This window comes from Prionailurus bengalensis, chromosome C1 (genome assembly GCF_016509475.1).
Source record: "Prionailurus bengalensis isolate Pbe53 chromosome C1, Fcat_Pben_1.1_paternal_pri, whole genome shotgun sequence".
NCBI classification, from domain to species: domain Eukaryota; kingdom Metazoa; phylum Chordata; class Mammalia; order Carnivora; family Felidae; genus Prionailurus; species Prionailurus bengalensis.
In genome coordinates this window covers 12,373,234-12,437,906 of record NC_057345.1, presented here as the reverse complement: position 1 = coordinate 12,437,906, position 64,673 = coordinate 12,373,234, and the positions used below count along the sequence as shown (strand labels likewise).

Sequence of the window (64,673 nt, the reverse complement as noted above, 5' to 3'; positions counted from 1 at the left end):
TTTTTCTTCAAACAAAATCCTGCGGGGAACACGAACTCACAAAGTGTTGAGGTGGCCAGGTGTCCTGGTTACAAGTCCGGGTTTGAAAGAGGAAGAGGATGGGCTTTTGAACAAATGACGGGGAGCGACTGGATATCCACAGGCTACAACATGAACTTGACTTCAGCCTCCCGTCTCATATAAAAATGAACTCCAAACGGATCATGGACTTAAAAGTAAAACACACAACTATAAAACAATCCGAAGAAAACATAGAAGAATGTCTTTAGGACCTAGGGCTAGGGTTGATTTCCTCCCCTCCTCCTCCTCCTCTTCTTCCTCTTTTTCCCAGATCATTGGCTGGCGGTAAAAAGATATAACTCAGGAACAGACAGACGGAAGAGACCCACAAGGCAAGGGTTGGGGGAAGGGCGGGGGACTTCCCTGCCCTCTCTCAGAGCTCCCTTCCCCCCACATCTCCACTTTTTCACCCACCCAGAAGCTCCAGGCTAGGAACATGATGCCAAAGCACAGTCCGTAAGAGAAAAAAAAATTCATAAACTGGACTTCATCAAAATCAGGACATTTTGCTCTATGGGAAACCCTGTTAAGAGGACGGAAAGCCCAGCTACAAACCGGGAGAAAATACTTTGAACCCACATGTCTGACAAAGGACTCATATTGAAAATATATAAGGTCGCCTGGGTGGCTCAGTCGGCTGAGCAGCCGATGTCAGCTCAGGTTATGATCTCACGGTTTGTGGGTTTGAGACCCTCGTCGGGCTCTGTGCTGACGGCTCGGGGCCTGGAGCCTGCTTCGGATTCTGTGTCTCCCTCTCTCTCTGCTCCTCCCCTGCTCACGCTCTGTCTCTCTCTCTCTCAAAAATGAATAAACATTAAAAACAATTTTTTAAAAAGATACTTAAAAAAAGAAAATATGGAAAGAACTCTCAAAACTCAACAGTAAAAAAAAAAAAATGCAATTAGAAAAACCAGGAGACATGTCACTGAAGAGGGTTTACAGATACCGATTAGGGGCGTGAAAAGATGTTCAGCATCACCAGCCAGAAGGGAAATGCAAATCAAGACCCCAGCGAGACATCGCGACGTACCTGTGAGAACAGTTAGAGTGAAAACAGTTCAAGTAAAAAAGCGGCAAAACCAGACGCTGGCGAGCGTGTGGAGAAGCCGGCTCTCTCGCACGCGGCCAGTGGGGACGTAAAATGCGACAGCCGCTCTCGAAAATACTTTGGTGGTTTCTTTAACGAAACAAAATACACACTTAGCCTCTGACCCAGCGATTACACACTCGGGGCGCTGATCCCGGAGAAACAAAAACTCAAGTCGACACTAAAACCGATCTACAAGTGTTCCCAGCAACTTTGTTTGCAACAGCCAAACTCTGGAGACAAACAAGATGTCCTCTCATTGGACAAATGGTTAATTAAGCAGGCCGCGATAGGTCATACCGAGGAACACAACGCGATAAGAGAGAGGAACAAACCGCTGATGCACACAACAGTTTGCACAGACCTCAAGGGATTAGGCTGAGTGTGAACACTCAGCCTTAGAAGGGTCTGATCCCAGGGGCGCCCGGGTGGCTCAGGGGGTGAAGCAGCCGGCTGCCCATCTCGGCTCAGGTCATGATCTCATAGCTCATGAGTGCGAGTCCCACCCTGGGCTCTTTGCTGATGGAGCAGAGCCTGCTTGGGATCGTCTCTCCTTTTCTCTCTGCCCCTCCCCCACTTGCGCATGCACGCGCTCTCTCTCTCTCTCTCTCTCTCAAAATAAGTAAATAAGCTTCAAAAGAAGTGGATGATTCCATTTACAAAACATTCTCGAAAGAACAAAATCACAGAGATGGAGAACAGACTGGTGGTTGCCAAGGTTTAGGGACTCCAGGTGGGAGGGAGGGGGCTGTGACTACTAAGGACAGCCCCAGGGAGATCTCTGCCGTCAAAGAGCAGCTCTGTGTCTTCACTGGGGTGGTGGCCACACAACCCTACACAGGCGACGCACCAATGTCAATTTCCCGATTTGGGAATTGTACCACAGTTGTGCGAACGCAACTATTACGGGAAACAGGCAAAGGGTACGCGTAAGGACCTCTCTGTGCTGTGTATGCGGTTGCCTGTGAAGCCATTACTTCAAAATTAAAGGAGAAACAAGTGAATAAATAAAAAAGTTCAGGCTCTGAAGTCACTCAGAATCCGGTTCAAATCCCAGGTCCCCACGGTTGGCTTGCTGCGTGACCTTAGGCAGATTGCCTCACCTCTCTGTGTATCCTGTGTCCCCTTCTGTTACCCGTGACCACCTCGCGAGTTGGTAAGGGTTGACGGATAGAGTGCACACGTGCCTATAAAGTATCTGGTGGGTGGTAAGGGCCCAACAGATGTGTGTTATCATTTTGAAAATCTGATAGAACTGGGCTGGGGGACCTTGGGCACGGGTACCTCCGAGGAAGCTTCGCCGGAAGGCCACTGATGAGGTTGTGCCTCTCTGTGTGGCCCTGGAAGCTGGAGGGACCCGGCCCAGGGGTCCCATCCAGCACCTGCCGCACGGGGAGACTGAGACCCTGTGCTCCTGGCTCTTCACCCTGGGTCTCTTGCTCCTCAGCTGCCCCCTCCCCACCCACGTGGTCACGGGCATTCATTCCCGTGGGTCGATGCTTGTATGAGCCCCACAAGATCCCAGTGATACGTGGACAGGGGTCTTAGCTAATGCAAGTTCCTCTTTCTCGAGGGCTCCTTCCGGCCCAGACTCGGGGTTCGTGCCCTTGACTCTTTTTTAACCATCCCAGCAGGTAAGGTCCATCCCCACCCTGACTTTACACATCAGATGATGAAGTCCAGAGGAACGCAGGAAGCGACCCAAGGCTCTGGCGTGAGTCCAGCAGTGGCTGTGGTCTGACCTGGGTCTGTGGGTCCAGGGGCTCCCCTCCTAAGGTCTAGGAGAAGGGCACCCAACTCATACCCCAACTCAACACGCTGAGTACCATTCCGAGACTAGCTCACTTGGGCCACAGAATGAGGCTCTGAAGTAGATTTTATTGTTAAAATTTCCACTTGCAGAGGAGGGAAGCGAGGCACAGAGAGGCTCTTGAACTTGTCCAAGATCACACAGCAAGCGACAGAGCCGGAAGGAGTCTCCATCTCCCTCCCTCACTGTCTTTCACACGGGTCCACCCTTTCCTGCCTTTCCAGAAGGGCCCTGCCTGCATTCCTGGGGCCACCTGTACTCTCCTCGGCCCCGTGAGTCATCTGGAGACCCCCCTCCTTGTCAGACTGGCTGCCCAGAGATCCCCGGCACCCTGTATTGGACACAGAGCATTAGGTCATGGTGTGGGCGGAGAAGGCTTCACAGTCCAGCCAGATTCCTTCCTCCCCTCCAAGGCAGGGAAGGGGAACCAGCCCAAGACACAAGCGATTTAATGAGGTTTGGTAATAAACAAACTCTTTGGGCGGGAGGGGGGGGGGAAGTGTGTATAATGATAGTTATTTAAACCATCCAGAAGATAAAAAGTAATGAGTAGTTTACTTGTCAAGGTGGCTTCTGGCCCAGTGGAAGGGAGTCAACACGTGGCCCTCCTCCTTTTGGCTCAGAGCGGGTGACAGCTCCCCTTCTCTGGCCTTTAGTTTTCGCATCCCTCAAAGGAGGGGGCTGGGTTCCGGCTAGAAAATAATCCTTTCCGGAGCAACCTAATAGACCCAGAAATGACTATATTTCACACATACACGTTAGATACTTCGGGCCAAGATCAGGTTCCCACCTGCAAGGCTCAGGTTCTCGGCTGCCAGCTTCCGGCTGCCTGAGCCCCATAATCAGGCCGGTGTTTGATGACGGGTTGCACACACCTGGTCACACAGGCAAAGCCAAGAAGTCTTCCGTGGATCAGGTCCAGACCTGCGTGATTCAATGTGTACCTTTCAAGAGGCTTGCTTTCTCGTTCACTACCCGACTTCCGTTCGCGGTGGATTTTTTTTTTTTTAAGTTTTTATTTCTTTATTTTCGAGGGGGGCGGCAGAGAGAGAGGGAAAGAGAGACAGAGAATCCCAAGCAGGCTCAAGATGCAGAGCCAGATGCAGGGCTCAAACCCACGAACTACGAGATCATGACCTGAGCCCCAATCCAGAGTCAGACACTCGATCGACAGGGCCACCCAGGCGCCCCATGGTGGATTTTTCTAGATCATCAGAGTCCGTGGCTCATCACAGACCGAAGAACATCAGAGCTGGGAGAGCTGTCCGAGAGCAGTGAATCCTGATCTCTCAAAACGAAGTCGTTTCTGAACCACTTTCTTTATTTTTGTAAGATCTATGTAACACCTGATGAGTATCTTGCTTTAAATAAACACCTACTTTGGGGAGCCTGGGTGGCTCAGTCGGTGAAGCGTCCGACTTCGGCTCAGGTCATGATCTCGCGGTTCATGAGTTCAAGCCCCGCGTCAGGCTCCGTGCGGACAGCTCAGAGCCTGGAGCCTGCTTCGGATTCTGTGTCTCCCTCTCTCTCTCTGACCCTCCCCCATTCATGCTCTGTCTCTCTCTGTCTCAAAAATAAAGAAACGTTAAAAAAAATTTAAATAAACACCTACTTTAAGTTGAAGTGAATAATTTTTATTTTTCCTTTTTTTAAGTTTATTTATTTTGAGAGAGAGAGAGAGTATGTGTGTGCGTGCAAGTGAGGAAGCGGCAGAGACAGAGAGAAAGAGAGAGAGAGAACCCCAAGCAGGCTCAGCTCTGTCAGTGTATAGCCAGATCTGGGGCTCAAACTCTACAAACCTCGAGATCATGACCTGGCCCGAAATCGAGAGTCAGTTGCTTAACCGACTGAGCCACCCAGGCATCCCTGAAATGAACAATTTTTAAAAGGACATTCTATATCATACATTATTGAAAACACGGATTTGGTTGCTAATCACACACACACACACACACACACGTATTTCTAACATGCTCTGAAATGAATTTGCAGTAATTGGAATTAAAAACAATTTTTTTAATGTTTTTTCATTTTTGAGAGAGAGAGAGAGAGACAGAGTGCGAGCCAGGGAGGGGCAGAGAGAGAGGGAGACACAGAATCCGAAGCGGGCTCCAGGCTCTGAGCTGTCAGCACAGAGCCCGCCATGGGGCTCAAACCCACGAATCGTGAGATCATGACCTGAGCCGAAGTCGGACGCTTCACCGACTGAGCCCCCCCAAGCGCCCCTCAATTGGAATCTTCTAAATATTCATCTGTGTGCCAGCCTCAACCTCCAGGTGCACAGCTGTGCTGCATTTCCATGGCGCGTGCCCACGAAGCGTGTCTATAACGTATTTCCACCGAGCACACCCACGAAGCGTGCCATTGGTGCGTGTCCACAGTGCCCATCCGTGGTACCTGTCTATGGTGCGCATCCCTGGAGCACATCCACAGAGCACATCCCTGGAGCATGTCCATGGGGCATGCCCAAGGGGCACATCCGCGGAGCACTGACCTATCCCTTTCATGTTGCAGTGAGGATGCCTGGGGCCCAGGCGGGGTTGCCCACAGCCTACGCCTAATATTGTCGAGGCATATTCTGAGAAGGGGGCCCAGGTCTCAGGGTTGAGCAGCAGGGAGGGGTGGCAAAAAGACTGTGAGTTTCCCAATCACAGAGCCCGAATCACCACCTCGGAACGCACCAGTTGAACAACCTCTCTGAGCCTCAGTTTCCCCATTAGAAAATGCACCGCTGTACCTACACCGAGCCCACCTCACAGGGCTGGCACCTTACTAGCACTCGGTCTGTAGTCACCGCCTTCCTCCTTCTCCACTTCGCCCAAAACAACAGAACGCATTCTCACCTCGGGGCCTTTGCACATGCTGTTCCTACTGCCTGAACGCCTGAACGAAGAGAGGCAGCTTGTGAACCGCAGGGCTCTGTGCCGACTGTGGTCTAGGAGCCCAACCTAAGGCCGTGATGTGGCCGCTGTGACATGCCTGGCTTTGGGAGGGTTCTGCCCCCGGCAGGGGACTTGCCAGCCCACGTGGTCCGCTCCCAGAAGAGCACAGACCTGGAGCAGAAGCTGGGCCCTGGCACTATCCAGCTCCCAGCCCAGCGTTCCTGTCGCCCACAGCGGACATCGTATTTGAAGATGGTGCCTCTTCTGGGGACAGAGCCAGAAGAACCATTTGCACTAATGCTGTAATCCACCCGCTGCTTCCAACTTCAGAGCGGAGCCGGGACTCCGATAGGCATAGCGAGGTAAGGAATGAAAAGAAGGGGCCCTAGGAAGAGGGGGGATTTCAGAAGGTGAAGGGGAGCACGGGTGGGGGGGCGTAGCAAGGAGAGGGCTGACGGGTGACAGTGGAGAAAGTCTCGGAACGGCTGGTTGAAATCAGGACTATACATTTTAGTCTCTGCCACTAGGCAAGAATTAGGCAAAGAGCGTATCATTATTCCTTATATTTTATCATCCCGTTGTTATGTCCCATGTTCAACCCTCGTGAGCAGGAAACACTAAAGCCGTCGTCCACTCGCTAACAGGCACTGAGTTGCAGTGTTCTCGCGATCGCACGACAGGGAAACTGAGGCACGACCAGGAGGGCTCTGCCGGGCTCAGTGGCCCCTGTTGCGTGGACGTCTTTCTGGCCAAGTTTCCCCAGAGGGGGTGGAGGAGGCGACTCAGAGAGTGCTACGTTGACCTGAGGCCACGCTGTCCCTGTCTCCAAGGCTCTCTCTCCGGAACAGCGCTTTCCAGTTTAGGGAGCGCTTTAAGGTGCCAGCCCTGGGAGCAGGCAGGGCAGGAGGTGCTGGCCCCCCGAGAGGTGAGGAGCCCACGCCCTGGAGAGGGCAGCGCAGAGGGGGACAGCATGGACCCCCCTGCACACGTTCCAAACGCCAGGGAGCGTGCTGCCTGGTGGGCCACAGCCTGTCCCCTTCTGCAGGGTGGCTGTCCCTGCCTCCATTTTACCTTTGTGGGGCCTGAGGGGCGCCTGGGGGGCTCAGCCGGTTAAGCGACTGACTTCGGCTCAGGTCGAGATCTCACGGTTCGTGGGTTCGAGCCCCGCGTCGGGCTCTGTGCTGACAGCTCAGAGCCTGGAGCCTGCTTCCGATTCTGTGTCTCCTCCTCTCTCTGCCCCTCCCCCGTTCATGCTCTGTCTCTCTCTGTCCCAAAAATAAATAAACATTTTTTTAAAAAGGCTTTTTTTATTTAAAAAGTAGGAACCGTGGGACCAGTAGGGGGGAAAATTGTGAAGGGGCTGCTTGTTTTGTTTTGTTTTATTGATTTATTTTTTAATTTACATCCAAGTCAGTTAGCATATAGTGCAACAACGATTTCAGGACTAGATGACAGCGATTCATCCCCTCTGTATAACACCCAGTGCCCATCCCAACAAGTGTCTTCCTTAATGCCCCCTGCCCGTTTAGCCCATCCCCCCTCCCACAACCCCTCCAGCAACCCTCTGTTTGTTCTCTATATTTGAGAGTCTCTTCTGTTTTGTCCCTCTCCCTGTTTCTATATTATTTTTGCTTCCCTTCCCTTATGTTCATCTGTTCTGTGTCTTAAAGTCCTCAAATGAGTGAAGTCATAGGATGTTTGTCTTTCTCTGACTCATTTCACTTAGCATAATGCCCTCCAGTTCCATCCACGTAGTTGCAAATGGCAAGATTTCATTCTTTTTGACTGCCGAGTAATACTCCATTGTATGTATATCCCACATCTTCTTTATCCATTCATCCATCGATGGACATTTGGGCTCTTTCCGTACTTTGGCTATTGTTGATAGTGCTGCTATCAACATTGGGGTGCATGCGAGGGGCTGCTTGTTCTTAAGGTGCAGGTGATGGGGCTACAAACGTAAGCCCCTCAAACCCTCAGGAAGAGAAGCAGGGGCATCGGCTCCAGGGACGTGGCAAAGCAGAGGTTCAGTAAGTATTTGTTGAATTTCCTTAAATCTTGGTCTTCACTGTCCAGCACGTGAGGCTGGGCGTCCAGCATCTTAGAGCTTCTCTCCCTGGACTTAGGCAGAGACAAAGTCCCACAGGGCATAGAGAGTAAGGCTTCCCTTGAGAAATGGGGTATGACTTTCCACACTTTGAGATACAGAGAAATCCTCTGTGGGATCTTGATCAAAATGCAGATTCAGATTCAACAGATCTGGGGCCCAGCCTGAAATTCTGCTTCTTTTTTTTAATGTTTATTTATTTTTGAGAGAGAGAGAGAGAGAGAGAGAGAGACCGAGCATCAGCGGGGGAGGGGCAGAGAGCTAGGGGGACACAGAATCCCAAGCAGGCACCAGGCTCCGAGCTGTCAGCACAGAGCCTGACGCGGGGCTCGATCTCATGCACCATGAAATCATGACCTAAGCCAAAGTCGGACACTTAACCGACTGAGCCACCCAGGTGCCCCTGAAATTCCGTGTTTCTAACAAACACCAAAATGATGCAGCTGCGGCTGGTCCGGGGACCACGCCACGGGTTTCCTGAAGTGGCTTACTTACCGGCCACTGTGTGGCCGATTCTGTGGCCTCAGGTGGTTTCAGAGCTTCTCTGGGCTTCCCTTCTTCCTCTGGGAAGCATACAGGTCAACAAAGCTACACTGAAAGCATGCTCCTGTCAGGCTGCCCTGGGTGTTTGCTGGAAAAACAAAGGTGAATAACACCACAGGCCTGGGAGGGCCTTGCAGACAGGGCGGCTTAAAAGTCCAATGATAATATTTAAAGATCCTTTGGATTCTAAAATGTCATGGCTCCCTGGCAGAAATAGAGCTGGAGGGGTTTCCTCTCCCAGAAAACACCTTTCCAAACACTGGGACAAGGATCCCCTTCACCTACTGTTCTCAGGACCAGGGAATATTCCTCCACAAGTAACCCTAAAAGAAATTTAGTGCAAGCTCCAGCTTGCCATTTAGCAGACGGGAAAACTCGGGAGAGTGTTGGGTCCAGAGCAAGTTACTGGCTTTCCAGCTGTGCTTTCAAAGGTAGTGTCATCCAATAGAAATAAACCGTGAACCACACAGCATTTTAACTAAGCAATTTTAAATTTTGTGGTCGCCACATCGGAAAGAGTAAAACAGAACAGGTGATGTTAATTTTAATACTCCATTAACCTAATGCCAAAAAGATGATCATTTCAGCGTGTGATCAAGAGAATAAAATTAGTAATGGGGTATTTTACATTCTTTATTTTTATTGGACGAAGACTGAAATTCAGTGTCGGTTCGCCTACAGCACGGCTTAATTTGCATTAGCCACATTTCCAGGGCTCAGTAGCCCGTGTGTAGCCAATGGCTACCATGTTGGATGGTGAATATCCAAATGATGGCACCCTCCCCTAACCAACTGTACAAACACAGCCCATCGGGACCAATTTTCCATTGATCACTAGCATCTTTCTCATGATCAGTGGTCATTTTTTGTAGACACTGGCATTGTACTTTCCGGGGTCAAGTCGAATAGCATTCCATTTCTGGGAGGGACCTTCAGCACAGCCTAATCTTTTTTTTTTTTTTTAAATGTTTATTTTTGAGAGACTGAGAGAGCTCTAGCGGCGGGGTGGGGCAGAGAGAGAGGGAGACACGGAATCTGTCAGCACAGAGCCCGATACGGGGCTCAAACTCACGAACCGTGAGATCATGACCCGAGCCGAAGTCAGACACTTAACCGACTGAGCCACCCAGGCGCCCCCAGCACAGCCCAATCTAACTTGACATACGCCTTTATCGAACACCAGAAGGGGCCAAACAGCCTGCTGTGGGGCCCCGCGATGGCAGGCTGGCAGTCGGAACCCACGCCTCCACAGCTCCTTGCGTGTCCTGCTTGTAACCCGGTGCCGGCCACCTAGAAAGTGCCCAGAGAACCTTCTTCGTTCCTCCTCTTCGAGTTTTGCACCAAACCGGCCTGTCCCCAGAGCACCGGCTCCATTAAAGTGAGATACGATGCAGAGCACGTCTGGGAGGAGGAAGTGTCACTTCCAGCTCGCCTGGCGGGTGCACCTCCCTGGGTCACAATCATTACATAAGCGGTGGGTCCAGCCCCGAAAGCCACGCCGGCTTTCCCCAGGAGAGTGGTGTGGAACCGAGGCATGTGCGTGCAGAAATGGCTTTTGCCATCCGACGAGTCGGGCCAGTTCTCGGGTGTTATCCCCAAAGTGCTTTTCTAGCGCAGCGCGACCTCAAGAAAAACCAGTTTCACCCACACCACACCTAGGATCACATGACGCAACCCGATCTCAGCGTCTGGTTGCATCAGTGTTTTCTGACGCCTCTGTCTTCTGCGCTGGCAGAAAGCTTTATAATGGGGAAGGAGAAAAAAAAGAAAAAAAGAAAAAAGAAAAAGGCTCGCGGGCTGAAATCTAAAAGTACTATGAGTATTTCTCCTAATTGGCCACACAGGGTGCTTGGAGAATAAACACCCAACCGACCACGGAGGCCTGGCAAGCATCAGCACGCCATTTCCTGAAGGGGACTTGATGGCATATTTGGGCAAAATGCTTTTCTGGTTCGTTCTACTCCTGTTTTATATGAAAGCATCAAGGTGGAATCTCCGAAATCTTTTCTTAATGCGGGTCTATTAAGAAGAGGCTGGGTGGCGCAGTCGGTTAAGCGTCCGACTTCAGCCAGGTCACCATCTCGCGGTCGTGAGTTTGAGCCCCGCGTCGGGCTCTGGGCTGATGGCTCGGAGCCTGGAGCCTGTTTCCGATTCTGTGTCTCCCTCTCTCTCTGCCCCTCCTTCGTTCATGCTCTGTCTCTCTCTGTCCCAAAAATAAATAAACGTTAAAAAAAAATGTTTAAAAAAAAAAAAGAAGAGGCTTTCAAAGGGTGTTTGTGTTCCCTGTCTTGACCTATCTGAAAAATCTCTGGAAAGTACCAGTTGGTTTCTCATTCCTAAAGTCGCTCCTGGCTCCCCGGACACGGAGACTTTTGACGGATCAAACCCCTTAGATTTGGGCCCCTTGGTTTCTCTGCTTTGCTTTAGACATTTGTTGCCTCCTGACTCCTGCTTCTTGCTCTGAGGATTAAAGAAGGAATTAATTGCAAAAATCCTAGAACTCTTATCCATCTTTGGGAAGTTGTCTAAAGACGAAACTTCTCGGTAACAGTCTCTGCCTAAGACAAAAGGAAGCAGAGTTGAAAATCCTCGGTAGGAGACCCTGTGCTATTCAGATCATATCATAGGAGGGGAGACTAGGACATCATCCCCCTCCCGGGATGAGCAAACAGAGCTTCTAAGAAAAATCAACCCTTAGTATGGCTCACCAGGTGCTACAGGATCTAGCTCTTGCCTACTTCCTCCTCTCTGGCTACACTGCCTTTTCTTGTCCAGCTCCACTCTCCCTCCACATGGTCTCTCAAGGTCCCCGGACTTTTGTCTACACTGTTCCTCCTCGTGCCCTGGTCTTCGCATCACTGTTTGCCTGGCGAATCTTACCCACCCTCAAAGTCACTCGGCTTAACCTTCTAAAGGAGGCTTTCCCTGAACTCAGAAGAGGATGAATTTCCTTGCCATGAAGTTCCCACACGGGTGTTACTCTGCAAGGCTTACGTTGGAGAGGAGAGAGCTTTCCTCGACCTTCTTTAGGGTTCTAGGCTGGGTCCGAAAATCATGCCGACAAAGGCAGCTTCACGGGAGAAAAGCATACGAGTTTATTTTTGCTTTGAGTTTATTGAAGTCATCTCTACACCTAATGTGGGGCTTGAACCCACCATCCCAAGATGAAGAGTCGCACGCTCTACCGACTGAGCCAGTCGGGTGCCCCGTGAGTTTAAGTTTTATGTGACATGAGAGCCTTCATGAGGATATGAAGACCGAGAGAAACAGACCCGTGCATTTCCCGTCATGTTTGATGGCGAGTGGACAGTGTTGCATAGGTCAAAGAGTATGACGCACGTGTAGGTGACTGGGGACACTAAGCAAAGGTCACTTATTGGGACTCTCCCTGGCGTTCTTTTGTCTTCAGAGAGGCTGGCTGTTCCTTTCCTTCTGGGATGTGGAGGGCACTTCTCACCTGAGGGCTTTCTGACCTGTTTTAGGCAAGAGGGGTTTGGGAGGGAGGGGGTTGGTGGGGGCTAGGGGGGGTTCTCAGTGACTTTCTGGCTTCTGCAGGTTTTCTTAAAACTCGTTTAGCTGACAATATTCAACACACCGAGGTACCATGTTTCGGGGTAGCGTGTCCTGAACACCTTAACTTATCACACATGTGATTACTTGTTTAATGGTCTATGTGTCCCGTCCGACATCGTGTTTCGCTAGGACAGGACTCTTGTCTTCTAGCTTTATATCCCCAGCACCTAGCACCGTGTGCCTTACGTGTCCCGGGGACTTAGCAAATATTTATGAAAAATTCCCATCAACACTAGCGTGCTTGGCCTGCATACCAATCACTGGCTAATTCACTCATAGGGCAAGTCTTCACGTAACTCTACGAGGTAACGGCAGCTTAGGCAGCCAAAGCGCAGCTTCTCTCTGCACAAGAGATTATTCAAATTGTATTCATCCTTCATTCCAATCACTCAATTAGGGCACGTCCCTTGTTGGCTGATGCGTGAGCAAAGTAACTATTTTCCAGCGAGTGTCCTCAGGTGACCCGTCTAGACGTGCTCGGGGAAAAACAATCCAACATGTTCCTAAACCCCAAGGAAACCTCTGGCGCGCAGAGGACGCGCCGCGGAGAGGGCCCGGGGCCCGCGGCGCGGCCTGCGGAAGGCGCAGGACCCGAGCGGGTGAAGGGTGGCCGCGTGGCGCCCGGCGCAGGCTCGGGTGGGCCGGCAGTCCCCCCGGCGCGGGCGCGGGCGGGGGCGGAACCGGGCCGCCGCGGGGTCCGCCGGCCGGCAGGGGGCGCGCGCGCCCCGGGCCCCGCGCCGCCCGCTCGGTCGCGCGCTCGCTTGCCGCCCGGCAGCACATGTGTTTCTGTTTTGTGTTGTAGCATTTGTTCTGGAAGCTCGTATTTACATTTTAAGTGTATCTGGTGAGTGGGCTGGAGCCCTGATCTGGGCCGGGGGGGAAAAAAAAGCCCTCCGGTACGTCTTTTAGTTGCTCCTCTTCCGTTTTCTCTCCGGTTTCTCATCACTCCAACCAGGTAGGGACTGAAAATCAAAATCGACAACGTTCAGTTTGCGGGATCTGGGAAAGTTTTCCCCCCTCCCTTCCCCCCCCCCTTTTTTTTTTAAAGGAGAAAAGGTAAAAAAAAAAAAAACAACCCTGAGAAGGGGGGTTGGGGGATTGAATGAATAAAAAGGGAAGGAAGGCGGATCCACGTGGTTTAATCGGAGACAGACAGAGATCCCATTGTTCAAAATCAATAAAAAAAAAAAAAAAAAAGCAGACAGGGCGAAAGCGCAGGGACGCTGGGGGAAAGTAGCGGCGGAGCGGGGCACTTTGCAGCCGGGATCGGAGGGACCGGCTGGGCCGCACGGTCGGGGAGGGGCCGGGAGAGTTGAGCACCATTAAAGTTTTTATTTTTCGTGTCTGTGCGAGCAGGTGTTTGGGGCTGGGGGCCGGCTTTATTCGCCCCCCTCTCGCCGGGGGCAGCCCACCCCGAGGGATTAGGCTAATTAGAGCCAGAGGTCGGAACCCCCGGGCTGGCGCGGAATTGGGGGCTCGGGCGGGGGAGGGGGACGGCAGAGAGAATTGCATTTAATTGAGTGGGCTTGGGGAGGGGGGGCGCGGAGACAAAAGCAGCAGGTGGGGCGGCCAGGGAGGGGGGGGGGAGCGCTTTCAAAGGGGGATCTTTGAAGTATCCCGGAGCCTTCTCTAATTAGAACGTAGAGGATCGGAGGCTGCTTTTTCTTTCCCTTTACTTTTTCGGGGACCAGGCTGCAATTGTGATGCGTTTGTAGGCAAACCTAACTTGAGGATGGGCCGGGGGGGGGGGGGGGTCTCCATTTTTTTTCTTTCCCTACGCGGATTGCAGTCGGAGACCTGGGCTCCCGTGCGGGATTCCCCGGAGGAGGCGCGCCGGGGCCCGGGAGGGGCGCGATTTCCTCCCGGCTCGCCCCCTCTCCGCCCACCCCGCGGCCGCCACTTTGGGGAGGGCAGGGGAGGAAGTGGAGGCCGGTGGCTCGGCTGCGCTCCCCTCCCCCCGCGCAGTTTATAACCCGTCCATTGTGCGCCGCTGCCCCGTGTCTCCTCCAGCGCGACCATGCCCAGGAAGAAGGCGGCGGCGGCGGCGGCCTGGGAGGAGCCGAGCTCGGGCAACGGCACGGCCCGCGCCGGGCCCAGGAAGCGCGGCGGCCCGGCCGGCAGGAAGCGCGAGCGGCCCGAGCGCTGCAGCAGCAGCAGCGGCGGCGGCAGCAGCGGCGACGAGGACGGCCTGGAGCTCGACGGGGCCCCCGGCGGGGGCAAGCGCGCGGCGCGGCCGGCGGCGGCCAAGGCGGGCGGCGCGGCCGTGATCATCACCGAGCCCGAGCACACCAAGGAGCGCGTCGTGAGTGCGGGGCCGGGGGGCCCGGGGGGCCGCGGCGCGTCACTGCGCGTCCTGGCCGGGGGCGGCGGGGCCGGCGCAGGCCGCGGGCTGAATCATCGCCGCCGCCGCCGCCGCCGCACAACAAAAGGGCGCGGGCCGGGGGCGGGCGCGGGCCGCGGCCTAGCCGACCCCGCCGCCCCCGCCCGCGCGGCAGTTGGCCGTTGGGGCGCGCGCCCCCGGGCCCCCGCCGGGGGAGGGGCGGCCGGAGCCCGCGCCCGCCCGCCCGCGCGAGGGGGTCATGGCCCCGCCCCCGGCGCCGCGCGAGCCGACTCCCTCCGCCTCCCCTCCCCCTCCCGCCCCGGGAAGGGAGACTTTTGCAAGTTGTCTCGGGCCGGAGGAGGGGACGTGCGCGCGCGCCGGGTGCGGCCCGCGACGCGGCGGGCCCTCGCCGCTCCCAGCCCCCTCTCCCCCCACCGCGGCTGCCGCTCGGCCAGGGCGCCGCCGCGGGAGGGGGCCGCCGGGGCGCTGCGGGGAGCGGCGGTTTGCGCCGGGGCTTTGAGGTTCCCGCCGCCTCGGCTCCGGCGCTCCGGGGGGGCGGGGCCTGGCGGCCGCCGCGCATGCCTCGTGCGGCCCTGCGCCGTCTCGCGCCGCCGGGGAGGCGGGGGCGGTCGGCGCCGGGGCGGGGTGCGAGGGCGCATGCTCGGGAGAGCCCCCCCCAGCCCCCGCCGTCGGGGTCGGGAAGCCCCCGGGGCTGAGAGGTGTTTGGGCTTTGTTCGCCACTCGTAGTCCGAGGGCGCGGGGGCTCCGGGTGGCGCTCCCCCTTCCCCCGGGAGGAAGCATCTCCAGTGCCCTGAGCGGGGCTGAATTCGCTGGTTAGCGTGGGGCCTGTAAGATCTTAGTTGAGGTCGTGACCAACTCAACTCCTATGCCTGCAAGACCCTGCGGAGCCGGAGATCTCAGCCCGGGGCCTGCGATCCTCGAAACCCACAGGCTTCTTGTGGGACGTGTGTTTGGGAGAGTCTCAGAGCTGACACCGGATTTCAGATAACCTCCAAAGAGTCAGAACTTCCGCTTAGGGTGTAGACGCTCTGGAGAGGCCTTTCGATGTCCCCAAAGGGCATGTAAGGGTTAACAGTACCAGAGTGCTTTCCCCCAAAGGCGCTCAGTGTTTAAACGGTTAAAAAATGATGCATTTCTTCATCCACTTAACTGATGAGGAAACTGGGGCGCAGAGTTTCAAAGAGCCTCTCCCAGCATCACACGGAGGTGGATTTCCACATGGGCTCCGGTGTTTTCTGATGGCATCCTTAACCCCTGTGCAAAGGGGTCCCGTGAAAATGTTTTATGACTGCCCTCTCATTGAAAGGGTCAGCCCTTCAGATGGTAGGGGAGAGCCCGTGTCAGTGGAATGTCTCACCTGGCGTCTGGGACCGGGACGGTGCCAGGAACTAGCCACAGCATTGAGAAACTGGGGCGCAGGAACGGCTTTCCCTTGACAGATCTCATTCTCTGTGTGGGACTGTAGCCATTGGCCGCTCCAGTCCTGGTGTATGAGGAGGAGACTGAACAAAAAGGCCAGCTGAGCTCTGCCTCTGCTGCGTTCTCTGTGCCTGAGTTCCTTCAGCTGCAGGGCTCCACTCCGCCTGACTGAGCGCGAGCTTTCTGGTCCTGAAGGAAGAGATTCTGACCCCAACACCAAGGTTTGCCCAAGAGTGTGGTCCCAGAGGCTCAGTCCTCAGAGGACCTGGCTCAGTCGGTCAAGGGTCTGACTTCCCCTCAGGTTGTGATCTCTCAGTTCATGAGTTTGAGCCTCGTGTGGGGCTCCGGCTGGGCTGACAGCTCGGAGCCTGGAGCCTGCTTCGTATTCTGTGTCTCCCGCTCTGTCTCTCTCTTTCTCAAAAATCAATAAACATTAAACAAACAGAAAAAGAGTGTAGTTCCAGGGAGAGTGTGTGCAAGGCACACATGACTCTCCACCAGCACTGTGCGTGGCTGGCTTGTCTGGTGGGAACGGCACTTTCTCAGTCTCACTGAGCGACTCCTTTGATCCCTGGGGGTAGACAGACCGGGCAGTCCCCCGCAGCTTGCATTTGCTTTGTATTTACATCTCTAGGATCTTTCAAATTCTTGGTTCTTCTGTACATACAGATCTACGCGTACCTTCCCCCATCCCCTTAAAAAACAAGGGGCCTGTTAAGCATTAGAGCAGTTTCCTTTGGGCCAGTCCGCACCCTCCTAGGCTCAGCGCGTCTAGGATACTGAGGGTTCAGATGCCTCATGGAAAGTGAGTACGCCGAGGTTTAAGTTCTTGTTAGCATCTTTTGGGTTGGGTCCGGAGTCCAGGCCAGGCCCTGGTGGGTCTCCTGCTTGGCCCCAGGTTCCTGGGTTCCAGGGGAAGCATAAGGTCGCCTTCTGCTAAGCTGTCCCGCCCCAGGCTGCCAGCAGCCCCTAGCTTGTTTCAGAGAAGGTTTTCAACCGCTGTTGAGGGCTTCCTGAAGGAGGTGTGTGTGAGAGCAGCTGCCAGGAGTGGTCTGGAACCGTAAGCTGCATAAGTTGGACTCCTGAAAGGTGAACCCAGATGCTTGTGTGGTCGAGGGGCAAGGTTGCCGTGAGTAAGTAAAGGTGTTGTGTTTTTGTAAAACATCTCATAGGATTTCAGTGTCAGGAGATGCTCTCTTCGGGGTTTGTGTGCAGTGCTGTGAGGTGAGCGTTTTACGATGGTCTAGGGTCGATGGCTTGTGAGCTCCACAAGCCCGTAGGTGACTCAAACAGCCTTGGCAGAATCCTGGAAAACAAGTGAGTGTCCCAAGCCGTCCGGGTCTTTGTAGTTCCTTCAGTGTTGGTTTGCTAAGGTTTTGTAGACCCTGAGACAGGTCTGCTCCATCTGAAAGGGCCTGATAAATACGACTGAAAAGCGAGCTTGAAGTCTGTTTCAGTTGACAGCCCGTTAGGAAATTTGTCATTGCTGCCATTTCTCTGAACCATCTTCTCTCTGCCAAGGGTAGCGCTTTTTTAGAAGGATGTATGTGAAAAGGTTGACTCTCAGCCTCATGAACATGCTCCCTGCACTTGGGCAGTAATTCAAAAATCGCTTTGAACCGGAAACCCCATTTTGTTGATCAGAGAAACTGTGCGTTTTGCTGCCATGGCCATTCATCTCGGCCCAGCTTATGGGAGGCAGCAAGGTGAAGTGAAATTCACTCATCCTGTTGGGGAGACTGTTTGACCGGCTTCATAGCCACCTGGCCTTTAGACGCAAAAAGCAATCTCTTGGCCCATCAGGGAGGGTTGGATCATACCTTGCAGGGTCACCTAGCCTCCGGCTCGCAGCCCTGACAGCCATGGGGGGGTCCTCTGGCTGGGAGCCAGCAGGCTTTGGGGTCTTTCCTACCTGATGGCCTGGCTCAGGTCTGTGACCAGGAGGGACATGGGCTGTGATCTAAAGGGCGTTAGGAGTTGTCATTTTAATTTTTTATTTCTTGGAAGGTAAAGGGGAGAATTAAATTATGGAAAAAGTTGGCCGCGGATGGCAAACAACTGTGTGGATAATAGCAGTGAAATCAAGTCTGTTACTTTGACCTCATGTGTGAGGACGTAAGGCCCGTGATGTAAAAACCTGAGTAAGATGGCAGTCTCTCTGTAGGAATCAGACCACAGAGACTGGAGTAGACTCCACTGACCGAGGCTTTGCACACACCTCGTATCGGGAAGGTGGGAGTTTTGTGTGAGCACGTAGCTGGCTTGGTGAGCCAGTATCCATGGGCACTTGCTCATCCGTGCAGTTGCTGGCAGGTGCGGGTCACAGAGGAAACCCGTCCCTTCCCCCGGCCAGGGCAGAAGGTCCAGCCATCTGATGGAGTGGCAGAGGTCCGCAGGGGCCACCTGCGAGCTATTGCTCTAGCAAATGCCTCTCGATGTCACGGGTTGATGGTCACATTGCCCCCCCCCCCCCCCCCCCCCCCCCGGGGCTCCTCTGCCCGCCTGGCCCGGCAGCTCGTCCCACCGTGCTTTAGTGCCCTCCTTGGTCTCTGCTCCCCTCTCCACGCACACCTGAGAAGTGGTGGGGAGCTGGCCGGTGACCTGGGCAGAGACCCAGGGCCGCCCCTTCCTTGGGGAGCTTGACGAAACCCACTGGCTGCTGCTCATCCTCTGCTGTTGTAGATCTGTAGAATGTTCCAGCCAGGCCCGCCAGCTAAACAAAGAAGGGGAGATAACCAAGGGAAACTAGGCTCCCATTCAAGTAATCCGAGTCTGTGGGTGCCGTGGGGTGGGACTGCCCTGCGATTAAGGTCGTTCTCTAAATAATTTAAGCCTGGTGAAGCCTTTCTCCATTCATGGCTGTTTGGCTCCCCTTCGCGTGCTTTCTCTGCCCGCAGGACATGTCCTGTAGACGGGCTGGCTTTCTCCAGCCCCGTAAACGTGGGTGAGCATGGTGGGGTCTGTTCTGTGGCGTGTCCGAGGCCTCGGGTTTGGGTCACGCTGAGTCCCCGCGAAGGTGTGTTCCTCTTAAAAACGCATGCATCGTGTGGCCAAATGTCCCGCCAGGGCCACCACCGCCTAGACGTTATGATGACTGGAACCGGGTGGCTTTTTTTCATCAGGCCTTCCACGAACAGCTCTGTAAATAGGAAGAAACTGTTCTCTTCAGTGTTCTGGGCTTGGTGCGGTAGGGGATGAGAGGGACGTCCCCTTCCCCGGCCCGTAAGGAACCGACCAGCGCGTGGTTCAGAAGTGAGTCTTTACCTGACTGCTGTTTGAAAACGTGCGGCAGACTGCTGAGGATATTCTAACGAGGGCCACCCCAAACTGGATAGTGGCCTTTTAAAGCAGTGCGTATTCCCATCGACGGCCCAAGGGCCGCACACGCTCTGTGTTGGGCAGCTGAGGGTCTGGACCGGAGTATCAGGGTCTGGAACCCTCCCTGTCCCACTCGCTGCCGCTCCCCAGGCTCCCAGGCCAGCAGTGGGGACAAACCCAGCCCCATCGAAGCCAGGTTCTCCCATGTCACACGGTGCTCTGATGATTTCCCCACAGAAAGGCGCCTGGCACCGCGGGGCAGCACCCGGAGGGAGGGTCCGACATCACCGGTGACTCGGGGCTCCCAAGGCTTGGAGTCACGTGCAACACCGTGTTGGCCGTGGGCAAAGCAGACCTAGCCCCAAGGTCATCCATTGTAATTCTTCCTGTGTGCCACTGTAGGCCTCCCGCGAATACCCGTATAGGCAGTTGGCAGGGTGGAGGGGAATGCCATTTGGTTGATTTTTTTTTTTTTTTTTTAATGTTTTTTTACGTTTTTTTGCGAAAGATCGTTCTCAAGAGAAATCAAAGGGTAACAGTGAGCCTGGGCATAAGGAACGAGCTGCCGTGGGCAGGTTTGGGGTTATGCACACTGATGAGGCAGTGACCACCTCAAGCCACCGTTCGCTGTGCGAGCTGCGGGGGGGGGGGGGCGGCGGGGGGGGGGGCGTGCGAATAACGAATTCCTATTTTTTTCTTTTGTTTCTGGCTGTCGTTGGACAGACTTAGAAAGCTAGAAGCCACGTTGCAAGCTAATACTTTTTCTCTCTCCCTGTCTCTGTAGAAACTCGAAGGGTCTAAGTGCAAAGGGCAGCTTTTGATTTTTGGGGCAACCAACTGGGACTTGATTGGTCGAAAAGAAGTGCCTAAGCAACAAGGTAGGAGGCGTGGTTTCCGAGTTCTCCCGCGTGATTCTGTGATTCTGGGTGATTCTGGCGGGCGTCTGCCAGGTGGGTCTCCTTTTCATTTACAGAAGCGATCAGAGAGACCAAGCAACCTGCCCGAGGCCACAGAACCCCCCCTGGGGGCTCCCAGAGAACCCTGGTCTCCCGCTTCGCAATTCTGTGCTAACAAACCCGATTGCATTTAGGATTAAACGGGAAGATTATAAATAGCCACCAATAACAGTGACCCCTTCTTTCCATTCTCCTTCTCACGTCAGTTATTTTCATGAAAACAGAGAGGCTGGTCAGACATCCAAGACATTTGTCACGTACCGCATGTCAGACTCCTTAGATGTTACAGAACTGAGTTCAGTTCTTTGTTAGCCATCAAATTATTGCAGGAACTGGTCGGACAGAGCAAGTGACAGTGTGTGGAGTGGAGGGAGCAGAGGAGTCCCAAGAAAGCAGCTTTTGGTCCCCAGTGGCTTTTAGTGAGTTGGTATCTTTCCTCAGGCAGCTACTGGCCCGTCGTGAAGCTGGCACATCGCCACATTTTATGGCTTCTTGATTTCATTTGGAAAGATTCCCAAAGTGCTTCCCAGCATCGCCCAGTGAACAAATATTTGCACACTGACACTCCCTGGTGCCTCAGGACGGCCAGAGAAGGTCGTCTTATTCCGTGAAAACGGCAGGGGTTCCCAACGGGCAGGGCCCGCCTCCACCCCGCGGCTGGGGGGCCAGGAAGCCCCTCCTGAGGGGTAGCTGATGCCTCTGCAGCCCTGCCAGTGGGCCACGTCCCTTCGCAGTGCTCTTCCGGCCGGTGGCCCGCTCACGGTTCCACATCAGGCCCAGGGAGGGGAAGTAGCCGCCGGAGGAGAGCAGAGCTTGGGCTGTCGTGTGGGGCGGGATTGCCGGGCCCGGCTCGACTCCCCGCACCCCTGTGAGGCAGAGAAGGTAGGGAAACCAGCCTGTGGTTGGAGATCCGCTTTCACGGCCTGGTTCAAGGCACTCTGGGCCTGTTTTTAGGCGTGCCTTTGTGTCCTTTCCCTTTCCGGCTTTTGCTTCCCTGATCCGTCTCCCTTAAAATGGAGTTTTATGTAATTAGATTGACCAGTGTCGGACCTTTGTAAGTATCTTAAAATACCTCTTGGCCCTCCGTGACCTTGCCGGGGCACTAAATGCAAGGGCAGGGCGTTTGTTTTACCACTGGTGCAAAAGCCGGAGGAAGGAGGGCCTCCCTTCTGTGTCTCCTGGCCTCCTCGGAAGGCGAGCTCGCCAACCCCCGTGTGCAGGCTGCCCAGATCCCGTTGGATCGGCACGACGCCCACTTCATTTACAGATTGACACGGCGACTTGTGCTCCCTCTCCTGACCGCCAGCCTGGCCGAAGAGCCGGGACTGCGGCGGGCCACTGACTGTGGCTTGGATCGCCCTCCCAGGCTTCTCCGGAGGCTGGGCCCCCGGCGTCTTGGGCACAGGTTGCCCCGCAGCTGCCGTAGGGAAGATGCTTTGGCGAACCCGAGCCATCTGGCTGCCTGTGAGGCAGGTCCACTCAGCGACGCCGGGGCAGCTGCCGCACCGCTCACCTCCGCGGTGTCCCCGCGCGCTGTGTCTTGTTCCCAGAGGTGACACACGTCAGTCGTGCCCCCAATTCATTTTGCCTTCACGATAGACAGACTTGAACATAACCCGCGAAGGCTGTCATTTTCGGTCTGCTCTGTCGCAGGGAATTGTTGGGTTTTCTTCCCCCTTTGAGTAGCAGGAGTGTCTCAGGGCGGAGAAGCTCAGGGACTTTGCTGTGTGCCTTTATGACCCCAGGGCCCGCTGCCTGATGGGGGAGGGACTTCAGCGTCCCTTTGCCTGGGCGGCCTCTGCAACTCGTGAGGATACGCTTGGCGCCCTCTGCTGGTGGGGCACGGGCAGCGTAGGTTCGCAGATGCTTTTCCTCCGGTGCCTGATAACTGATCAGCCTCCTAATCAGCTCGGACATCGAGATGAGTGTGACGGTTGACGTGGCAGCGGCTAGCGTTTCATAATGGCCCCCACGGGCCTAGAAACATGTTCATGTCTCTGTCCTTGAGAACCCCAAATTAAAAATACTAAGCACAAAATTGGCCACACCCTGTCTGTCAAAAGGGAAAAGAGAGGGTTTTGAAGGAGGCAGCTGTTTTCTCCTGCCCACACACCCTCCAGTGTTCCTGGGTGCTCCCTGGGTGCCAGGCACTGGTGAAGCCCTCAGGTTACTAGGACCGTGGAAGGCACGTGAGTTCAGTAAGCTGAGTGCTGCGATCACGGGGAACCACAAACTGTAGGGGGATGTGGTCAGGGAGGGCTTCCCAGAGGAGAGGGTGCTTGATATGAGGTTTTAAAGAACAAGTGGGGGGAGGGGAGGGCGCCTGGGTGGCTCAGTTGGTGAACGTCTGACTTTGGCTCAAGTCATGATCTGGTGATTTGTGAGTTTGAGCCCCGCATCGGGCTCTGTGCTGGCAGCTTGGAGCCTGGAGCCCGCTTCAGATTCTGTGTCTCCCGCTCTCTGCCCCTCCCCCACTCACACTCTGTCTCTGTCTCTCTCAAAAATAAATAAGCATTAAAATTTTTTTTTTATTTTAAATAAAAAAAAAAAATAAAGAACAAGCAGGGGACAGGGAAGGGCATTCTGTGGGAGGGAGTACACGGCAAAGGCAGGGGGCCATGACCTGGCCACTGCGGTGGGACCCCTGAGGCAGGAAGCCACGTAGGGGGAGGGGTGTCAGCCGTTCCCCCTGCACAGAGCCTGGTAGGTGTGCGAGGAGGGCAGGTTGTTCTGGGGAGGATGGGGACACTCAGACCCCAAAAGGAGCCTCTGGCTGCAGGCGGGGAGGCCGAGGTGGAGAGCAGACGAGGGAGGGTGACGCTGGGGATAGGGGGGAGGAGACCGGGGGTCCACCGCCAGCTTTCCTGGGTTGGGCTCCCAACAGGAGGGAGAGCACCGTGCCTTTCTGGCCAGTTGCACGTGGACGTGCTCGGTAGCCGGTGCGCGAGGGTCTGAGGTCCCTGTGGTTTGGGGGCCCAGACGCAGGTGGAGCAGCACCCGTTCTGGCGCCGGTTGGAGTTGCAAACTTTCTCCTTGAGCGGCCTCCCGGCGCCGGGGGGGGGGGGGGGGGGGATGCCGCGCCCCCAGGGTTCTGTGTCCCAGGAGACCGAGCCCTCGGTGGCTGGCGACGTGTCTCGGGGTGCTTTCCGCCAGCCAGTCCCCGCAGGCGTCTGATTTGCCTTCCTCCCTTTGCAGCTGCCTACCGCAATCTCGGTCAGAATTTGTGGGGGCCCCATAGATACGGCTGCCTGTCGGGGGTCCGGGTGCGGACTGTGGTGTCGGGTTCGTGTGCTGCCCATAGTCTCCTCATCACCACGGAAGGGACGCTGTGGAGCTGGGGTAAGTCCGGGCAGGGGCGGGGGCGGGTCAGGGTGGCTCATGGAGGCGGCCCCCCACGGGGCTGACTTCCTCCCCCTCCGTCTGGTCCGCCTGGAAGGGTGGCCTTCTTGCAGCCGCATTTGCTCCCGTCTGATTTCCAGCCGGTCCCTCCTGTTTCCCGCCAGTGAGTGCAGCCCCTTCCTCCACTGCCCTGTCATGCGCTTGTACACGGCCACCTAATTCTCTGAATCCTCTTTTTTAAGCAACCTTTTCCTGAACGTTCTGGCTGAATCTGGATCTTTCTGATCTTGAGGCACCTAGAATTGAATTCCTATTTTAGGCACGTCGTCCCCTGGGCAGACAGCCCCCCCTCCCCCCCCTTGCTTTGTGGCTCAGTGTTGACGTAAGACCTGTGTTCTTGCCACTTGAAATGCCATGGGCCGCGTCACGGCATCGGCCACTGTGTCCCTGCAGTCCTGTGCCTCTGTTTCCGGGGATCACAGGCCCACAGGCTGGGTTGCTCGGTGCCTGTTTCTTACTGGATTTCCCGACAGCTGAGCGTGCTTTTTCTCAGCCGGGCCGATTTCCGGCTGCTGGACCCCCTCGTGTGCGCCCCTCGGCGGTGGTGTCCTTGCCGTCCTCCGGTGTCCCCTCGGGAAGGCTTCCACGCGCTGCCGCCCCTTTCCTCTTCCAGATTGTTGATCCAGGTACCAACTAAGGCTCAGTTTAGCCCCACGCCCTGTGGTAGTTCCTGGAGTCTTCTTCCAGCTGGGTGTGTTGGCAGTGGTCCCCACCCTTTGTTTCTGGTCCTTTGGCTAGCTTTTAGTCCATATGACTCCTTTTTTATTTCGGTCTGTTTGAACGATTTTTTGCAATTTCATGAGCTGCTGTACCAAAGTCCAAATATATTAACATCTGTTGTCTTCGCTGCACTCTGCTAATTTTGTGATTCTGTTGGGGAAAAAAAAAAACCAGCTAACAAGGGTGTCTGGCCCAAATTTAAACTTTAGTCTCTGGATGCCGTGCTGACACGGCCGAGGTTTTCATTTTCTCCGACTGGCACAGCGGCGTGTCCTCCCCACCCCCCCACCCCACCCCCCCCCCGAGGACCCCTCCTGCCTGGTGTTCTGACACCGAAACACAGCGGTCTGTCAGAGTTCCAAACTTGAAATAGCGGATTTCTGATCTCTTCACCGAATTTCACTTACATGGTGCTTCTAAAACTGTCCCCTGTGCTGACCCTGCGGGCGGGGCATGATGCTGGAGGCTGGCCACTTAACTTGGCCCCAGAGCAAGGACCCGTGTCCCGGTGAGCGGACTTGGTTGCCGCCGGGGGGGGGGGGGGGGCACCCGGTTCCGCAGTCAGCCACAGCCAAAGGCACGGGGCGTTGTCCAGTGTCTGTAAGCGTCAGGGCTCAGCCCGTCGTTCTCGAGGGGTCCACGCCTGCCAGCCCCCCAAGCGTCTCGGGTGGCCGAGAAGCCGCACCCAGCACCCGTGCTGGGTAGAGTGCCCTTCCCGGTGAACTTGGCCTGTTCCCGGTAGAAGCGTCTGCCGCTCCTGCTGGGGGGTGGGGGGGGGGGTGCTGGGATCTGTGCGGGTTTGAGGGTGGAGTTTCTCATAGCCGGCCATTAACTTCCTTCTCAGGCCCTTAGGAGGCTTGGGCCTCACCTTCGTGGCTCTGCTCTCCGTGTTTCCTGTGACAGAGGTCACGTTCGTCGTCAGGGAGGGTGTGAACTGCCCCTCCCTCCCAGTGCCCTGACTCTGGCCCCGTAAAATCTCCCCGATACGTGGCTCCCACCGTATGGCTCTCTTGGCCAGGGGGACGACCCGTGAGGGGCCCGCAGAGTTGTTTGATTTGGAAGCTGTCGTAGCCCGTGTTGGAAACGAGGGCAGGTGTAGGGGCCGGAGCCGAAGAGCTTTGGAGCCGAAGAGCCTTGCCAGGGGCTGGTGTCTTGTGGAAGGTTCTGGCAGGGTCCGGCCCCCTCGGCCCTGCCTCCCCGCTGGTTCACAGCCTGCGGGGCTCCAGAGGCAGAGGCAGCCCCGTTGGCAGGAGGGGCTTGTGGTCCGCACGGTCCTGTCCTTTGTCCGAAACCGAGGTTCCCGCGGCTCCACGGCTAAGGGCCCTGCGGAGGGCGGTCCGTACGAGGTGGGCTTGGCGCTGTTCGGTGGCCATCGTTTCCAGGGCAGATAAAAGGAGAGAAACGGCGGGCAGAAATGCTCCAAATGGCCCATGGAAGATGCCCAGGGCACTGAGGTAATTAAACTCTTGTGAGGCAGGTGTCGAAAATGGTTCCTCTTAAAATCCATCTCGGAGAGAAGGGGACGAGGGAATTGTTGTCTGGCAGGTGGAGCGAGGACTGAGTTTCCGTGAGCTCATCTGCTTGTGTTGGACGCCCAGGGCGAACCGAGCAGCAGAGCCTCAGAAAGTGCTTCGGGGCGGGGGGGGGGGGGGGGGCAGCTGCCGTCACAGAAAAGGGGGTCAGAGAAGGTGAAGTAGATGGCAGCGGGCCGAGGAGAGGTCCCTGGGGAAGGCACCGTGGCTCTTCCCCTGGTCACCCGACCCCATCCGAGCGGGTCTCGAAAGGCCGGCCGTTGACAGAGGAGCCGGACCCGGACCTTTCCTCCGCCTCGATCTCCGCCACTGAGTGGAGGGCACCTTCTAGGGGACCCACACGTGCCTGCCCCTTCCGTGACGCTGCTCTGGCCACCCTCTCTTCCCTCTGCGTCTCGCTCTTGATCTGCAGGTCGAAATGAGAAGGGGCAGCTGGGCCACGGTGACACCAAGAGGGTTGAGGCCCCCAAACTCATCGAGGGTCTCAGCCACGAAGTGATTGTGTCTGCGGCATGCGGGCGGAACCACACCCTGGCGTTGACGGGTAAGGAACGGCGGCTCGGGCTCCTTCTACATTTGGCACGAGGCCACAGGATCCACCTTGGGCACGGGGACAGAGCTGCCTCTGTGGCTCTCGGTCAGGATCAGAAAAGTGCCCAGAGTGCCCCAGGGGTGGGCCTCTTGAAGCCGCTGGCCGCCTCAGCTGCCTGCCTGCCTGCCGGCTGGTGTAGGAAGCCCATCCGGGAGGCGGAGGCCGGGGCCGTGCCCTGTGTGCCTCTGCACTCTCATCCCCGGCTGTGCAGGGGTTTTGCTCCGAGCTCGTCCGCTCCACCGCTCAGGACACCGTCTCAGTTGTGCGCTCTTCCTGGCAAAGGAGCTCTTTTTATTGTTTTGGAGCCCTTGGTTCCAAATCCAGTTCAAAACCTTCAGTGTTCTTTGGCCCTTTAGTGATACTGTTCTCTCCTTCCAGAAACAGGCTCCGTGTTTGCATTTGGAGAGAATAAGATGGGGCAGCTAGGCCTCGGCAACCAGACAGATGCTGTTCCAAGCCCGGCACAGGTACCCGCTCCGGTCTTGCGGCCTTTCTCTTTGCTGTTGTGCAGAAATTTCTGGGGTGGGACCAAATACGTCTCCCTGCAGTGTAACTGATGTCTCGTAGAAACCGAGCCTAGAGTCTTTGAGTGGAATGCACACGTTACGGGCTTTAAAGCAGATTTAATATATGCTCACGGTTGAAACACACACCGAGAACGATTTTTCTCTCTCACGGAGAGAGTTTGTTACAGAGGCCTTGTTCTTCAGCCTGTACTATTCCAAAGAAGGTGGGAGATGTTCTAGGGATGGGATTTGTCGGTATCTGCAAAGACTTGTTGAGTTTTGACCTTGTGCGAAGTCCCCTGCCAGGTGCCTAGAACACAGACCGGAGTCCGTCTTTTCTTCCTCAGGAACGGAGGGTTAAGTTGGGGAGGGAGGAATCGCACCTAAAACGTGACTATATGAACATAAAACAGCCAAGTGCTAGTGAGTGTCTGGTTTAATGATGAAGGCAGGGACTCAGATCGCTCGTCTCTTAAAAAGAGACCATGGGCAAACTTAACCTGTGGTTTGAACGATTTGTGGAACGTCTCCGTTTCATCTGCCACCCGCTCCGAGGAGGAACAGTTTCTAAAGGAAGCCAGGACCGACGGGCAGGGCCCAGGGCTCACGCTTCTTGGCGAGGGCTCTCCCTGACTGATGAGTGCAGTAACACAGTTTCCAAGTACTGTCTTAGATGTGTTTCCCGAGCCCACGCTAAGTTCCTCGGGCCTTGGCTGTCTTCGTATTGGCTGTCTTTGAGCCATTTTATGTCTCCTCCACACGGTGGAGACCAGTCAGGCCATTATCCCTGCGGAGGGTGAGGGAAGTGTGAGAAAGTTCCTCTCGAAAGTTGAGGCTGAGCTGCTAGTGAGTAGGTGAGGTCTGGGGGTCACGTGTGGGTAAGTTTCTGTCGCTTTCACCCTCCTGCCCGTGCTGGCCGGCTGAGGAGTGAGTGCGTTGACTGGGCACAGTGTTGGGCATCAGGAGGGATACAGGGATCGGGGCACCATCAACCCTGTCTTGGGATTCAACTCTGCTGGGAAGGTGGGGGTCACAAGGGTGTTTCTTAACCTGCATCCTAAGCTTTCGCCTTCAGAATTGCTGAGTCCATTAAATTTCCTTTGTAATCTAGTAATTGTTTCACACTGACCTACGAGAGGTGGAGGCTTTTTATCAGTCTTTTAAAAAATGTCTGAGAGTCTCCTGTCTTGTCTTTTCAGATAATGTACAACGGCCAGCCAATTACCAAAATGGCCTGTGGGGCTGAATTCAGTATGATAATGGACTGCAAAGGGAACCTCTATTCCTTTGGGTGCCCTGAATATGGCCAGCTGGGTATGGAAACCTTTTTTTTAAAAGCTCTGTAATCTAACTGCGTATCTGGAGCCAGAAGTCGGTGTGGGCCTGCACACACATGTTGGAAATGTGGGTAATTGATCGCAGATAATAGCCTTGATCCATTAAGTGGATCTCCCATTTACTGGGACAGCATGTCCTAACTCACAGGGTTGTGGAGCATCACAGTGGCTTGGCCTTAATGAGTAAGTCAGGCTCAGTCTGACAAAGGATTCTTTTTTCTGATAATGGGAATTCATTTATATGTAAAAGGATTTCAGAGTTGTAAAAAAAAAAAAAAAAAAAAAGCGCCTTCATTCGGTTTCATATTTTAAAGATTTGCCTTTATTGAAAGTGAGAAACTTACACAAGATTAAGTCTGCTCTGCAAACCCTGGTCTGGGCGATTCTTTCAGGTACACACATGAGCCCCATTCCGGGTAAAGTGCCTGGGATCCCTCCTGTTTTCGTCCCTAAACAGAACGTACTCCTCCAGAAACACATTCACTTCTATCTCATTGAGTAGAAAGGGAGAACTCAGAAAGCGGTTCTCAGTAAGTGGAAAATGTCTCTCGATCCTGATTTTACAAGGTCTCCATTTTCTTCTCCCATCTGACACCAAAGTGTTTTTTTTCCTTCTGGCGCCTTCCCACACCCCAGCCCTTTGCGAGTAGGAGGTGAGGAGTGGGCGCCCTCTGCTGGCTCCCTAGCTGCATGCCACCCCGGATCCGCCGCGGCCCCCGGATCTGGGTTGCTGGGTCCCCACGTCATTAAAAGCAGGCAGATGGAAGAAGGTATAAATAGAACAAGGAGCATCTCGCTGGCCTTAGACTTTAGGGAACAGTGACTTTGTGAAACTAAATATACCTCAAGTCAGAAGTGAATAAGAAAGAACAGCCCCTTACGCACATTCAGTGTTGGTTGCCAGGGAGTTGCCAGAGGCTGTTGGAGAAACCGTTTCCATGGCCACAGGCCCCGGTGCCATCCCCAACCCCGGGCAAAACACCGGAAGTGTGGTTCCGTTCGGCTTCCGGAAATGTGTCTGCTCCCCTGCTGCCTCTGGCTGCCCCAGATCTGCAAGCAAGCAGGTGGATTTTCCTTCAGGGAGAGCCACACGATCTCGGTGACCATGATAATGGCTGATCGCTGAGCAGTTGCTGTGGGCAGGCCGCTCTTGGAGCACTTTGTACGGACTCCCCTTTCCCTGGGACATCCTTCAAAAGTAGTTTGAGATACTGGCTTTACGTGTATCTGTGGAATCCGCTATACCTCTCAGCTTTCTTTGAAGCCCGCTTTGAATCTCCTTGTCCAAATCCAGAGAGATCCCTTTTAGAATTAGAACATACGAGTGTAACCTTGGAGAAGTGCATCCCGGCACATCCGCTCACCCCCACCCCCCCCACCCCCCATGACGCGTTTACTGGGTCAGGCAAGGCGAAGACGAGAACGTGCCATTAACTACGTTGTAACATCGTAGTGCTAGATCTAGGTTACTAGTAAGTCATAGAACCTCAAGTCTCAGGTTGTGTGTTGAACTTTTTCTGTCCGTCCCCCCCCCGTCCCTCCCCACCCACCCCGGGGCCAAGTGGGGCACAGACCATACTCAGTAGACCATTCCTTCGAATCGGGAGCTTCTGACTTTGACCACAGCTGACATTAAGGTCTGTGTTACAGCCCCTTCACGTTAGAGCACGAGCAAAGAACTTTTACAAAACAACGTCCTTGTGTGGACAGTGTCCTTAGGTGTTCCCTATTCTGTCCTACCCGTTTTTTTTTTTTAATTTTTTTTTTTAACATTTATTTTTGACACAGAGACAGAGCATGAACGGGGGAGGGCCAGAGAGAGAGGGAGACACAGAATCCGAAACAGGCTCCAGGCTCTGAGCTGTCAGCACAGAGCCCGATGTGTGGCTCGAACCCACGGACTGGGAGATCATGACCTGGGCTGAAATCGGACGCTTAACCGACTGAGCCACCCAGGCGCCCCTCTGTCCTATTCATTTTTAAAAAATAATTGGTTTCAATCTCTTAGAATCGATTTCATGATACTGAGTGGGTTGTGCCCCAGATGGAAAAGCATTACCTTGGTGGGCAGCCTTGTCCCGTGAGGCCCCAGTGCCGGGTTGGGGCGGGGTGCCGTCAACTGCTGCTTGACCCCTGGCTCTGGTCGCCCCAGGACACAACTCGGACGGGAAGTTCATCGCCAGGGCGCAGCGGATAGAATATGACTGTGAGCTGGTGCCCCGGCGGGTGGCCATCTTCATCGAGAAGACGAAAGATGGGCAGATTCTGCCAGTCCCAAACGTGGTTGTACGAGATGTGGCCTGTGGCGCTAACCACACGGTAAGACTTGGGGGTTTCTGGCTTTTCCTCTGCTTCCCGAGCCTCACCTCCGTGGGGAGGCTGTGTGTGTGCTGTGGTGTCCCAGCACTTGGCTTCGGCTGGGACTTCCTTCATCCTGGGAGTCCGAGACCTCCTGCCCTTCTCCCCGGGCTTTGTACCACTCAGGTGGCTCCGGGGTGGATTTTCCTTTTTTCTCTTTTCTCTTTTTTAAATTTTTTTTTTTTTTCAACGTTTATTTTTATTTTTGGGACAGAGAGAGACAGAGCATGAACGGGGGAGGGGCAGAGAGAGAGGGAGACACAGAATCGGAAACAGGCTCCAGGCTCTGAGCCATCAGCCCAGAGCCCGACGCGGGGCTCGAACTCACGGACCGCGAGATCGTGACCTGGCTGAAGTCGGATGCCTAACCGACTGCGCCACCCAGGCGCCCCTCTTTTCTCTTTTTTAAATTTGTTTTGAGAGAGAGAGCATGAGCGGGGAAGGGTCTGAGATGGAGAGAGAGAGAGAGAGAGAGAGAGAGAGAGAGAGAGAGAGAGAATGAATATGAATCCCAAGCAGACTCCGCACTGTCAGCACAGTGGGGCTCGAAGTCATGAACCCTGAGATCACGACCTGAGCCGAAATCGATTCAGACGCCCAGCCGACTGAGCCACCCAGGCACTCACCCCCCCGCCCCCCCACCCCCACGCCACGGGGTGTAGCTCCTCTGTTCATAGTCTCTCCGTAACTTCTGTAGACGTAAAGGACAGATTTTTTGGTTGGACTCATGGTGTCTTTCTGGTTTTGGCCTTTGTCCGACAGCTTCACAGACTTCTTTTTCTGATCCCCCGTATGGAGGGTGTTGAATGGTTTTTAACCGTGAGGGCTGTGTCCTTGCAGATCACTTGGGATAGACGGCGATACAGTTTTTGGATATGCGTCTTTCTGTCTGTACTGCCTTCTCACGGTGGTTTTGCCCAAGGATGCCTGCGAGTCAAAAGTTGGCTCTCTCCTCTGTTGAGAGAGCACTGGGCTGGGAGTCCAGAGACCAAGCTGGTCTCCTGCTGTGTGCGGCTGACTGGCGAGTGACCCTCGGGCACGGCCTCTGGGATGCTTTGTCTGCTGCTCAGTGATGTGGACCGGGAGATTTCGGTCCCCTGGAGTCGAAAATCCGTGGTTCTCTTCTGCCCAGTGTCGTCTGGGGAAGCAAAGGTGGATCCCGTGTTGGCCTCTTCCGTCAGATGGTTTTGATGGGCTGTCCGTTTTGAACGTTGAAGGTGCCGCGAAGGAAGGAAGTTCGGCCTTCAGTCGTTTCAATGAAATTAAGTCCATGTGGTCCTGGCACCAGTGACCACATGGAGACCACCTGCGAACGGGGCGTCCAAACCAGAGTCCCCGCAGGCAGGCCGGCCTTGCCTCTCGGTTTTGTGCGTTCTGTCTCCACCGTGGAAGGAAACAAGCCTGCTCTCTGGAGACCCACCCACCCTTTCGCTTTTGATGAGGCGTGAAGGGGACTTGAGACTTAAAGTAGGAATAATTACGGATGAGAAAAAGAGCAAATGCCCTGTTGCCTCCGCCCCCACCGTGGGGGCAGCTTCAGATTATCCTGCCTTTTATACCACCAGCCGCAGCAACAGGCTCTCTGGAATGGAGTGATGGCCCCCTGGGCCCCTCGGGTGGTTAGGAGGCCCGCTCCGAGCCTGCGTTTTCTCTCCGCCCGCAGCTGGTCCTGGACTCTCAGAAGCGCGTCTTCTCCTGGGGCTTCGGCGGCTACGGCCGGCTGGGCCACGCAGAACAGAAGGACGAGATGGTGCCGCGCCTGGTGAAGCTGTTCGACTTCCCCGGGCGCGGGGCGGCCCAGATCTACGCCGGCTACACCTGCTCCTTTGCCGTCAGCGAAGTGGGTGAGTGACTCCCCCACGCCCCCCCCCCCCCCCCCGCCCTGTTCCCCCATCGGGGCCTCGAGAGGAGAGCATGGAACCAAGTCGCGGCTTTCCGTGGCGTGGCGGGTGGGCAGCCCCGTAGTCCTTGGCACGTTCCCGGGCCGAAACCCCCGCGTTCTTCCAGCCAGAACGCCCCTCTGTTGCCAGCGGCGTGCAGTGTTCTTGCCTTGCTGATGTTGCTGGAGAGGGGAGTTCAGTTCTTGGTATGTGTGCCTCTCCCCAGGCGGTCTGTTCTTCTGGGGGGCCACCAACACGTCCCGTGAATCCACCATGTACCCGAAGGCCGTGCAGGACCTGTGCGGCTGGAGAATCCGGAGCCTGGCTTGTGGGTACGTGGCAGTGTCTCCTGGTGGGCGGGACGTGTGTCCCCTTCCTGTCCCCTTCCTGGGCCCAGAGGACACAGTGGGGAGGGCGCCTCTTCCTTTGAGCCCCCCCCCCCCCCCCGTCCCCCAATCAGGGCATCAGACACACCAGGGTTCGGGGCGGGAGGGGCTGTTTTCAGGCTCCGGGGGTTGGTAGGTCCTAGAACAGAGGCTTTGTCTTGCTGCACCCACAGAAAGTTCCCTCGTAGGGTTTTACTCCTCAGGGGCTTGGTGTGCTTCGCTCGTCTGTGCAGGTTAATGGGATTTTAGCTGGATGTAGTGGTAGGATTTTGGTTACCCCGGCACACGGAGAAGAAACCGTCTTTTAAGCCCGTGCTTTTCGGTTTATTTTGAGGACACCTCAGACGTCGTTGAGTGAGGCAGTGCTTCTTGGTGAGGAGTCCGATTATGTTAATAAGCTGCCGGGTCGTTGGACGGGAGCCCTGTCTCTCGGGGCTATGGCTTTAATCTGCCCGGATGTCTAGCCCCGCCCACGTCAGTTTTTGTGGCGTTCTACCCGCTTTAGAGTCAGCTCTCTGCCCTGATCTGATGACCTCTTTTCCCGGTGTGTTTTCCCCGCCCCAGCCCTCGAACCAGGCCGAGGTGAGGTGGGGGGAAGGCCTGGGGCTCCGGTTCCTGGCACCCTCTCGGGGCTTTGCTCTGGGGCCCGCACGGGACGCTGTGGAGGGCCTAGAAGCCCGTTGGCCCGGCGCGTGTTGCCGGGAAATGAGTACCTCTCGGTGTTTAATGGGGGGACTGGACTCTGATGCTCACGGGCCACACCCTGCTGTTGAGCGGGCAGCCTGCAGGGAGGGTCCGTGGCGGCTGGGGCTGCCGGCCGCGCTGGCGACATCCTCTGCCTTTTCGCAGGAAGAGCAGCATCATCGTGGCCGCCGACGAGAGCACCATCAGCTGGGGCCCGTCGCCGACCTTCGGGGAGCTGGTAAGCGGGGGGATCCGGTCTGGGCTCTCTGGGGCTGCCTCCCGCAAACACGCAAGAGGAAAACGGGCATCTGCGTGAAAGGCCGAGACGCTCCCTAGTCTTTGGTCACGTCGGCTTTCAGAGACCCTTCGGTGCCTCTCAAGTAATTGTGAAAGTCTTTCGCACCCCCGTCGTAAATCTGGAAATAGGGAAGTTTCGGGTCCCATTTCCCCCTCGGTTTTGCAAGCCGGGGTTGCATATGCCGGTGAGGGGGGAGAGGGGTGGTTTCTCTCGTTCCCTCCAGGAGGGTTTAAGTCAGCAGGCTCAGCGGGTCGTTGGGCCCCACGCGGGCGGGGGTGAGCAGGCGTCCTGTCTTCCTGGTTTTCTCCTGCAGCCACGGGGCCAGCCTCGCAGGTCATCTGGGGACGTTCTTCTCTCGCTTTTCCTAAAAAAGTCAAAGTCTGTGTTGCCTGCTTTTAATCTCCGTTGCCTGCCTGATGAGAACTGATAGCCCTCGGTTTCTCACACGTACTTGGCCTTCCCCAACCAACTGTCTGATTCTTAGGTTCTGGTGCCTGATGAGTCTTTAACTTTTAATTTCTTCATCAGGAACAGCTTGGCTGTGGAGCTCGGCTGGCGGTCTGCCCGTTCTAGCTGCGATTTGATCCTCAGCCTGACTCTTTGTTATTTCCTGCGGGGAAGGCGGTCTGTTTCCCTTCCCGCCTCGCTCGTGGGAGGGAGAGGAGGGAAGGCAGGGCTCCTTGGTCCCTAAAGCCGTCTCCGGGGCTCGGTGGCCTGGTCCTCGGTGTTCTGCACCTACTTTGGGTCTGGGGCTCCCTGGGGGCCCATGTGCAGCTGCCCCTCAGAGTCAGCCCCGGGCGGAGCCTCGAAATCAGGACACTGAACCTGGCCCGGGTTTCACGGCTCATTCTTAGAACAGGACAGATGTCTCTAGGGCCTGTCAGAGATGGAACCCGTATACTGATTCAGCCACCAGAGGGGACTGAGGGGGACTTTGGGGCAGCTTCTCGGGGTTGAGAAGGTGGCCTGGCATCTCGGAGGCAAGCCTTCACTGTACGGGAAGGTGTGAGAGGGAGTCTGGTGGCAGAGATGCAGCCGGGAAGGGAGGCCCTTCCTCCCCAGCCCGGTCAGCCTCTCGGTTTGACCTGAGGGGTCTGCTTGGCCCTTAAAGGCCCCCGTGTCCACGCTCTCTGCGTGACGCCCTCTGCGTGGTCCTCAGGCAGAGCCTTCTGTCTCTGGTGTCCTGGAGTCTGGTGGCGGGTGGGGGTGATTCAGTCTCCAGTCTGCGGGGCGAGGGTGGGGACGGCCAGTGTTGTTGTGACCTCATAGCCCGAGGGCCACAGCAGCCGACTCTTCCTGTGCTCGTGACGGTGCTGTCTCCTCAGTGACAACCCCCAGAAGGTGCTCACGATAGCATAAACCCCCAGAGGTTGTCAGGGTCCTCAAGTGGGGAATCAGCCCCCTGTGCACAGCACTCTTGTGGGAAGCTGTCCTCCCCTCGTGTCACGCGTGGCGGGGCTCTGGTGCGGGGTCCCCCAGCAAGGTCGCCGTCGTCCCCTTTGTGGACCGTGCCGCAGCGAGCCCAGTCCTGTGTCTCTCCGCTTTGCCAGGGCTATGGGGACCACAAGCCTAAGTCCTCCACCGCGGCTCAGGAGGTGAAGACGCTGGACGGCATTTTCACGGAGCAGGTGAGCACGCACTCCTGGGCCAGGGGGACGCGAAAGGCGCCCGTGGAGAAAGTGCCGCCAGCTGGCACCCGACTTTCCCGCTCCCGGTCTCGTTAGCCTGGCCGAGGCTTGTCTGATGGCTCCTCGAGCGGCTTTTCTGCTGCTTTGTGCTAGAGGCCAGCAGTAGGAGGCACGGGGGCGTGCCAGCCAGGCTCAGTGGCTGTTCTCGCCCTGAATGACTCTGGCCACAGGCCAGCCCCGGCAGACTTGTTCTGGGGACGAGGGCATCGCTCACGTCTGCTTTGTACCTTCGGCGGAGCCTGCGCCCCATCGGGCCTTAGGGCAGATGGCGGGGCAAGTCCCCTGCTGTTCTGTCCACCGGCCTGCCCGCCCTTGTCTGCCGATACACAGATGGGGCGGGTGCCCTCACACAAGGCGGGATTGTGGTCCAGAGAGGCCCGGGAGCAGGATCCCCGTGTCCCCGCCAGTCTCTGCTGACCGCGTTGAATCCCTGCCTGGTGGCAGGCTGGAAGGCTTTGGTTTTGGCCAGGGCTCTTTAGCAAAGGGCTTTTGTGCGGCCCAGGGTGGCCGGCCCAGCTTACGGACGGCCTGTCGTCCGCTCCCCCCTCCACGACGAGCCGGCGGGCTCCGCTTACACCCCAGCCCCGATCTCTTCCCCCAGGTGGCCATGGGCTACGCCCACTCCCTGGTGATAGCACGAGACGAAAGCGAGGCCGAGAAAGAGAAGATCAAGAAGCTGCCAGAGTACAACCCCCGGACCCTCTGATCGTCCCGGAGCCTTCTGCAGCCCCACACCTCTCGCGGCAGCTGTCGGTTCCACGTGCACTGGGACGGGACGTCGAACAAGGAATTTTCAGAAAGCAAAAGTTGACCGAAGGTGCATTTTTGTTAGACTCCCTGCGGTTCCGTTTTATAAGCGATTCAACGTCAACTACCTTTTCTGTATGCTTTCCAAAGTGGTTTTTTTTTTTTTTTTTTTTCCTTTTCATGTTGAATTAAAATATCTGCTCATAGTTGACTTACCATTCCTACAAAAGAGGCAGAAACTTTGAGCAATCTAGGGGTTTTGTTTTTGTTTTTGTTTTTCTTCCTCCCCTGAATCCACTTCTCAGAACACCCCTTTCCAGCTGTAACTAGCGTTGTGATCCGGGCGGGTGTTCCCTGAGAGGAGTCCCCGTGGACTCAAAGAAACGTCCCTTCTGGGAACCGGCGGCCGCAGCTGGGCATAGACAGTCCTGGTGGCGGATCTCCATCCAGAATCACGGCCGCCCGCTTCGGGAGCATCGGGTCTCTATTCCTGCTTCTTGTAGACCGGCTGAGGCTGGCGTTCTGTTTCTGTCCTTGGCTGCTTGTAAGCCCCATCGCCTTTTGGCTGCAACATTAGTAGAATCTGCCGTTTCCCCCCTGGAGGGGGCTTTGGGGTCTGTGTTTAGCCATTTTTATCTACTTTAGCTGTAAAAGAAGTCCAAATGAAAATCAGGTGATTGTGGACCCAGTGGGGACTTGGGGGGGGGGGGGGGGTGGGCAGACGCGGGGACAACGTCTCTGGTTCAAGGGCGGCTTCCAGGCTCCTTAGACGAGCCGGGGCCGCCTCGCCAGCACTCGCCATTAGAGATTGATCAGCCAGCAGTGAAAAGTGCATTCTGGAGTCCTTGCAAGGAAGGCTCAGCCCTTTGTGTACCAGCCTTTACCACCTTCGTGCTTCTGTCTTTCTCCCCTGCCGGATCCTGCCGGAACGGGCCCCGTTTCTGAGACTCGGGCTCCTGTTCCACTAACCCAGCTCTCTGGTCGCATTGCTTGGCCGTGGTACCAAATAGTTGGGATTCCTGAAGAAGTCCCCCTTCCCCGCGTGTCTGCGCAGACCTGTGACTGCCACCCCCGTTCCCGCCAAGTGCCCTCTGCCCGAGCTCGTCACCGGTGTTGCGCTGCTCTGCGTGAGTTACGAGGTGCCTTTCCCGGAACCCCTCCTCTCACTTGGACCCAGGAGAGGCGACAGCTCTGGCTGGGGCTCTTGTTTTCGAGAGGGTCTGGACTGGTTTGGGTGCTTTAAAATAGATTTTTTAGTTCCGTGGTGCTTCTGGGGGGAGATGGGGGTAGAACTTCAGTGTGAGACTTGGGTGGATGGGGAAAGTTACACATTGGTCTTTTTTTATTCTTTGCTTTGCCGTTGTTACCACTTGTCGGTGTCTCGATGTTAAAATGCCAAAAATGATCTAGTCGTCGTTGCTTTCTTCCCCTGCCCGTCCCCCGTCACGCCTTACGGCGGCCTCTGCCTTTTCCAGGGCGCGTGACAGGCTCTGTCCCGGCCGGTCCCACCGCCTCGCGCGAAGAGACCGGCCTGCATCCTCCTTAGTCTGACTTCACGCTCATCACTGGCGTCCCGTGTCCGTAGTCCAGGGGAGAAGCTTCTGCACCCTTAGAGCTTTTGCCACACCGACCTGATTTGTCCAAATCACCCCAAAAGTACCATCTCTCTCGCTTCCGTGCGTAGAACCCGTCCGTTTTCCTAAACACCAGTCTCCTTCCTGGAGTGGGGCTTAGGCGCCTCGCCCCTGGTACCCGCATACCTGCCCCCCCCCCGGGTCGGGTCGTGCGGTCCCTTTGCAGGAGCCGCCCTTGGCGAGGCAGGGCTCCGATCTTCCAGGGGACTAGTCTGAAACCTGCCACCAGCCTATTTAGGGCCCCCGGCCAGGGACAGAGCAGCCTACACATACCTTCAAGTGGAGACGGCCCCATTCTCTGCCACAATCACTCCTTTGGGCTTAGAATTTTAAAATGAACTTCCTACTGGCGGAAAAAATCATGACAAGTGCGAGGGGGTGGTCCTGCACCCCAAGAGAAAGAGGGGCCCGGTCTGGGCACGGACTCTGCACCAACCCCTCGGGCATCTGACCTGTCTTCCAGCTCAGGAAGGAGCCTTTTGGGAGAAGGGGTTTAGGGCGAAGGGGGAGAACCTGAGAAGAGGTTGTGATTTGGTCGAAGGTGCCTGGTTTAGTGCTGTAATTGTCTTATTTTTTTTTTTATATATATTTCTTGGAGTAAACATTTTAAATAAACGACATCATTGTTTACTCTGTTTTGGCTTTCGTGCTTCTTTTTCGGACACAGCAGCTCCGTTTTTCTCTGCTCCCTGCAGGTGCAGCCCCAAGGCTGAGGCGTGCATGAGAAAGATGGGCTTCAGGGGAGGTCGGGGTCGAAGGGGAGCAGAGCTCCCCACTCTCCCTGGAAACCCGTGCCCTTCAGGGAGGGGTCCGCCCTGCACTTGCCCGACTCAACAATGGCATTTGTATCGGCCCCGCTCGAGCGTTGGGGAGGAGAGACCGGGCGTGGAAAGCACCGGAACAGTGGTAGGTTTCATAGACCAAGAAACACGTGTTCTCCTTTCCCACCACCTGTGGGAGCCTGAGCCCTAGTGTCCCACAAACCCTGGTTGAAAACGTGCCCCTCCGGGCCCCACGTGGGCCCCTGGCTGGCAGCCAAGTGTCCACCAGGGGGCACTGAGGAGCCAGGCAGGTCTGCAGAAGCCCCAGGCACCTCCTGGTGTGCCCAGGCTGATCCTGTGTCCTGAGAGCGGCACCCCCAACACACACACACGCACACACATACAGGCATTGCCCCCTTTCCAGTGGAGCTTCCCCTCAGCACGAGGAGGGGCAGAGCGGGAGCAGCAGTGGTTGGTAAAGCAAACGCTCCTCTGAGGTTTAATAGCATCTTTGTGCCATCAACCCAGGGGGCTTTGGAGGCCAGGGTAGGCATTTTCTGTCTCCCAGACACTTCAGGCGTCATGGGAGGTCCCCCAGGCCTGCCCCTGCTGTAGCCTGTCCCTCAGGCCCCAGCGATCCCCGCTGAAGCCAGCTGCCCACAAGGCCCAATCCCTCCCCACACCCCACAGCTCACGGCTCAAGCAGGTAGATTAGCTGGTCTGAGAAAACTCCCACTAGTTTGCGTCCGGCCCTGGCCCACTGCAGAGACAGGGATGGGGGAGAAGGGGCGGGGAGAAGGGGCGGGGAGGAGGGAGAGGGCAGCCTTGTCCCTGCCCCCCCCCCCCCCCCCCCCCCGCCCCAGGTGGGAGAGCCTGCCCCAGGAGTCCCTTCGCTGTTACCCCTTCCTCAAAACAAGGCAGCTGCTGCCAAAATGCATTCAGAACAGCTCGAACTTTAATGGGTTCTCAGCTCAAGACCGTTTTCTGAGGGGTTCAGGCTGGCAGTGTTGGCCATCGCTCTGGATACTGAGGGACAGGGTGAACTGGTAAGGAAGGGGTGCAGTACCTCCCAAAGAGGCAGGGGATCCTAACGCTGGTGAACGGTAATGGGCCGTTCCTGCTGGGGCAGGGCTGGCACGCTAGGCCTGGGGCTCCGGTACCATCCTCCACCATTTGAAGGCAAAGGGCACCCGGCGGATGTTGGCACAGGCACAGAAGTCCCCGACTTCAGTCAGGTAGCAGTCAAAGTCATCAATGAAGGTGCACTTGAAGCCCAGGGGCTCTAGCAACTGGCAGATCTTTTTTTCCAGGCAGCAGGTACCCTTGATCTGGGGCCCAAAAGGCTTGGGGATGCCCAGATTTTTGCCCATCACCATCATCTGCAGCTGTCAGGATGGACAAGGCCTGGGTAGGGTGTCAGAGCCATGGAAGAAAGCCCCACCCCCACCCCCATGCAGGGGGAAACGCAGCTGCCTCTGTGGTCAGGGCTAGACCTCCAGCAGCCCACACAGGGCACCTCACTATAGGCTCTGCCCCCTGCAGACATCACCAATCACCCTCCGCAAAATCCAACTCCCCTTTGCCTAACCCTCCTAGGGCCCAGCCGTGTTTCGGCGAAACCGAAATCCTGGCTAACCAAGGCCTGCCTCTGCAAACCTCCCCGGTTCCTTCCTCTGTTGTATTTCTCTTACACCGGGCGTGAGGTCTCCTTCACACCGTAGTCTTGGTGCCTCTCCTGGAATGCCCTCCCCGACCACCTCTGGCGGTTGACTTCTGTCCACTTCTCATTTCCTCAATCGCAGCCTCTTTTCCCCAAAGGCACTCCCCCCACCTTCACCCCTGCCTGCTCCCAGGAGCCCTGTGTCATGCCCAGAGGGCCACACTGATGTGGTGAAATTAAAAGCTACCCGTGTGTGACTGATGAATGCAGGGCCCGTGTCCCTGAGACTTGAGGGGGGGCGGGGGACACAACTCCCTTCTTCCAAGTTTGGGGGACGAGCCCAGGGCCTGGCCTATAGTCACTGCTTAGCCAGTCACCCGGTCTGGGACCTGCGCACGTCAGGGGCGTTCCCTACCTGAGGAGGGGGAGAGGAGCTCCCACCTCCCTTCCTCTCAGGCACCACTGTCTGCCGTGCCCGTGCCTCTGGTCCAGCACCACGGACGTCAGGAGACCAGCCAGAGCGGGCGGAACGGACCCCCTCCCCAGCCCACCCCTGACGCTCCTCACCAGGTCAGGGAAGTATGGCCTCGCGAAGAACTTCCCCGTCTGCTGGTCGGAGGGGACGTTCGTCAGCTGCTCCAGGCAGAAGAGCTGTGGGATGTCGATGATGTCCCTCTCGGCCAGGCCCAGCTCCTTCTTCACGATGTCACGGTTCAGGTTAATGCACTTCTGCGGGTCGGCAGAGGGCAGTTCGTGGGGAATTGAGGAGCCCGGGGTATTGGCCTGATGGCCGCCATCTTGTCTTCATCGCTCACCCTGTGCTGGGAGCCTTTCGTGGCCTGCCCGCCCTCTGATAACCGTGCACACGGTTCCCTTTCTGAGGGGCGGTGGGGCTCAGAGGAAAGGCCAGGATCCAACGGCTGGGCTGGGCTGGGCTGGGCTGGGCTGGACAGCCACCGGTCCTAATTCTGTAGCATGAAGGCCAAAGGGCCTACAGTCCTGGCCAGAGTGGAGGCTCCGGGCAAGGTCAGGCGAAGAGGAAGTCCTGCCTTGGCAGGAACCCTGCTTCTTCCTTAAGGGATGGGAGCAGTTGTGCTGCCCCCGTCCTTGGGGGCACTTCCTCTCTCTGACCACCTGTTTCCCAGGTCTAGGCATAGGGTTCGTGACCTCCACCCTCAGGATAGGAGTCCCCAGGGCTGAGATGCGGTTCCCACCCCGCTGTACCAAGAGGCCTTCCCTGTTTAGCAAAGGTCGGCCCCTGTCGCATGAAGGCTCAGAATACCCCCCCACTAGGAGCCGTGAGGAGCCAGTGGGCAACGCTGTTTGGGCTGATCCTGTGACCTTGGGCAAGCCCGTGGCCTCCCCCAGGCCTCTGCTTCCCCCCCCAGACAGTTGGATGATCTCTTCTGGGAAACTCTTCTCCCCACAGCCAGGGGTTCACACCTTGAGACCCGAGGTGCTGAGTGACCCAGAACAGCGCTCATGGGCCACTTGAAGCATGGAGATGGCCCTCAGTCCAAATCTCTTGAATTTGGAGCTAAGTTCTTAGGGGATTCGGGGATGGGGTCTCCTTCATTTTCTGGTCAGACACGGGGCAACTTGAGTGGCAGACAGAACAGGCCTTGGGATCAAATCCAGTCCCCCAACTCATGGCTTAGGTTTGCACCTGGCCTCTTATGCCTCACTCTCCTCAGTTGCTCAGTGATCTCCGGGATCATAGTGTCTTTCTTGATGCTTGGGCTAGAGTAGCTGCTCAGTTAGGACCTGGTCTACCTCCCCCCGCTTTTTGGGGAGGGGCCTTCACACCCTTGGCCCGTACCTCCACATATTCGTTCTGCTTTCTCATGTTTTCATCAGCTAGAAGTTGATGGATGGTATTGGCCTCCCTCCCTGTAGGAAAAAGGAGCGGGTGGGCAGGCTGTAGGCCAGGGAACGATGCCTTCAGGGACAGGCCGACCCCCCGGGCCCAGCTATCTGGGTACATCGTTGCCCCGGTGACCATGACAGATGGCCTGGCCAGTCTCCGAAGACCAATCTAAGGCCACATGTCCCGTCTGGGGACTGACATCAGGTCACTGCCACCAGCCCCTCGGGCCCTGGGGAGGCAGCCGGAGCAGGTGAGCAGGTGACTTGAGCCCCCACTCACCCCTCACCCGGGCAGCTCCATGCATCACTTGGCCTGAACAACCCATGACCTTGACCAGATTATTTACTCTGCGCCCCCACGGCTTTGTCTTTAGGAAAGGGATGCCCAGTTCCAGTCCCCAGCTGAGGGAACACAAAGTCATTGCATGTGGTGTGTGATTCGTGGTTCACCCTCCCCGGATGTCACCTTCTAGAAGTGCTTCTAGGACCGTGTGATTCCTGGGCCCCACCCAAAGGTTGATTCACCAGATCTGGGCGGGGGAGGGCGGAGCTGAAATTTTGCATTTCTAGAACGAGTTCCCCCCGTGACACTAAAGCTGCACTTAGGGTAGCAAAGGTCTAGAGAACCTCCCAGCAACCCCCTCTCCGGGTTCCCTCAGCATTTAGAACAGAAATGCTGTGCACCAGTGACGCTATCTCTGTCCACTGAGGTTTTCCACAGGGGTGACCAGGGGACCCCTGGACTCCCAACGCCCAGGCACCTAACTCCACATTCCCTGAGTGGATCCAGACAGGAGCGTTGGTAGCGCCTGGTTTTGCCTCCCCCCCGTCCCCCAGAGCCCTCTTTGCATATACTCCAGCCACCCCTCAGCCACCTTAGGACCTCTGCCTGCCTGGTCTGTATGCCCCAAGACAGAACCAGATGTCCCGTGGTACAGGTTAGGCTTTTACGCTTTCCTGAGGCTCTTTGAAGCAGGAGGAACAGAGGAAAACCAGCCCTCTGGGAAGGACCCCTGGGAGAGAAGGAGCTGGCCTCTGCCCCAGTGCCAAGGGGCTCTCCTTACCGTTGGAGAGGAGCTGATCCTCTCTGACCTCCTCAAACAGAGTCACGTCTCCATAGCCCTCTCTCTGTTTCTCCTCAAACAGCCTGTAGCAGGAGCTGGGGCTGGCCAGGAGCAGCCGGAAGCCCTGGAAAGAGAACTAGGGTCAGATACGAGCTAGCTTCCTCTCCAGAAGCTTCCAAGGGGCTTTAAAAGGTGGGAGGCCCCCCTCTCCACCCCTACCCCCACTCCCACCCCCACCAGACCTTTTCGCCCTCACTCTTGTCCTGTGTGGGGATAAAGCACATGAACTCGTCTATGTGGCCGACCATCAGCCAATCCGAGAAGAGCTCCACCGGGGCCTGGACTCGCTGGGCGTAGAGGAAGTCCCGGAGGGCCTTACTCATGTCTCGGCCCTCCTTGCTGAGGGGAAGACGGAAGGAACGGCCCCTGAGCCAACGTGGTGTGGATTAGGCCACCACCTACTCCCCTTGGGCTATGGTAGTTGCTCAGTGAGGACCTGGTCTACATCCCCCCCCACCCCACTTTTGGGGGAGGGGCCTTCACACCCTTGGCCCATACCTCTACATGGTCATTCTGCTTTCTCAGGTTCTCATCAGCCATCAGGCTCCCCTTCTGCTAACTGGCTGCTCTAACCATTGGGCTCAAGTGACCGGTCCATAAACAATGGGCTAAGAATCTCTTACTCCGGCCCAACTCAGGACCGACGCCAGAGGTTTCAAGCTCGAGAAATTCTGACCCCTGGGACACAAGCATCTCCTGGATGTCGATTAACGGCCACCAAGAAGTCCACACATCTTGTGGGAGGAAGCTCCTAGAGGTCACTAGGCCAACCAAATTCAGCATCCTTCTAATTTAAACCCTGGAGTCAAAAGGATGAAGTTTGTCTGCCTTTTCTACCCGGGGTCTCCTAGGACAACCAAAGGCTCAAAAGTCCTTTCTGGGCAGTGTTACGAATGTCCCCGAGCAGATGATCTGCCGAGTCGTGTGGAAGTTCCCTGCCAAGAGGCCACCGCCTGGCCTCGTGCCTCACCTGGGGTAAAAGCAGCTGCCAATGAGGATCCTGCCTAGGGGGTATTCTATCCCTCCCACCTTGACCGGCGGGGACACCATCAGGTTCCCAATGGAATCCATGCTGGCCACCCTGTGGTCCTGGGTGCACTGGATCACGTAACCGACCCCTGGGCTCTGGAAGGAGACCCAGTGGGGCAGGGGTGTTAGGAAGGACGGGCTTTAGGCCCCAGTCTTGCCCCTAATCCAGACTTCCGGGTAGGTTCCCACCTCCCCGCCCCTTCCCCAGGAGGCCACTTGGGACCTCCCCCTCGGCATCGCATCACTTCCCGGCAGCCGCCAGGTCCGACAGGTGGGACCGAGTTCAGATCAGCCAAACTGAGCCCCACACCAGTGAGTATTTCATGGGGAAGTCTTCCAGCGTGAGGGCCCGAGGGGTGTCGAGGACAAAGGAGAGCGTCTTGTGGGGAGCCTGGGTGTAACAGAAGGCCATCTCGTCCTGGAGGAGACGGGAAAAGGAGTTGAGTTCTCCCTGCTCCCTCGGCCAGTTTTCCTGCCTGTGTTATTGGCCCGCCAATCACAATGCTTCCTGCACCCAGGCCACCTCTAAGAAGGGGCACAACGGGAACCCCTTCCACCCACTCCTGCTTGGCCCTCGACACCCAGCTCAGGCATCCCCTTCTCTGGGGCTGGCCCAGACCCGTTCTCCTACTCGTCACGTTTAAAGCCAGAGTCACCTCAGATCCCTCCTCCCACCTTCCGCACCCCGTCCACGAACAAGCCTCGTTTCATGTCGTGGGGACGGGGCAGGGTGGGGGGGGGAGCTCCTCTCTGGCACCCGTCAGGGGAAACCGCCACGTTCTTGTCCCCAAGCCCTGCAGCCAGTTCTCTTTGATTCTTGCCCCTTCCTAAGACCAGTTCTGTATTTCTCAGCCAGAAGGGACTTTTCAAAACCTAAATCAGAACACTTCACTCTCGATGCCCTCCCATCTCATTGTGAACTTGTTTCTACCCCTTAACCTTGGCTTTAAAAAAAAGGTCCCTAATATAGGATCTGGCTCTTCCCTACCTCGGACCTTGTCGCTTTGATCCAGCCCCCACCCCCGCCACCCCAGCCCTTCTGTTCTCCAAACCCTCCAAGTACATGTCCACGTTCGGACCTTCACATCAGCTGTGCCTCTGCCCAAAGAGCCCTGATGTCTAATCTAGCACCTACCCCCAATCTTTGTCTGGCCAGCTCAGTTTCCTGAATTTGAAGATTTTCCCGACTGTCTAGAGACTCCCTATGGCATCATCTTCACAAGACTTAGAGAGTCCTGTGTCCTTGCTAGAGCCGGGCACGATCTGGCCCATTCTGCTTTATCTCCAGCACTCGGATCGAGCCTAGGGTCATCACTCAGCTGCTCGTGGGGAGCAGAGCGCCGGACCTCGGGGTCCTGCCAGGTCGAGCTGGACGCTGAAGCGGGGAGCCCTGCTCTAACCGCCAACATGTGAACGTGCCAGACCCGTTAGCACCTGGGTGTTCTGTGGTCTCGAACATGTGCTTTCTCGAATGGGAAGAGAGTGGGTTGCCCCGGGGGGGGGGGCGGGGTTTACCTGGAGCCACCTGCCCAGGCGATTGGGGTCCTCGTAGACAGATGCCACTTGGCTGTTACTCTTCTCGCTCAGCTCCATCACTGTGTTCACAAAACCTTGGACCTGCAGCTCTCTGCCACGGGAGAGAAGCCAACCCTGGGGGATGCCTTCAAGACTCCGTCACGGCCTCGCTGCCCCAGGGCCGGGGGTGGGGCACCTCTTTCTGGTCAGAAGAGAGGACGCCTCCGGCCACAAGGTGAGCAGAGCAGCCCTCTCCTGCCTCCTGGAGCACCAGCCGGTGCTTACTGCACGTCTCGTTTAGCAGCACTCGGCGCATGGTGGAGTCAGGTCAGAAACTGCCAGCGTTGGTCCCTGCTCTGGTTCCCTAGGACCCTGCTTTGTCCCTGCCCTGCAGTCACACCCCGCGCGTGCCTTCGACCCCTGCCCCAGGCTCTCTCACCTCAGTCTACCCAGAGGAGGCTGGATTTTTCTCCCAAGAAGCCAAGCAGCTCAGCGCCCCCTTGGGAGGGCCAACAAGGTGGTCACATTAGCATGGCGGGTGGGGGTGGGGGTAGACCCTGGGGTCTTAGCGCTGTCGTGCACAGCAGCAGGCTTACGGGACCATGAAGTTCCTCGTTGGAGATGCCCAGTGAGGTCTGAGGCACGCATTAAGACCACTCATTTTATAGACAGATCCTCAGGAGTTGAACACCAGCAAGGTCATACTGTCAGAACTGGACCAGAGTCTCAATTCTGACGCTTCCCAAGCCCAAGACTTGCTTTGTTCTTCCATGCTCCCCAAGAACTGATTTCTTAGGTCAACACAGACAAGGCTGCAGGGAGCTCAGAAGCCCGACGGGCGCCCCTGGCAAGGCCCGGAACAGTCTGCGGATGCGTGCTGGGGGGAGGAGGTGTAATCGCAGGCCGGCGGCTAAGCTGGATCACGCTGTGCCTGCATACCTCCTCCGTGGGAGAGTCCTAGGAGACCAGGCTTTCAGCAGATGCCTCTTATGTAGTGAACGTCAATCTCCAAAGACAAAGTAGAAGGGTCTGGGGTCTGGGGCCTGGGGGTCTGTCGTCAGCAAAATTCCTTAAGCTCTTCCTTTTTTATTCTGAAGGGCATTCCTCTGGAGAGCCCTACTCCGTGGAAGCACCCCCACCCCCACAGAAGGGCTATCTGCTATCCCCCCCGGGCACAGAGGAGGTAGAGATCCCCCTCGCCATGAGGTATCGCACTGGGGCACGTGTACCACCTCCAAGATCTCACTCCGGCATCCGCCAGGTTTTGCCGCCTCCATTTCCGGCTCACCCTCGCCGGGACCTCTGGTCCTCAGCGGCTGTCTGAGGTTCTTGACCTTTCTCCTCCGTTGGCTTGGAGTCTAGGATCGTCGTCATTAAACCCTCGCCCCTGTGCTTGGGGCTGACTCTCGCAGCAGAACCCCACCCCCCAACCCCCCCCCAGTTAGCCCAGTTCCGTATTTCTTCTTCCCTAGAACTCCAGTCACTGAAGACAGCTGGAGCAAAGCCCCTGGTGACAACCTAACCTGGTCCTTAGCACCGGACGGCCATCCTAGGACATCCCCAGTCCCTTTGGTCTGTTCTCCCTCCTGGAGCTGCGGGCGAGCGGTCCTTGTACCAGACCTGTGGACACGTCCTGCCGGCTTGGTTCCTGGAGCTGCCTTTTCCCTCCTGGTAGACCCTTCTCTGCTGGATCATTCCATCCGTATTGCTCTTGGTTTCCCACCTTAAAAAAAAATGGCCTTCCCTTGCCCCTCCCCCCCCCTTCTTGCTTTCCCCGTTCAGACCATTTCCTTTGGAGTTTTGCTAAGTCCTCCCTTCCCGGTGTCCTTCAGTCCTTCCGCACCCACCGTTCAGGGGTTCTTGCTGCACAGCAGGTGCCCTGCCTCTTGCCAAACCCGATGGCGTCTCCTCTCTTCCTCTTGGGGTTTCACCCGGTATCCCCGCCTCCCTTAACGCCTGGGTCTCCACCCTCCGGGCTTTTAATCGAGCTTCTCTTCCTTCTCGGTTGCCTTTGCTAGATTCTTGTCCAGAGCGAAGTGTTCGATCCGTCCAGAGCTCACTGCTCAGCCAGCTCTCCTGTGCGCACTTGCTCCTCAGCTGGGCGTGGCCAGTCCCGTGGCTTTGAACATCCTCCACCTGCCAGGTCCGCCCGGACTGGTCTCGAGCTTCCAAGACGGTCCCTTGAGCTCCAGAAGCTTAGAAACTCAACAGGTGCCTCCAGGTTCAAGTCACCTGAACCAAAGCACCCATTCCACCCCATGTCACAGCAAGGACGCCACCATTCATCTTACTGCAGACCCCAAACTCATGGCACAGTCTCCTTTCTCTGTAGCCTGTGCATCAGCTAACCTGGTCGGGGCAGGGATGGGGTGGGATGGGGTGGGATGGGGTGGGATGGGGAGGTCTACCTTCAGTACCCCCCTGAGTCAACCACTGTGCTCCCACCCGCTGGCCTGAGCCACTGCTGTGTCCTATGTCCGGCCTGTGCCATTGCAGTGGCTGTACTCGTCCCTGCCTTCTGCTGGGACCCCTGGTTTTCCATATGGCCGGAGCGATTGTACACACAGGACCGTCGATGGTTTCCCATCCGTTTTGCCAGACGGGGTCGTTGGCCCCCTTCTCCCTGTCCTGGCTTCCCCATGGTCAGGCGCGGCCCTCTGCAGGCCAATGAGCACACGAGAAGCGGGTCAGGAGACTTCCAGGCCTCAGCAGCGACAAGTGGCAGCTTTGCCTGGGCTTTGTCTCTTCTGCTCTCCTAGAGGATGGAGCTCGGAAGTGCCCGGCAGGCGGGGGAAGGGGCCACCGCAAGACTGAACGGAGCTGGGGCCCCTGAGAAACCGCGAGCACGCTGTTGCCCTCGTACCCGTGGGCATCCAGGTGGGAGAAAGTGGACTTCAAACCACCGCATTTGGGGGGGTCTGTCACAGCCCACGAGGCCCTGCTGCCTTGACCGGGTCCTCTCCTACCTGCTCTCTCCCGGCCCTCCAGGTCCCCTGGCTGTCCCCGGAGCACACGCCTGTCCTTACCTCTCTGCGTCCTTCACCCTGCTTGCCAACCCAGGACACCACCTGAAGTCGTGCCACTGTCTCCCCAGGACGGGGGAAGGACGGTCACATCCACTGCTCTAGCATCACGCGCATTTAAACGGGAATTTGGTAGGACCGTCCTGGGGAGAGGACTGGGCAGTTCAGGCAGAAGGATCTCACTTGGCCGGGGAGAAGTCTCTAGTCCTTTTTACCCCCCTCCGCACGCAGACACAGAAAAGAGTACCACTTACGGCAAGGACAGGACACAGGCACCCAAGGGCCTCTTACCTGCACAGGTAGACCTCTAGAGGCATCTGCGTGCTGGGAACGAAGACGCAAGGGGCCACCCGGAATACCACGGTGTCTCTGTATACCAGGGTCTCTGGAATGGACTGAAACATCCGACACGGTCCCGTCGGTGACCTTGTTCGGCATCCACCCTCCCCCAGCACCCCTGCAGGCCGCCAGCCGCCCAGCTCAACCCGCCTCCGGCCCTCACCCGTCCCCCGCTGCTTTCTCCCAAAGGCGGCAGGAAACCCGCGCCCTCCCTTGCCGAGCCTGGCCCTCCCCTGTCCCTGCCCACCTTGAGGGAGGTCTACCTTCCCCCATAGTCCCCGGTGCGGGGGCTGCTGGTCTACACCGGGGGGACGTACCGGGTCTGGAGATTCTTGCACCAGGGAGACGGAGTAGGAAATCAGGCCCGAGAAGTCGGCAGACGGGAATTCCGCAGCTTCGACGTAGAAGGTTTCCTTCAGGTGCTTCTCGAGGGGGGCAAAGGTGTAGGTGTGCTGGCCAGGCCCCAGCAGTACCTCAAAGGTGCTCGAGCTGTCTTCTGAGGAGGAGAGAAGGGACAGGCCAGCTGCTGACGTAGCCTAGTGCCGGTCTTCACATCCGACGGTCAGGGTACCGGCTCGTTCCTCTGGTCGGAGGGACAAGGCGCTCCCAGCCCCAGGAGAACGGGAGCCGAGCCGGCTTTTCTGTGCCCGCAGTTCTGGCGACCGTGCAGGAGGTCGCAAACGAGCATTTGTTCGCGAACGAGGGCCCCCCAGACGCTGCTCTCAAAGCCCTGTCACACCTCGAGGGCTGGGGCTCAGAGGAGGACGGCTGTCTTCAAGGTGCTCGGTCCAGGGTAAAGGCTCACGGGAGGTGGTTCTCCCCTTTGACCCCCTTCGGGGAAGATATCCTAAAAAGCCTTAAAGGGGCAAAGGTGAGCCTGGCAGCCTCGTCTGCAAAGTCGGACGCTGCTTAAGTGAGCGCTAGGAAGGCGTCCGTGAGAACGGCCTGTTGGCTGGCCTCCGAGGGTTTCCTGAGAAGCCAAGGAAAGTTCCCATCAGCGGTGTGGAGCCCACCTCCTCCCGGCTTCTCAGGTTGTGAAATAAGCCACGCACGGAAGAGAGAGAGAGAGAGAGAGAAGTTGACCGCACCCTGTGGTTGTCTCTGGTTAACTCGATCCCCGATCTGTACAGCAGGTGCCGGCTGCCTTGGCCTCCGGTTCCAACGTGCCAGCAGAGGGCCGCTGCGGCCACTGCCATCCCCCGGGGCACAGGCACGGCTCCGGCTCACCGGCCTCTCGCTCTGGGTCACGGCACTGCCGTGGCCTGCGTAGGGGCCGTGCTCCTCCAGACGCGGCCCAGCTACTGGTAGGTCTGCAAGAAAACCTTACGGGCACTGACCGCAGCCGCCGGCCCCGGGTGCTCCGGCTTCTCCTGCCGCCGGCCACTTACGAGCTGTGCCGGCCGGACAGCTCGGCTGGGAACGCTCCCGGGGACCCCTGCCTCTCTGGTCCGCCCGAAGGCTCCTTGGCTGGCCTGGAGCCAGGCCTGGAGGCGGCCAGCCTAGACAGGGTGGGTGGGACCCCCGAAGCTGCCCAGCACAGCCCTTTTGACTGGATGCAGAGGTTCACAGCTGGTGCGCTCGAGCCCCACGGGGTTCCCAACCGCACACACCGGATTGTTCCGGCCACCACGTGGCACCCGACAGCCGCCTCTGCGGGCCCGGCCCCTCCTGCTGCACCAGGGCCCTGGGCTCCCCATGGCCGCTGCACCCAAAGGGGACTCCCCACGGAGTGCTGGAGCGAGAGGGTCCACCCTAGGTGCCCGTGGACGCCCACGCACCCTCCTACCCTTTGAGGCAGGTGCTGTGACCGCCACCCTTGTGAGCTGGGTGAGGAGGGAGAAAAGGTGCCTCACGACCCAGACAGGTGCCTTCCTGCCCTGTTCCCATTCCGTTCTCCGCTCCACTACCCTTGACCTCAAGCCACCGCCCCCCCCCCGCCCCAGCCCCTGCTTGGCCTCTGGCTGTCTACCCCCAGCAGGCTTCGAGAGCAGGGAGCGAACACGTCCTTCCAGAGCGAGAGCCCCAGCACGCAGAGTCAACGCTGATCTGAGCTGTGCTTGCTCTGTCTTCCATGTACCACGGGGTCTGTTCTTCGAACCTTCCAGCCCATTTCTTCATCCCACAAGAATCCTCGTCCCGTGGAAGGACACGCTCGCAGATGAGGCCCTCCGGCTCCTTCCTTTCCACGCCCAACTGCCCCCCTCAGCCTCCTCCGTGGACTATTTTAAGCACAGACTCGTCGCCACCACTATAGTGGCCATGGCTGGTCACACCCTAGACCAGCCCATCCAGCCAGTCTGCTCTCTCCTTTGACCTCACTTGCAAGGGGCCAAGGCTCTGTGCCGCCCCAGATGCCAGTCTCCACGCTCACGGCCCGGACATCACCTCCACACAGCTCGTTGGCACCTTCCTGTCTTTTTAGCTCACCTAGACCCTGACCTCTGCAATCCTTCAACCCAGCCCCCACCCTGCCTACCGCCGATTCCTCTTTTCAACCCCCCCCACACACATTCCGGGAACCATGGCTAAACCCACTCCCTTGCACACGCCATCCGCTCCCACACCAAGACCTCAACTCTGGTTAAGCCAGATCCATCAAGCTCTCTTGGGGGCGCCTCGGTGACTCCGTCGGTTAAGCACCTGACTCTCGATTCCTGTGTCTCCCTCTCTCTGCCCCTCCCTCTGCTTGCACTCTTCTCGTGCTCAAAAATAAAGAGAAAAATAAAGCTCTCTTGCATCCACGCAGCCAGAGGAGCCACCATGCTGAAAAGACCCCCCACTGGGAGAGGACCAAACCTGAGTCACCCTGGACACTACCCACTAGACACTGGTGTCCCCCTCCCGTCCAGGAGGGCTCCCGATTCTCATAGTCTCATCCTTAGATGCGCTCCCTCCCCTCCGCTGGGTCAGTGCTACCCCGCACGGGTGTGCCGCGTTCTACGGTCTTCAGACATCCCCCCACCCCAGCCTCCCAGGCACTGCTTCCACAAGGTCCCCTTTATGGCGGAGTCCGCGGCCGTAGACCCACGGCCTGCCCACTTTGCCGTGGCTCCTGGCCCCACGGCTCTTAGCAGATCGCGAATGACGGTCGTTTTGAAAACAGATTTTTTGTACCATTGATTTGATCAGCGACACCATCAACCATGGTGGATCATGGCCCCCATGCAAGGCTTCCTTCCCTTGGTTTCTAGAACTTCAGCTCTGGCTGTTGATTTTCTCCAGAAGTTCCTCCTCGGACTCCTTTGCTCTAGCGTATAGAGAGCTGTGGTTCTCCCACTGGAGCCTGCTGCAGAATCCCCTAAGGGTTTGTGAAAACGCCACATGCTGGGTACCCCTGCCCGGTAGGTTTTAAATGCATTTTTAAAAAACTGAGCTCCACTCCCAGGGTGGGGCTCAGACTCGCAACCCCGCAATCACGAGTCACACGCTCCACTGACTGAGCCAGCCTCGCGCCCGGTTCCCCTGGATTCGTGAATGCTTTAAAAACAAAACAAAACGCCTTCATCTCTCCCCCCGACCTGGGGCTCCAACGCCTGACCACAAGATCGAGGGTCGTATGCTATACCGACCTGGCCAGCCAGGTGTCCTTCGACAACCAAACAGAAACTTCAGTAAGACCCTGACAGCCTGACACAGGGGATGGAGTCCATCTCCTCGGGCTAGACAGATCACTGCCTCCGTCATCCACACGCGGCGGGCAGCCCCGGGCAGAGCAGTCCTCATGGCCCAAACCAGGCTTACACCCACGGGTCTACGGCTCACTCCCAGCCCACGTGGGGAAGGACCGCGTACAACCGACGTGGGCGGCCTTTCCTGGCCACTCCCACGCCACTTCCAAGTTCAGCTGCGGTCTACAGAAGAGACGGAGCAGAAGACCGCGCCAGGGCCCCTGCGCGCAGGGGAGGAAGCGGCCGAGACCTGCTCTCCAGAGCCGGACGCCGAGGGATGCACGTTGTACGGAGAGCAGAGCCCTGCCCGGTCGCCCAGCCGAGCGAAACTTGGCTTTAAGAGAAGGAAACACACCGGTACAGGCCTCCAGAAGCAGCGTTAAACCTCAGCTTGAGGAAGCTGGAGGTACGGAATGCCAAACCGGTGTAGGTAGACCAGAAGGCTGGTTTGTTCTAGGAGGTCCTGCTAGAGGTGGATGTGTCCCCTTTCTAAGCAACAGCCTGTGTGCCTTTACCTATAGGACAGGGATGTGCCACCCACCTTCCAGGCTGCAAGGGCTCCAGCTGGGCGGGGTGGGGCGTGGTGCCTGGGGTGAACATGCTAGCACATGCTACTCTGCTCCTTGGGCTCTGAGTTCTGGAAACTTCATACGGTGGGCTCTTGGAAGAGGAGGGAAGACAGACTCTTCCGGAAGAAGTAGCTGGGGGAAGAGCTTATCTGATCTGAGGACATGAGGCCCGTACGCATTGCTCCCCTCCAGCTGTGGAAACCCCATGGGGTGGGCACTATCGTCACCCCTACTGGGGGAAGGTGGCTTGGGGGCCACGTGGGTGACTCACCCACGTGTACAGACTTAGTCTTTGGAAGTGGCAGCCAGAGAGTCCCCGGGACACATGTGTGGCCACACCAGGCCCCGACCAGCAGCCCTGGGTCCCAGCAGCCCTGGGTCCCAGCAGCCCTGCTGGGAGCGACGTGGCTGCGGCTGCCCCCAGCACGATGGAGGCATGGGCGAAGCCAGAGCTGGTGCCAGAACACTCACTTTGGGGCCGGTAGACTCTTGCCTTCTCTGCCTCTTCCTTGGAAGTGTGGAGAACCAGCCGGTATTTCTTTAAAGTGCAGCTGGGCCCTTGAACATTCAGGGTCATCTGGGACAGACTCTTGATCTCTGGGCAAAAAGACAAAGTAAAAGGTGGAGGGGCCTCTGCAGGCCAGCGCTCCAGAGGTGGAGGGAGGCGCGGTAAGGCCCGCGGTTGGGGCTTGTGGATCGGAGCGCTGGGGACCTCGGGGCTCCCGCTCTGGCCCGGGCCTGCCGTAGGTCTCGGCTACCTGCTCCCCGCGTGGCCACAGGCAACCGGCCAGCCTTGGGGTCCGCTTTGAGTTAGGACAGCACTCACCCCACGCGGTTGGGGGGAGTGCACGGCCCCCGCAAACACCAAGAATAGGGCCTGGCACGGCCAGTTCCGTGTGGGTTCCCCTCCAGCCTTGGTGAGAACCAGGGCACCCCTTTATACCGCCAAGACCTAGAACGTTGGCCCCGACCTCAGGTGAGGACCAGACCCAAGACTGCTTTTGTGTAAGGCAGGCAGGGATCCGGCCCCAGGTCACGAGAGGGTTTTTAGGGAGATGCTCGCATACCCCTCGTGTGTGTTCACTTAGACTCAACTACTTCGTGAAGCCATTTTACAGATAGGGAGAATGAGACCAGGGAAGCTAACACGCTCAAGTCTGTGGCCAGGAAATAGCAGTTTGTTATCCAGTATCAGGACCCACGGGGCCAGGTGGCCTCTTTCTTCCTCGCTACAAACTTCAAGCCTCTGGCAAGTCAAGACTAGGCACAGGGCGTCTGGGTGGCTCAGTTAAGCGTCCTGCTTGGGCTCAGGTCACGATCTCCTGGTTCGTGAGTTCAAGCCCCGTGTCGGGCTCTACGTGGATGTCTCAGGGCCTGGAGCCTGTTACAGATTCTGTGTCTCCCTCTCTCTCTCTCTCTGCCCCTTCCCTGCTTGTGCCCTCGCTCTCAAGAACAAACATTAAAAGAGAGACAGACAGACACGGTTTAGGCTCAGAGGGGGACCTCAACCTAGAATCTGCGTTTGCTGAGGGCTGTGGCAATGAAACCCCAGGGAAAGCTGGGTGCCATGAAGCAAAGGTGGCAGGGGTCCCAGGACAGCGAGAGGCCAGTTCTTACCCTCGGGAAAGAACACCTTCGTGGTCTTCTTATCCATGCTCTGGCCCTTGTCGGTAGGGCTGCAGTTCACAAGCAGGATGGCGCCCCAGCCACTGGGTCCCCAGACCCAGTTTTTCTGCAAACGTAACAGGAATGCTGATTCAGGAGGAAGCCGGGTAAATCCTGCTTCCCAGACATGCCCCCCACACATCAGGAGCAGAGCCAAGACTTTCTCCAGGGGGACAGGGACCTCTTTGCCAACGCAAGTGCCTAATAGGAGAGGGTGAGGTCAGGGGAGTGAGTCGAGAGGGAGGGAGGAAGCTGGATGTGGGTCACAGCTCCCTGCCTGGTCTCAGTGCCAGGGGAGCAGGGATACAGGCAAACGAGAGGAGACCCGTCCCGTGCAGAGGGGCCGGTCCCAGGTAACCGCACAACCAGGCTAGGATGGGGGGCCAGCGTCCCCAGACGTTTTCGTTTTGGGGGCAGAGCTAGAAATGGACGGGATCAGCTCTGACTATATTGCAGGAACGGGACTTCAGAGGCATTAGGAAATCCAGAGAGAGTCTGGGGGCCCACGCCCTTCCCCCGGCAGCCTCACCTTAGCCTGCTTGTCACTGGCCACCTCGACTTGCCCGCTGCGGTAGATGTCCACGTCTAGGGAGACCACTGAAACGAGAGGGAAGTTCACCACCACCCCCTAGACCTGCCGGATGGAGCCTCGAGGCGGTAGGTGATCCCAGCGCTGCCTGAAGCTGGCGCCAGGGGTCAGGGATGCCCCACCTTCCGGGCATGCCGCCAGCTTCGAAGAAGAAAGCTCCTCAGAGGCCGACCGCCTCCCGTGAGCAAGCCTGGAGAGGACCGGTATCTGGGCGTCTCCCCCAACCTCCCGGCAACCCCCAGAACGATTCCACCCTGGTCCTGATGCGATCTCACACCACTTGGCCTCTACCCAGGTGACGCCTACCTAGAGGGCCCGCTCTCCAGCCTTCTGGAAAGCTCTTGACACTCTCAGACTTAGGAAAGGCTCCATACGTGGCGATTCCAAGCCTCTCAGAACTTAAAGATCCAGGCTCTGCCCAAAGATCACCACCGAGGCTCGTACAGTTTCTGCGTTCTCCACCTTGTACGCCTCCCGCCACACACTGGCCACCGTGTGCCTTTACCCTGGCTGTTTTTATTCATAGCTCCCATCTGATGTGCTAGGTCCCGACCGGAACGTCAGGGCCACGAAAACAGACCACGATGGCCGCATACACTTAGCGCCTGGTATGGATGCTCAGGGACCAGACACTATGAACCTCGTCATCTTCAGTCTTAGGGAAGAGCGTGTGAGCGTGTGCATACACAACTACCCCCCCCCCCCCGCCCCAACAAGGGGTGAAGACGGAAGTAAAAGGCACATCCTGCCCGATGGTAGAAATGCCATAGGAAACGGGAGCAGGTGGAGGGATAGGCTTTAGTTTTAGGTCATCAGAGGAGTCTCCCAAATTGAAACGTGAACAGAGGCCTGAAGGAGGCATAAAAGTGATCAGTGTCCATATTTAGGGAAAAGCAATTAGAAGAGGAAGTGCCAAGTGGCAAGGTCAAAAGTCAAGCGGCCAGGGTGCTCTGGGCACCCACAAGACCTGGGTGGGAGGGAGGCCAGCTCTGACCCGGGTATGCAGAAGCAACAGAAGGCTTTGATCCACGGAGACCTTATCAGATAGCCTTCCGGAGACGCACCGCTCTGGGGGCCAGGTCAGGAGTGGACCTGTAGAATGGCAAGGATGAGGCAGGGAACCCACGCAGGGACCCAAGCAAGAGGGGGGTGGCTTGGACCAGCCAACAACATCCAAGTGGCCTGTGGCCGGATTCCAGCCAGCTTTGAGGAAACGGCAGCAAGGTACGGGGATTGACGTGGGCACAGGGGAGAAGGAAGGGGGACATCCAGGGTTGGGGCCTGACCAGCTAGAAGCACGGACCACGGTCCACGGTGATGGGAAGACCGTCAGCAAGGTAGGCACTGGAGGGAGAGAGAACGAGTTGAGTTGGGGTCCTCCCACTCCGCCATCTTCCCCGGAAGTAGAATCAGTTCCATTTGGGGTAGATTAAGTTGGAGACCTTGGTTAGACACTCAGGAAGGAACACTGGGTCAGCAGATACAGGGGTCAAGTTGGCGGGAGATGCCTGGCCGGAGGAGTTTGGGGGGGGGGGGGGAGTCCTGACCGCAGAGCCACGTGACCTGCTGCCTGAGCCTGAGGCACTCCCACCAGGCTGGGGTGGGCGGCTGGGTGATAAAGGATCCAGCAAACAGGACCCGAGAAGGAACAGCCGGCTGGGTAGGAAGGAAACAGAGGGCAGGGTCCCCGAAAAGGTTTCAAGTACAAAGTGTCAAAGGGTAACCGGTTGTATTAAGGCTGCTGTCAGGTCAAGGCAGGGGAAGACAGAGCAGACTATTGGGCTTAGTGAAGCAGAGGTCGTTCAGGTCCTTCCTAAGGGCAGTGGGGGGGTCGGACTTGACAAAGACAGACAGGGGGTGCAGAGTTAGGGGAGTGGAGCTCGAAGAGGACACAGAATCAGATCTCAGAGAGCACAGGTTAGTTACATCTTGTTTCTTAAGGAGAATAGGCATCACAGCCTGCTCCCATTAAATGAATGGATGGGATGGGCGGGGCGCCTGGGTGGCTCAGTCGGTGAAGCATCCGACTTCAGCTCAGGTCATGACCTTGAGGTTCAGGAGTTCGAGCCCCACGTCGGGCTCTGTGCCGACAGCTCAGAGCCTGGAGCCTGCTTTGGATTCTGGGTCTCCCTCTTTCTTCGCCCCTCCCCTGCTGGTGCTCAGTCTCTCCCTCTCTCTCACAAATAGATATTTAAAAAAAAAAAAAGGGGGGGGGGTAGCATAGCTTGTTCTGGAATGATCCAGAAGAGTGGAGAAAGGGGAGTGGCTTCCTATGGCAGCAAGTTGCTGAAGGAAGGTTCTGAATGAGAGGGGGAAGGATCGAATGTGAGCATTAACCAATCACCAGACCTACCACCAGTGGTACCTGGGGAGGTGGGAGGCAGGCGCCGGCCACGAGTAGGTATGGAAAACGAGGAAGCCCAGGGAAACCCCCAGGTCTGCTCTCCGAGAACGAGGTCAGCAGTGACTGAGCTCTGAGGGACCGTGCGAACAGGCATGTCGAGTGAACCCCTCCAGGACCCACGGGAGACACCTTGTTGCCGGGAGAGCCCCGCTGCTCCCTGTCTGGGGTGGGAACATACTCACCAATGCCAGTGAGGCAGAGCACAGCCGTGGCCACTGGGACTTCCCCATCAGGCAGATAGTAGGAGACCAGAACCTGTGGAGACAGCAGCCAGAACCCACGGGAGGGGAGGGGACAGGAACAGGACTTCGGCTAAGTACCCAAGTCCAGCCACTCGACTTTGCTCTCCTTACAGCTTCTGACATCTGGGAGCTGGGGCAGGGTCACGGTCCCGTCTAAAACCTGCCACGACCCCACCAGGCACTTCCACACGGCGGCCCCACCACACCCCATGCAGGTGGGCTCTACCCCAAGGTCAGAGAGACCAAGGCACTCGGCCCTACATCGCTCCACTAAGAAGGGGCAGCACAAGGTTGAAGTTCCAGGCAACCTGGCTCCAGAGGTCAAGATTTAGGGGATACTCCCCGTCCTCCCCACTTTCCACCCACATGCCTAGTAGCAGTGGGCCAGCATCCCCCAACCGTCAAACTATTCACTCAAAAGGAAGCAGGACACCCAGGGTGGGGACTGGAATCGGAACTTGGTCTTTCCCACGTCCTGCACCAGACTGTTTCCGGGGGGGCCTTTCTACTTTAGACAAAGACCTGCCCTTTGGCCACCGGTGGCCTGGGCCACAGAGCTTCGTGACAAACCAGAGAACGAACCAGTAGCTGGGGCCATGCTTTCGTGCCTGTGACCCATCACCTGTTCCCAAATGGAAATTTAGGTCCTCCAAGGTCTAGCGTCTCCCCAGCGGGCCACTCCTGATGGTTCTGGAGGCTGAGCCCCGGGCAGAGAACGCTTCTCAGGTCCTCCGGGCTCAGCCAGGATAGATCGCGGCCCTGGAGGTCACCTGTGAGCCATGCTGCGCTCAAGCATGCCACCTGCTTCCTAGGGAGTCGCCAGCCCTGGGCACAGAGCACGGAAGCGGGTGTGTACCACCCTCCTGTCATCTGTCAATTACCAGCGGACCACTCCAGCAGGTTCTGCTGGCCAAGCGCCCTAGTCCTGAGCGGGCCTCACCTGTGTTCTCACCCTCACCTCACATTGGAGTCACTTGGAGGGAACTGTGACCCACAGAAGCCAGGGGCTCTCCCCAGAGGCTGACTTAATTGGCAGGGGGTGTGGTCTGGGTGGGGTTTCCAATCACCCTGCAGTGCCATCAGCTGCCGTCCCAGACCCACGGCCAGTGCCAAATCTGTGAGGAGCCTGCCCTACAAGGAACTGATCCCCCCCCCACCTGACACCACTGGGGCATTAGGGAGACAGCACGCCCAGGAGAAAGAGCACGGTCTTGGGCTCACATTCTAGATCTGCCCCACTCGGGTTCTGTCATGTAGGTCGAGAGCAGTCCTTCTGTGCCTCAGTTTCCTCGTGTGGAAGGGGGGGGCAGGCCGACCTCTCGAAACGTGATTCAAGATACCCATTACACATCATGCACTTAACACACATTAGCTCTTACGTTCCACTAAGATCTGCACACCCAGAAGAGCAGCCTTAGCCAGAAAGCCCATCTGAGTTTTGCTGCTAGAACCTTTGAGCCGGACTTTAAAAGCAGCTAGCTGGGAAGCTAGCCGGGTGTCTGGTCAGGAGCACACAGGGTGGAGACAGACGTGCTTGAGCTTGAATCCCGGTTCTGCGGGTCACTGGCTTGGGCAGGGTGCTTCCTCACACCCAGTGAGTCTGTTTGCCTGTCTGTATAATGGGGTCACCGAGGGCCCACCTCGCAGGTTTGGCACAGGCATCGAATGTCATGCCGAACACCTGCACTGCGTTTGTCACGGACTCCGGGCCCAGGAAACACCAGCTTTCAGGAGGGAGACCCCCGGTGGGGGGGGGGGGGCTGTGTCAGCTCCCTCCCCTGGGAGATTCCCCTCCCCCGCCTCCCACCCCCAGACTTACCTTGTCACCATCGGGGGCAGAGCTGGGGGAGATCATGTTCACCAGGACATCCATGGGATCAGACAGAGGCCACCGGGTCGTGGCCGTCTCCTCCTTGGTCATTAACGGGGACGTGTTGTGGATGTCAACCAAGACCCCCGGAGAGCCACTGATGGTAAATGACTTGCATTTCTCCGGGGCACACCTGCTGGGCCCGACCAGGAGACAGACTCTAGGGCATAAGAACCTCAGGGGACGGCCCCTCACCCTCTCTCTCCTTAGGGCACCTTTGTGGTCCTCACACAACTTCAGCCCCACTCCCACCGCCCCCCACTGCAAGGAGCCCTGTTCTCCCTCCCACGGAGGCTCTAGTCTGGATCCCACCCTCCCACGGAGGCTCCAGAAGTTACCAAAGCTGCATCTTATTTATAAACCCATGGAGGGAGGAGCGGCTTAAGCTGGAAGGGATCCCTACAGGGGAAGAAACATGACCTAGTCCTGGGGATGGGGTGGGGAGGCCACCCCTAACTAAGTCACCGCCCCCAACTAAGGCTCCAGTTCACAGGAGCCCCCTCACTCAATCCTTATGGCCTCCTGGAGAGCCAGCCCCACCCCTGTTTCACGGGCAAGAGGACAGAAGAGGCAAGGTGTTTGTTTCGCTAAGGTCCCACAGCCCACACGGGGCAGACGCAGGAATGGGGTCAGAACCCCGCAGCGTCAGGACCGGGGGGGCCCTTCGACACCCACACCTGGCTCCCTGAGATGAGGCAGGACCCGAAGACGCAGGGAAGGGAGGTGACCCCCGACCCCCACGCAGCCTAGGGCCAACCCCAGCGTGGGACGGGGTGGGCGGGGAGCGGGGGGGGGGGGGGGGGGCAGGCACCAGCCTCCCTGCTCAGACCCACCCCCAGAGCCAGTTCCTCACCCACTGAGATCCAAGCAGATGTCCACACCCAGCACACAGAGGGCATGGACGGGGCCATCCAGGGACAGGTGGACGAGGCTCTGGAAGGACATGCCAAAGGCCTCCAAGGTGGCCGCCCGTTCGACAACCCTCCCTCAACACAGCGGCCTCAGATAACCCCGGGGTCTCCCCCCACCCCCTGCCCTCCCCTCTTAAGGGCTCAGGGCCTCTCCGGCCCACCCCCTCCCCCCCACCCCTGCCTTGTTAAGGCTTCAGCAGCTGCCCAGGTGTGACTGATTTGCTCCACTGGGACTTGCCGATGGGGGGTGGGGGTGGGGTGGGGTCTGAGCCCCGTCAGGCAGCCAGTTCCCACAGATCCAGGGCATCTGCGGCTGGCTGCTCAGGTCTCTGGCCTTCAGCTGGGAGCAAGGGGGGCGCTGGGAGGCTGGCGTGGGGTGTGGGGGGGGTGGGCAGGCTGGCAGCGCGTGGCGACATCGCCCGGCTCTGGGGCCTCTCGGGCGTGTGTCTGTCCTGGCAAACGAGGAGCGGAGCCTGGCCAAGCGCTGGACCAGCGTTTCCCAGGCCACACGCTGGTTGCAAAAATGATCGGGGGAGGCTTGTTAACGTTCTAGATGCCTGGGCCCGGCAGGTCTGGGGTGCGGCCCATCCCCAGGTGGTGAGGGGGCGGCGGCGGCAGGGGGGGGCGGCGCTCCTTGTCCACAGCGGTGTCAGCCGCTCCCAGAGGGAACACAGCGAGGGCCTGGATCGCACGCGCGAGTGGAGGGGCCCCTGTGGAGCCCAGGTCGCCAGCCGCTCTCCATCTTCCCTGAGCTCACTGGACAAAGAGCTCCTCCCCCGGCCCAAGGGACTCACCAGCTGACGTGAAAGTTGTGTGTTCGTTCCACGTTTGACGTTTCATGTTACGGGTTATTTTTTTTTTTAACATTTATTTTTGAGACAGAGAGAGACAGAGCATGAACAGGGGAGGGTCAGAGAGAGGGAGACACAGAATCTGAAACAGACTCCGGGCTCTGAGCCGTCAGCACAGAGCCCGACGCGGGGCTCGAACTCACGGACCGCGAGATCATGACCTGAGCCGAAGTCGGCTGCTTAACCAACTGAGCCACCCAGGTGCCCCTGTTACGGGTTATTCTTAAACAGCTACCTCGTTCACACGGGCCCGAGTTCAAAGAGGCTTGCAACAGAGGGTGCCTCCTGCGCGGGACCAAGCGCACATGTGTCCGTATCCTCCCCCTCCCTCTTATTTTTATGTAAACGGCAGTGGGTGCTCCGCAGGGTCCGTATCCCGCTGTTTGCACTGGATGGTGGAACTCGGAGGGAAGCGCTTCCTAGCAGCACGTGAAAAGCATCCTCACCCTTGCTCGTGGCTCCGTAGTACTCCGAGCAGGGCCACACCGTTCTCTGCAGACGTATTTGGGTTCGGGCTTTTGCCCTGACGCACAACACTGTGATGCGTGACCCGTGTGTCACAGCCCAGGGGGCGCAGGCCGGGTCCTGAGTGGAGACTGCTCGGTCAGCCAGGCTTGTTAGATTCAGGACTGAGAAGGAGAAACCTCCCTCTTTGGAAGCCGGAAGCTTGCAGCGTAGCTCTCAGGGGTGGCTTTGTTTAGGGGGGCTCTCGGAGGCAGCGGGTGGGCCAGGAAGACCCCCCCAAGGCTCTTCTGGTTGGGCTGAAAGCGGCAAAGTTAAACAGGCAGGGTGTGCGCGGCCCGTGTATGCACTCACCCCCACCCACGCACCTCCCCGCCCGTCTGCTCACACACACACGCTGGCCGGGAGGGGGGCTGGAGGGAGGGGGTGGTCGGACGAGGGAGGGGTCGCTGAGGGCTGGGCTCTGGGTTCTGGAGCCAGACAGCCTGGGAGCTCTGCCCTCCTCGCTGCCCTGGGGTAGCCCAGCCTTGTGCGGGGGTTCTGAGCACCGTGAGGACGAGCGCTCCCGGCCTGGAGGATGGAGACCCCTCTGGGCATGGAAGGGGCTCGGAGAGATCTAGAGTGGACCCTGCTTCCTCTCCAGGGGCTCCCTGTTCACCACTGAATCTCCAGCACCCGCAGAAGCGTCCTGGACATAGCAGGTGCTCAATAAATTCTTGCGATGTGCACGACTGCATGACCCCTGCGGCCCTCGAGAAGATAACCGAGTGGGCTTCTGACCAAACCGAGCCTAGTTTACCTGGACTCCCACGGCTCCCTATACGCTTGCTCAGTGTAGACGGTCTAGGTGTCAGCTGCCAGCTGCTCACAGCAGCCCCCACCCCCGAAATCGTCCACGCCAGGGCCCAAGGCCGTGTCCCCTCTCTGGGGGGAGCTTCCTCCAATGGGAGGGGGGACAAAGGGCAGGCTGCTTGTCTTAATTCAGGCCAACCCCGAGGGCCTCTCCCAGCCCCAGAGCATCTCGTGTTTTACCCCCAATCTTTGTGGCCACCACATCCCTGTGCATTGGCTCCTGCTGCCCCCGCCCCCTCCCTCCCCTGTCCCCTGTGGTTCCTGAGGGCACCCCCTCCCGGTCCCCATCCACCACCTGCGGGCACATCTCCCTCTCCGAATCCGTTTCCGGAAACCAGACGTAAAACCGGGCCCCGGACAATTTCAACGCAGAAGTTCAAAAGCCGAACCCCACACAAAAGGAAGCCCTCCGCCGTGGTTTTACAAGATGAAATCTGCCCCCACAAAGAAGAAATGATAATCACGTGCCGTGATGGAGGCCCTGGCTGACACCACGGTGGTGATCGTTCTGCTGTATATATCAAATCAACACGTTGCACACCTTAGCCTTACACAAAGTTACGTGTCCGTTAGCTCTCAATTTTTCCAAAGCGAAGTCTTGTCCCTTTCCCGTCAGGGTTTAACGCAGGCGCAGAGCTGCAAGCTGTGGGCAAGGGATGCCCCGCTTCTCTCCGCCTCTTCCGCCTCCGCCTCCGGAAACAGCAGTTCCTAACCTGCGGGAGGTTAACACGGCCCCCAAAAGATGTCAGGTCCTAATCCCCGGAGTCTGTGACCACGAGACTTTGAGATGGGGAGATTGTTCCTGGCTCTTCTGGGAGGACCCCAAATGCAATAAGTGTGTTTGTAAGAGAGAGGCAGGGGGAGATTCGACGCACGCAGAAAAGAAGGCAGGCTGACCACGGGCAGGGACCGGAAGCATGCTAGAGGCCACCAGGAGCCAGACAAGGAACTGACTCCTCCCAGAGCCCCCGGAGGGGACACGGCCCTGCCCACCCCTTGATTTCAGCCCGGTGAGACCGATTTTCGACCCCGGGCCTCCAGACCCGTGAGGATAAATTTCTGTGGTCTTAAGACGCCCAGTTTGTGGTAATGGGTTACAGCAGCCGCAGGAAAGTAGCTGGGGGAGGGAGGGGAGACGGCCCGAAAGTTCTGGCTTCCCGGGTACTGCCCTAGGACGGTTCCGTGCTCTGTGGGGCCGGCAGGACTCCCAGCCGGTGCCTTCTCTCACGTGGGCTTCCCTGGTCCTTCGCAGAGGTTCTCACCCCCCAAGGGTGGCCGGGGGACGCTCCCCTGCACCTGTCTTGGTGCCAAGGTCTGCTTCAGCCACCTGCTTGTCCCTCGGTCCTTCTGCAGCCCCAGCAATGCAGCCAAACATTTCCCTTCCGTCTGCTGAGGTGGGTGGCAGCTCCAGGCTGC

General features: G+C 57.5%; 2 protein-coding genes across 2 annotated transcripts; one reads left to right on the top strand and one right to left on the bottom strand.

Annotated features, from left to right (window-relative positions):
• The first annotated feature begins 12,848 nt into the window (after window positions 1-12,848).
• On the top strand, window positions 12,849-38,492 carry RCC2 (regulator of chromosome condensation 2). The gene is made up of 13 exons (XM_043573886.1): window positions 12,849-13,017; window positions 14,073-14,364; window positions 19,925-20,018; window positions 23,292-23,435; window positions 26,160-26,291; window positions 26,718-26,806; window positions 28,045-28,159; window positions 30,335-30,501; window positions 32,204-32,384; window positions 32,647-32,752; window positions 33,656-33,728; window positions 35,339-35,416; window positions 36,078-38,492. The coding sequence occupies exons 2-13, from the start codon at window positions 14,080-14,082 to the stop codon at window positions 36,180-36,182; spliced, it is 1,569 nt and encodes a 522-aa protein (XP_043429821.1). The 5' UTR covers window positions 12,849-13,017; window positions 14,073-14,079; the 3' UTR covers window positions 36,183-38,492.
• Window positions 38,493-39,551: 1,059 nt separating this feature from the next.
• PADI6 (peptidyl arginine deiminase 6) lies at window positions 39,552-61,203 on the bottom strand. Its single transcript, XM_043573885.1, has 16 exons — window positions 61,035-61,203; window positions 60,131-60,314; window positions 58,252-58,324; window positions 55,606-55,673; window positions 55,029-55,143; window positions 53,883-54,008; window positions 49,492-49,670; window positions 49,127-49,230; window positions 45,813-45,924; window positions 44,608-44,715; window positions 44,239-44,393; window positions 43,451-43,607; window positions 43,209-43,332; window positions 42,098-42,168; window positions 40,846-41,007; window positions 39,552-40,003 (listed from the first exon to the last, which is right to left on the bottom strand). Exons 1-16 carry the CDS (start codon window positions 61,124-61,126, stop codon window positions 39,758-39,760), a joined length of 2,076 nt encoding a protein of 691 aa, XP_043429820.1. The 5' UTR covers window positions 61,127-61,203; the 3' UTR covers window positions 39,552-39,757.
• Between the last annotated feature and the right edge of the window lie 3,470 nt (window positions 61,204-64,673).

Bases quoted from the DNA above. Each gene is read 5' to 3' on its own strand.
- RCC2 (XM_043573886.1), top strand. From the start codon at position 14,080: ATGCCCAGGAAGAAGGCGGCGGCGGCGGCGGCCTGGGAGGAGCCGAGC. The intron at 23,436-26,159 runs GTAAGTCCGGGC...CTTGATCTGCAG, and splicing joins AGGGACGCTGTGGAGCTGGG to GTCGAAATGAGAAGGGGCAG. The intron at 26,807-28,044 runs GTACCCGCTCCG...TTGTCTTTTCAG, and splicing joins CTGTTCCAAGCCCGGCACAG to ATAATGTACAACGGCCAGCC.
- PADI6 (XM_043573885.1), bottom strand. From the start codon at position 61,126: ATGTCCTTCCAGAGCCTCGTCCACCTGTCCCTGGATGGCCCCGTCCAT. The intron at 55,144-55,605 runs GTGAGGCTGCCG...TTACGTTTGCAG, and splicing joins CCAGTGACAAGCAGGCTAAG to AAAAACTGGGTCTGGGGACC. The intron at 49,231-49,491 runs GTACGTCCCCCC...CGGATGTTTCAG, and splicing joins TGCAAGAATCTCCAGACCCG to TCCATTCCAGAGACCCTGGT.